General features: G+C 52.7%; 10 non-coding genes across 10 annotated transcripts; 8 read left to right on the plus strand and 2 right to left on the minus strand.

Moving 5' to 3' along the window:
• Positions 1-12026: 12026 nt before the first annotated feature.
• Positions 12027-12099, plus strand: TRNAK-CUU. The gene has a single exon. It is a non-coding gene; the product is annotated as a tRNA-Lys (tRNA).
• A 651-nt stretch (positions 12100-12750) lies between these two features.
• On the plus strand, positions 12751-12822 carry TRNAE-UUC. Its single transcript has one exon. It is a non-coding gene; the product is annotated as a tRNA-Glu (tRNA).
• Positions 12823-18184: 5362 nt separating this feature from the next.
• On the plus strand, positions 18185-18300 carry LOC123357993. Its single transcript, XR_006575633.1, has one exon. It is a non-coding gene; the product is annotated as a U5 spliceosomal RNA (small nuclear RNA).
• A 1138-nt stretch (positions 18301-19438) lies between these two features.
• Positions 19439-19634, plus strand: LOC123357992. The gene has a single exon (XR_006575632.1). It is a non-coding gene; the product is annotated as a U2 spliceosomal RNA (small nuclear RNA).
• An 8744-nt stretch (positions 19635-28378) lies between these two features.
• Positions 28379-28542, minus strand: LOC123357990. The gene has a single exon (XR_006575630.1). It is a non-coding gene; the product is annotated as a U1 spliceosomal RNA (small nuclear RNA).
• A 3692-nt stretch (positions 28543-32234) lies between these two features.
• On the plus strand, positions 32235-32350 carry LOC123357994. Its single transcript, XR_006575634.1, has one exon. It is a non-coding gene; the product is annotated as a U5 spliceosomal RNA (small nuclear RNA).
• A 1940-nt stretch (positions 32351-34290) lies between these two features.
• LOC123357991 lies at positions 34291-34454 on the minus strand. Its single transcript, XR_006575631.1, has one exon. It is a non-coding gene; the product is annotated as a U1 spliceosomal RNA (small nuclear RNA).
• Positions 34455-35745: 1291 nt separating this feature from the next.
• TRNAS-UGA lies at positions 35746-35827 on the plus strand. The gene has a single exon. It is a non-coding gene; the product is annotated as a tRNA-Ser (tRNA).
• Positions 35828-42598: 6771 nt separating this feature from the next.
• Positions 42599-42670, plus strand: TRNAA-UGC. The gene has a single exon. It is a non-coding gene; the product is annotated as a tRNA-Ala (tRNA).
• Positions 42671-53522: 10852 nt separating this feature from the next.
• On the plus strand, positions 53523-53596 carry TRNAI-AAU. The gene has a single exon. It is a non-coding gene; the product is annotated as a tRNA-Ile (tRNA).
• The last annotated feature ends 7882 nt before the right edge of the window (positions 53597-61478 follow it).

Below are 61478 nucleotides of genomic sequence, written 5' to 3' on the forward strand. Positions count from 1 at the left end.
CCCCGAACCCCTCCCCGGCCGCCCGGCTCCGGCCGCACCCGCCCCGGGTCCCCGCCCTACCCTCCCGGGGCGCGTCCCCCCCCCCCCGCGTTCCCGGCCCCGCGTTCCCGGCCACGACCCTGCCTGGCCCCCCGGCCCCCCCCGTCCCCGGGTCCCCGCCCGACCCTCCCTGGTCGCGTCCCCCCCCCCCACGTTCCCGGCCCCGCATTCCCGGCCGCGACCCTGCCCAGCCACCCGGCCCCCCCCGTCCCCGGGTCCCCGCCCGACCCTCCCTGGCCGCGTTCCCCCCCCCCGCGTTCCCGGCCCCGCGTTCCTGGCCGCGACCCCTCCCGCCCCCCCCGTCCGTCCCCGGGTCCCCGCCCGACCATCAGCGGCTGTGGCTCGGACCCGCGTCCCCCCCCCTCCCCGGCCGCGCCCCTCCCCGGCCCCGCGTCCCGGGCCGTGACCCTGCCTGGCCACCCGTCCCCCCCCGTCCCCGGGTCCCCGCCCGACCCTCCCTGGCCGCTCCGCCGCCCCCCCGCTCCCCGGCCCCGCGCGCCCGGCCGCGAGCCTGCCCGGCCCCCCCCGTCCCCGGGTCCCCGCCCGACTCTCACCGGCTGCGGCACGGCCCCGCGTCCCCCCCACCGTCCCCGGCCGCGCCCCTCCCCGGCCCCGCGTCCCCGACCCCCCCCAAACCCCTCCACGGCCGCCCGGCTCCGGCCGCACCCTCCCCGGGTCCCCGCCTGACCTTCCCTGGCCGCGTCCCCCCCCCGCGTTCCCAGCCTCGCGTTCCCGGCCGCGACCCTGCCCGGCCCCTCCCCGGCCCCGGGTCCCCACCCAACCCTCACCGGCTGCGGCACGGCCCCGCGTCCCCGACCCCCCCCCCGAACCCCTGCCCGGCCGCCCAGCTCCGGCCGCACCCTGCCCCCCCGGCCCTGCTGTGACCCCACCTACCGGGATGCCCGGCTCTGGACACAGCCCCCCACCTCCAGCCCGGCCTGGCCCCGTGGCTCCAGCCGCCCCTGCTGTTTTGCCAGGGGGCCAGGCTCCGGCAGCGCGGGTCTGGCCGTGGCGGCGGCCCCGGCTGCCCGGCTCCAGCTCTGGCCGCAGCCCTCCCTGGCTCCACCCGGCCAGCCACCTGGCTCCGGCCGCTGGGCTCCCGCCGCATCCTCCGGCTCCGGCCGCGCGACTCCTGTCCCGGCCCAGCCACGTCCAGGCAGCGCGGTAAGGGAGCAGGGAGGGGGTGTTGGAGAGAGGGTAGGGGAGTTTGGGGGTGGGGGGGTCAGAGGGCAGGGAACAGGGGGATTGAATGGGGGCAAGGGTCCCCGGGAGCAGTCAGGAAAGAGCAGGGTTGGATGAGGTGGTGGGGGCACTCAGGGATAGAGAGAAGGGGTAGTTGTATGGGGTAGGCGTTCTGGGGGGCCATTGAGAATGAGAGGAGGGGTTGGGTGGGGCGGCAAGGGGCAGTCAGGGGACAGGGAAGGGGGGGATGGGTCAGGGGTCTCGGAGTGTGTGTGTCAAGGAACATGAGGGGTTGGATGGGGCACGACCCCCCCCCCCCGAGGGGGGGGAAGGAGGGAACCCGTTGTTAAAATTTTGGAGGGAGGAGGGAACCGGTTGTTAAAAATTTGGCAGCTCATCACTGGTCATTTCCAGTTGGGATTTTCTGACATCGACTGCAAGCCAATGGGGTCTTGTTCAATCTTTGTCTGGTGAATTAAAGAACCCTTTAAATCACATATCCCCCCCTCTGGGAATTTGTAAAACGTATTTAAAACAGTGATTAAATCACCTCTTAACCTCCAGTCAATGAAATCAATTGAGCTTCTTCAATCTCTCACTGTAGACAGAAGAGAACAATGCACATTTTCCTTGTTTTTAAAGGCAAAAATCCTGATCTTTCCAAGGGGATCTTCTGCTTCAACTGTCAGTTTGGGGAAGGATTTGGCTTCCTGGGTTATAATCTCCCGCTCGGTTATAATCTGCAGTCTGATGGGTCCAATTTAGATGAGGCCGTTAGTGCTGCCCCCGTGTGGCCGGAGAGGGGAGCTCACAAGCAGAGTTGAAAGCTGGAGCTGGGAGGGACCTGGCTGGACACGCGGGGCACAAAGCCTCTCGCGTGGGATCCTCGCTGTGCAGCAGGAGGTGGAGGGAAGCTGATTGTCAGGGCTCAGGGCAGCTCCCTGCCAGGCTGAGCTGGTGTCCGTGCTAAGCTCGGCATCAGGTGATTCTGGGAAGTTCGGGGTCCCCAGGCTCCCACAGGAGGGTGAAGCAGGTCACCCCTGGAGCAGGTTAAAGCTGCAGGGTGACAGTGGGGTTGCTGCCCCTGTGAACAGCTGCTGTGGCACCGCCTGGGCAGGACAGGGAGAGCCAGTTATACCCCCCCAGCCTGTATCGGGGGATGGGAGCACTCACACCCTGGGGACCCTGAGTTGGGACGGAGGGAGGCCCCCGTGCACCAGGGATGCTGTAAGGGCGAACAGGGGCACCCACCCACCAGATATCTTCTAGGGGGGGAGAGTGGCACCCACATACCCAGGATCTTGTAGGGGGGTCAAGGGCATCCACACTCTGGGATCCTCTGCAGAGGGACGGACACCCACACATCCAGGATTCTGTATGGGGGGCAGAGGTACCCGAACACCTGGGCAGGGGAAGGGGGCACCGAAACATCCGGGATCTTACATGAGAGGACAGCGGCGCCTGCAGCTCGACATGAGACGGGGGTGGGAGAAGCAGGAGCATTTCCCAGTCCCAGGCTGTCCCCCACTGGCCAAGGCACAGAGCTCACAAGCAGAGTTTAAAGCTTCAGCTGCCAGGCTGCAAAACAAGCTGGGCCCCGTGGCTGGTGCCTGTGATCCCAGTGCCTGGGGAGGCTGAAGCCGGCAGATCGCTTGAGCTCAGGAGTTCTGGGCTGCAGGGGGCTGTGCCGAGCAGGTGTCTACACTAAGTTCAGCATCAATATGGTGATCCCAGGGAAGCTTGGGGTCCCCAGGTTGCCTAAGGAGGAGTGAACCGGCCCCGGTCAGAAATGGAGCAGGTCAAATCTCCCATGCCGATCAGTAGTGGGATCGCGCCTGTGAATAGCCCCTGCAGCATAGCCTGGGCAAGACAGTGAGACACGGTCTCTTCTTAGACACCCCCACCCCGCAGAGACTGGATGGGGGGATGGGAGCACCCCCATGCTCGGGATTCTGACTTGGGGGGGAGGGACGCACCCAAGCAACACGGATCTTGAAAAGGGGAACAGAGACACCCACAGATCCTGGATGGGGACAGGCAGGGGAAACCACACACTGGAGCTAGTTCATGGTGTGGGGGACAGAGACACACCGGAGATCCTGGATGGGAGCACCCACATGATGGGGCTCTTGAACTGGGAGGAGGGAAGCACCATGTACCAGAGGTTCTGAAGGGGGAACAGGGACACCCACACACCAGGTGTCTTGCAGCAAGAGCTGCGGTCTTGATTTACACAGGGCAGTGATGGGGAATTAACCACGTCCCTTGCAGAGCTTGTTCCACTAGATGATTAGCCTCACCAGGTCAACACTACGAGTTTATATCAAATTTAGCAGCATTAAATCACATTAACCCTGCACCCCTCCACACAACGAAGCCCTTTATATCGATATAAAGGGCTCTTAATACTGATATCTGGGCTGGTCTACACTACGGGGGGAAATCGATCTAAGATACGCAACTTCAGCTACGTGAATAACGTAGCTGAAGTCGAAGTATCTTAGATCAAATTACCTACCGTCCTCATGGCGTGGGACCAATGACGCAGCTCCCCATGTCGACTCTGCTACCGCCATTCGGGTTGGTGGAGTTCCAGAATTGACAGGAGCGCGTTCGGGGATTGATATATCGCATCTAGATGAGACGCGATATATCAATCCCCAAGAAATTGATTGCTACCCGCCGATACGGCGGGTAGTGAAGACGTAGTGTACTCCTCCCCGACGAGGGGAGTAGCGTTGAAATCAGTATTGCCATGTCGGATTAGGGTTAGTGTGGCCGCAATTCGACGGTATTGGCCTCCGGCCGCTATCCCACAGTGCACCATTGTGACCGCTCTGGACAGCAATCTGAACTCGGATGCACTGGCCAGATTGACAGGAAAAGCCCCACGAACTTTTGAATTTCATTTTCTGTTTGCCCAGCGTGGAGCACTGATCAGCACAGGTGACCATGCAGTCCCAGAATCAAAAAAGAGCTCCAGCATGGACTGTAGGGGAGATACTGAAGCTGATTTCTGTATGGGGAGATGAATCTGTTCTATCAGAACTCCGTTCCAAAAGACAAAATGCCAAAACATTTAAAAAAATCCCCTAGGCTATGATGGACAGAGGCCACAACAGGGACTCAACACAGTGCTGAAACTTAAGGAGCTGAGACAAGCGTACCAGAAAGCCAAAGAATGAAATGGATGCTCGTGGAGGGAGGGGCGACTGACGACTGTAGCTATCCCACAGTTCCCACACTCTCTGAAAACCATTTGAATTCTTGGCTGAGTTCCCAAAGCCTGAAGGGTCAAAAACATTGTGGCGGGTGGTTCAGGGTATATGTCGTCGCCCCCTCCTACCCCCGTGAAAGCGAAGGGAAAAAAATCATTTCTCGCCTTTTTTCAATGTCACCGTATGTCTACTGGATGCTGCTTGCAGATGTGGTGCTGCAGTGCTACACAGCAGCATCCCCTTCCCTTCCCGACGGCAGACGGTACAGTAGGATTGGTATCTGTCATCGTCGTCCTGTGAGTGCTCCTGGATGGCCTCGGTGAGGTCGCCCAGGGGCGCCTGGGCAAAAATGGGATTGACTCTCAGGTCATTCTCTCCTTTAAGCTTTGTCTAATGGAGATTCACTCCTGCCTGGAATATCATAGCAGCTGGATGCTGCTCTCCCCTCCCCGCTTTGAGCTCTACTTGCAGAGGTAATAAAGTCAGTGCTGTTTCATATTCATGCATTCTTTATTACTTCATCACACAAATGGGGGGATAACTGCCAGAGTAGCCCAGGAGGAGGGAAGCAATGGGTGGTGTTGTTGCAGGGGCACCCCCTAGAATAGCATGCAGCTCATCATTTCTGTGGGATGTCTGGGGTTCTGACCTGTATTGGCCATTTGCTTCTCTGGTTCTTTTGTAGGCTTGCCTGATAGTCTAGACAGGACTGACTCTCCCTTTAGACAAAACTTAAAGAAGGGAATGACCTGGGGAATCATTCCCATTTTTGTCCATATGCCCCCAGCCAACCTCACCAAGGCCAGCCAGGAGCACCCATGACAGCAGCAAATGGTTCAGTATAACCAGCAACTGTCATTGTCAACTTGCAAAGCAGCAGATGGGACGGTATGGCTGGTAGCCATCTCTACTAACTTGCAAAAAGCAAGGGGATGCTGCTGTGTAGCGCTGCAGTACCGCGTCTGTCAGCACCATCCAGTAGACATACGGTGACAGTGAAAAAAGGCTGAACGGGCTCCATGGTTGCCGTCCTATGGCATCTGCCCGGGTAATCCAGGGAAAATGGCATGAAATGATTGTCTGCCATTTCTTTCATGGAGGGAGGACTGAGTGACGACATTTACCCAGAATCACCCACGACACTGTTTTTGCCCCATCAGGCATTGGGATCTCAACCCAGAATTCCAATGGGCAGGGGAGACTGTGGGAACTACGGGATAGCTATGGGCAGCTACCCACAGTGCAACACTCTGGAAATCGACGCTAGCCTCAGTACATAGACACACACCGCCGAATTAATGTGCTTAGTGTGGCCGCGTGCACTCGACTTTATACAATCTTTCCAAAAAACAGTTTATGTAAAATTGGAATAATCCCGTAGTGTAGACACACCCTGTGATAAACAACTTTGGTGGCTAATTGAAAGGCTGATGGTTCAAACCCAAGTGAAGATGGAGGTAGGTTTTTTTTAGTGATGAGAATCCAGTACATTTTAACAGGCAGAAAAGCGCCTCAATGCTGCTCTAGCCTCATTGGGCAAGCATAAGTGGTACTTTTGCCAGATGCATTGGTGGTATAGTGGTGAGCTTAGCTGTTTTCCAAGCAGTTGACTTGGGTTCGATTTGCAGACAAGTGAGATTTTTTTTTGCTGGGAATTGGTTTAATTTCAGTCACATTGTATCAGTTTATCAATGGAATGAGAGAATCAATGTCCTGCAGGTCATTCAACACACAATGGAGGAAGAAAGGGGCAGTACTATACAATGAGCTGTTGGAGTCATCCTGGTATTACAATGTTTGGTTTTTTTTTTTTTTAATTCTTTACTTCCCTCTCCCTTTTAGATTCAGGGCCTTTAAGGTCAGAAGGGACCAGTGTGATCATCTAGACCGACCTGCTGCACCTTGCAGACCAAAAGACCCCACCCACCCACTCCTGTAATAGACCCGGGATGGGAGGCAGCTCTGTGTTCTGCCCCTACCCCAGGCAGCACATGGAGGCCCTCTGCTCCCCTCCCCCAATGGGTGTGCAGAGATGTGCCAGCAGCACTAAGGTGGTTCCCTGCCCACTCTGCCTCCATCCCTCGTTGCCACTCTCAGAAGTGGTTGGCATGTCCCAGCATCCCCTGGGGCAGGGGGAGTGTCTCCATTCACTGCCCCTGCCCCAAGTACAAACTCCGCAGCGCCCATTGGCCAGGAACTGCAGCCACTGGGAGCTCTGGGGGCGGTGCCTGCAGGCAGCGGCACACGGAGACCTCCTAGCATGGCCCACCTAGGAGCTGCTGCCAGAGGGTTGTGTGTACCAGTCACTTTGGGAGCTGCAGTGCCCGGGGTAAGCGCCACCCCGCCTGTACCCCAACCCCCTCCCCCAGCGCAGAGCCCGCACCTAAATTTCCTCCCAGAGCTTTGCTTGTCTTCCTTTCACCCAGAATCGTCTTTCTTCTCTTGGGATGCAAGTAGCCATCCCTGGGAAGCCAAGAGGCAGGCACAGGATTCTACCTCCCAGTAGCCAATCGCATCTCCCCAGGCTTTGCAGAATGAAGGGTGGTGCTCTACTAATCCCACTTAGCTGCACTGAGGCGTTTAGCTTCTGCCCTGCCTTCCTCAGCTCGACTTTCCTCTTTTGCCCCATTGCCGCCTCACTTCCTCCTTTGGCAAGTCACACAGAAGAGCCGGCTTCCATAGGCCAACCTCCAAGGGCAGAGGAGACCAAGCCAAAAGACTTCAAAAGGTGACTGGCCCAGATCCTCTAGCTTTCCCCTGCTGATGCCAAGGCTTTTTCTCAGCTCATTTCAGTACCCTCTGCCATGCAGGGGTTGGGGTTATCGCAGGTGTTACCCAAAATTGGGCCAGCTAGTAAGCGTAGGGAGGACTAATGACCCACCAGAGTTTGGCAGAAAGCAGCACATTTATTATACTGACAGCTAAGCTCAAAAGAAGAAGTGGGGAGTGTCACACTCACACTTGCATACTCACGCTCCCAGAACAGGCACAGCACTGGAGATATCAGGATTCTGCAAGGTAAGTGTCCCACAGCGCAGCTGTGGACGGTGCGATGAAGGTAAGTCTTCCTGAGGCACAATGAAATATAACGCAGAGAACCACTGGCCAGGCGGTCCAGGCAAAGGGGATTCACTGGAGGTACAAGCTTGTGAGTGCACTGCTGAGCACAGGGCCCCTTCCCCTTTTAAGGACCTGCACCTAGTGGCCTGCAACTAGAGATGACTTGGCTGCATCTGGTTGGTCACACTCCACCTTGGGCAGTGTCCATGCTCTGGGTGTGTGAGTGCTGCCTAATTAGCGTCCCAGACACCTTGTCTACCTGGGAGCTCTTCTGCTCTTCAACCATCCCATTCATCCCAGGAGCATTCCAGGAGGGAGCGGGACAGGGAAAACCACTTCACGGGCATTCAGAGAGGGAGAGGAGACAAAAGTGGGAGCGGGGGAAGTATAACAGACCTTTTGAGCATAGAAATCACTGCTGCTCCTCCAACAGCAGGGACAGGCCACTAGGAGCTGGGAAAAGTAGCCCAGCATATTTCTGCCTGGTTTCAAACCATGGGCCTTTTGCGTGTTAGGCAAACGTGATAACCACTACACTACAGAAACTCTGTTGTAGGGCTCTGCCCCTCCCTTCATAAGAACATAAGAATGGCCATACTGGGTCAGACCAAAGGTCCATCCAACCCCGCATCCTATCTGCCAAAAGTGGCCAATGCCAGGTGCCCCAGAGGGAGTGAACCTAACAGGTAAAGATCAAATGATCTCTCTCCTGCCATCCATCTCCACTCTCTGACAAACAGCGGCTAGGGACACCATTCCTTACCCAGCCTGGCTAATAGCCATTCATGGACTTAACCTCCATTCATTTATCTGCAGAAAGAAAGAGGAGTACTTGTGGCACCTTAGAGACTAACAAATTTATTTGAGCATAAGATTTTGTGGGCTAAAACCCACTTCATCAGATGCATGCAGTGGAAAATGAAGCAGGAAGATATATATATCTATATATCTATATAGATATATATACACACACAGAGAACATGAAAAAATGTGTGTTGCCATACACACAATAACAAGAGTGAGCAGTTAAGGTGAGCTATTATGAGCAGGAGAAAAAAACCTTTTGTAGTGATTATCGGGATGGCCCATTTCCAACAGTTGACAGGAAGGTGTGAGTAACAGTAGTGGGACAAATAAACATGGGGAAATAGTTTTACTTTGTGTAATGACCCATCCACTCCCAGTCTTTATTCAAGCCTAATTTAATGGTGTCCAGTTTGCAAATTAATTCCAATTCAGCAGTCTCTCGTGGGAGTCTGTTTTTGAAGGTTATTTGTTGTAATATTGCGACTTTTAGGTCTGTAAATGAGTGACCAGAGAAACTGAAGTGTTCTCCAACTGATTTTTGAATGTTATAATTCTTGACATGTGATTTATGTCCATTTATTCTTTTACGTAGAGACTGTCTGGTTTGGCCAATGTACATGGCAGAGGGGCATTGCTGGCACATAATAGCATATATCACATTGGTAGATGTGCAGGTGAATGAGCCTCTGATAGTGTGGCTGATGTGATTAGGTCCTATGATGGTGTCCCCTGAATAGATATGTGGACAGAGTTGGCAATGGGCTCTGTTGCAAGGATAGGTTCCTGGGTTAGTGTTTTTGTTGTTTGGTTGCTGGTAAGTATTTGCTTCAGGTTGGGGGGCTGTCTGTAAGCAAGGACTGGCCTGTCTCCCAAGATCTGTGAGTGAGGGATCGTCCTTCAGGATAGGTTGTAGATCCTTGAAGATGCACTGGAGAGTTTTCAGTTGGGGGCTGAAGGTGACGGCTAGTGGGGTTCTGTTACTTTCTTTGTTGGGCCTGTCCTGTAGTAGGTGACTTCTGGGTACTCTTCTGGCTCTGTCAATCTGTTTTTTCACTTCAGCAGGTGGGTATTGTAGTTGTAAGAACACTTGATACAGATCTTGTAGGTGTTTGTCTCTGTCTGAGGGATTGGAGCAAATGTGGTTGTATCTTAGAGCTTGGCTGTAGACAATGGATTGTGTGGTGTGCTCTGGTGAAAGCTGGAGGCATGTAGGTAAGTATAATGGTCAGTAGGTTTACGGTATAGGGTGGTGTTTATGTGACCATCGCTTATTAGCACTGTAGTGTCCAGGAAGTGGATTTCTTGTGTGGACTGGTCCAGGCTGAGGTTGATGGTGGGATGGAAATTGTTGAAATCATGGTGGAATTCCTCAAGGGCTTCTTTTCCATGGGTCCAGATGATGAAGATGTCATCAGTGTAGAGCAAGTAGTGTAGGGGCGTTAGGGGATGAGAGCTGAGGAAGCGTTGTTCTAAGTCAGCCATAAAAATGTTGGCATAGTGTGGGGCCATGAGGGTACCCATAGCACTGCCACTGACTTGAAGGTATACATTGTCCCCAAATCTGAAATAGTTATGGGTGAGGACAAAGTCACAAAGTTCAGGCACCAGGTTTGCCGTGACATTATCGGGGATACTGTTCCTGATGGCTTGTAATCCATCTTTGTGTGGAATGTTGGTGTAGACGGCTTTTTGGCCTGCTGCTTCTCTGTCTGGGAGGTTTTTGTCAGCCCTGGCACACAAAAAGGGCATCATTGCGAGCGCCCACGAAGGGGAGATGAATTTTTGCCTGCCTTGCTCAGCTTGACTTGCTTCCTCACCCCATTCCTGCCGTAGATCCTGGGTTGCCTGGTGGCTGAAGATGGTCCATTGTCTCAAGCGGTGCCAGAGCCTGACACAGTGCCCCTGGGCAGCCTTTGCTCTGCACATGCTGGCCGTGCACATTTGCAAATACTTTAAAGCTCCTGTCAGTAAGTTCTGGGGACAGTTGCTCACCTTCAGAGGAAGCTCCCTAAAATTGGCCTGTCTCACCCAGTGGTACATTGACCTCTGTTCAGACTGAGCCAAAGGCGGGGGGGGGGGGTCTTGCTGCTGTGGCCGCCGCTGCTGTGAAGGCGGCCACTGTTGCGGATGAAGCCATCCTGCAAGCACCTTCCACCTAGCCATCCACTGAAAATCGTGTAAGGTGTAAGGTGGGGGTAGAAGAACACTAGAGGGGGGGCTCCCCCTTCCCCTACCATCGGCCATCCCATACCCGGTGCTGCACCCAGTGGGGTAAAAAGAAAATACGGCCATATCGGAAGAGTCAGTTGCGTTCTTTGCATTTGCCCCACCATTCCCCTCAGGCCTGACCTGCCCTCCAGCTCAGCCACCCACTGAAAATTGAAACACAAAACAGTAGAGCCGTACAAGGCTTCAAAGCCCACCAGGCCCAACCCCCCTTCTAATACGGCAGAAAAGCCACACTTCTCCTGACTAGGTGGGGACATCCTATTGCCCCACAAGAAGTGGAAGGCCACCGTGTTCGGTCTCAGCAGCACTCGTGGAGCAGGGGGAAATACGTGGCTGAGGAAATTCCCCACAGATGGGTCTTGAGCATCACAACCTTATAGATAATGACGAGGTCCACTTACGCCACTGGCTGAGCCATTCCTCACAGGCCAGCAACCATTTCTCCCAGTTCACGTTCCCCACCTCGTCCCCAACCGAACACTAGAAGGCCCAGCCAACAACCTGCTCACTCTTGCAGCCCTCCTTTTCCGCCCTGACTGATAGGGGGGAGCATTGAGCCTCCCTCCCTTAGGCCCTTCAGCATCCCTGGGGAACACCAACACCAACCAAGTGACTTTGAGCCAGTAGGTCAACCAATAGGGCTGCCTCCTAGGCCAGGCTGCAGCCCAGCTTCAGGACTCAGAGAAAAGTTGGTCCATTGTCCATTCCCTCAGGGGTTAAGAGCTGGAACCCCTGTGCTCAGGGTCACAACCTTAGCCCAACCGAAGGCACTGAAACAAACTCAAATGATGCTTCAGCTTCCTCCCTCAGCATCACAAGACCAACACAAAGAAAACTCCCGAGGAACGGGGCTCTGAGCATTGCCAGGTTGTGAGTTCCGTGCCCTCAGGAAGCAGCCAAAATGCTCGAAACCCCCACCCGCTTCTCTTGGACCGCTGGCAACATGGTGTTTGCACAGGAGCCGCAAGCCCGTCTTTCCTGTCTTTGTCTATCCCGGCCCCTTCCCCCCAAATGCTTTCATCGGACGCTGCAGGGACCTAAGGACCTGCAGGTTCCCGCACCCACCTCCTAAAGCAAACAGTCCTTCCCTTCTCTGACATTCCTGGAGCCGCACATCCTTGGAGGAGTTTTACCCCAGGGGGTTCTGATTCCCTGCGAAAAGATGTGTCTGGCGGCCGGCGGGGAACTGTCTTCTCTGCCCCCTCTTTGGGCGCTGAGAAGCTTTTTCTGAGCAACAGCACCTCCTCCTGGTGGGAGAATCCTAAATTCCACCCTCCCACCCAGGTTTCTCTGAGCAGCTGCTAGATGAACCCCACTTCTCTGGTCTAGACACCAGCATCTAACTAGCCTTGGAACGGGCCCTGTTTGCTAGCTGGAGAGCGAAGGAACCAGGAAAGAAGGCAAATGTCAGGAAACGAATCTCAGCACGCAAAGAAACTTCCTTCGCTCTTCTTTTGCACTGTCTGTGCCTTTGTGAGCCCTTGATGCCTAGCCCGACTAGCTCAGTCGGTAGAGCATGAGACTCTTAATCTCAGGGTCGTGGGTTCGAGCCCCACGTTGGGCATTTGATCTTGCACTCTTCCACATCACTCTCTCCCTTTGAGTCTCAGAGCATAAAGGAATCCACTCTTTGTGCTCTCAACCAGCTGAGGCGGTCTCGGACCTTTAGTACATCATGAAGACAAGACACATTGACAATTCCATGGTCCTAAGAGAGTTGAGTCTCTTCTAGCCCAGGCAAGAGAGGGAAAAAATAACCTTTCAGAAGCTGATTGCCCCCCACCCCCTGAGCAGCCATGTAGAGCTTCTCTACTTATTTCTATATCTTCGCCAGCGCTCAGTAGTTGAGATAACTGCTTCTTTCTCAAATCCTCCACCAGCCCTCTTCATTGGGATGGAGATTGCTTAAGGCTGACGATTCCACCACATCTTATTCATCCCTCGTACATTTCTGTAAGCCCATGGAGAGTAAAACAAGATAGCAATAAAACTGTTTTTTTAAAAAAAAAAGACGTGGCCTCAATGTATAACAATACTGGAAATTGTTTTAATATGTTTTCTGTGTCTTTTTCATATCAGTGCTAAAAATAGGAAGGGAACCGTAAGGAAACGAAGAACTCAGAGCTTGTGTTAACCTCCTTTGAAGACGAACGAATGGCCTCAGTTGGACAGAAAGTAGGCCTAGAAAGTTATGCCCAACCCCCCAAATGTCATCTCCCTGGTGGTCTAGTGGTTAGGATTTGGCGCTTTCACCGCCACGGCCCGGGTTCGATTCCCGGTCAGGGAGTTACTCTCTTCAACAAAAGTCTACCTTGCCTTCCTCACTTTGGAGTTCAAGCGGAAGAATGCAACTTCCTGGCCTCCTTCAGAATGCTTGGAAACTCTTTGGAGGCCATGGGGAAAGCAAAGCTTCCACCTACTACAATATGGCTATCTGCCCCTTAAAGCCCAGCCTCTGCACCCTTTTACACAAATACACTTACTTGTGCAAACAATTTAGTTCTTCCTTCTTACCGAGCCTAACCTAAATTAGAACAACATTGCACTTTGACCCAAGATCTTTTTCTTTTCTTTTCACTTTTCTTGGTGAAACCAAACCAAACCAAACAATCATTTTGGGTCCACCAAAATATTTCACTAAATATAATATTCATCCAAAAACCTTTCACCCAGCGCTATATACAAGTCTTTGGAAGTAACACCCCGGAGAAAGATCATTAAGCTTTTCCATTCCTAAGATCTATCCGCTGAAGGCTTCTGAGCATGGGCTATGGGCCTTTCACCTCTAGGCCAGTGGTTACCCTCTTGCTCAGGTGGCTACTGATGAAAGCTTCCACCTACTATGATTCTATGGGAGTTTGCCTGGGATCCCTCTGAGCAGAGGTACGCTAAGTGCTGCAGTAGGGGGACTGTGCTGGTGAGTATCTGAGTGTCTGTTGGGGGGGCAGTTTGGCAGTTTGACTGTGTGCTTGATTGTTTGATTGCTTGTTTGACCAGTTTGATCTGGGAGTGCTTTGTTCCAGCTGGGCCTGACTGTTATAAAAAGGCAGTCAGCTGCGAACCAGCTGAGCAGCGAACAGCAGAGAGGCAAACAGAAGGAGTTTGCCTGGGAGTTTGCCTGGAGAGAGCCCTTAGAAGGAAGAGACCATGGATGCTGAGCAATCCGCCGTTGTGACCTGCACAGGATGCGCCATGTTCGTCTTCCTTCCACAGGATAGGAGCGACTTTGTCTGTACCAAGTGCAAGCTGATCTCCATCTTGGAAGAGAAGATTCAAGGTCTGGAGAAACGAATAACAACCCTGCATTCCATAAAAGAAAATGAGGATTTCCTGGATAGACGTCAGGATCAGCTGCAGCGGGCACAACGTTCTGAAGATTCAGAGCAGGCTACGCAGCTGGGGCAGAAGGCCAGCGAGGATAAGTGGCGGCATGTGACTTCCAGAAGGGGAAAGAGTACCAGAAACATCCATGTACCAGAAACACAGATACAGGTGAGCAACCGTTTTCATGTTCTCTCCACAGGTATTAGTGCAGAGAGTGGAGTGGATGATGCACCTGAGGGAACAGAGCAGAAGGAGACTCCACTGATTGGAAGGCATGAGATGCACCTTCCTAGGGATGGGGGTTCCACGACCACCACTCCCAAGAGGAGGAGGAGGGTGGTGGTGGTCGGGGACTCTCTCCTCAGGGGGACTGAGTCATCTATCTGCCGCCCTGACTGGGAGAACCGAGAGGTGTGCTGCTTGCCAGGGGCTAGGATTCACGATGTGACGGAGAGACTGCCGAGACTCATCCAGCCCTCGGATCGCTACCCCTTCCTGCTTCTCCACGTGGGCACAAATGATACTGCCAAGAATGACCTTGAGCGTATCACTGCAGACTACGTGGCTCTGGGAAGAAGGATAAAGGAGTTTGAGGCGCAAGTGGTGTTCTCATCTATCCTCCCTGTGGCAGGAAAAGGCCAGGGTAGAGACCGTCGAATCGTGGAAATCAACGAATGGCTACGCAGATGGTGTCGGAGAGAAGGGTTTGGATTCTTTGACAATGGGATGGTCTTCCAAGAAGAAGGATTGCTAGGCAGAGACGGGCTCCACCTCACGAAGAGAGGGAAGAGCATCTTTGCAAGCAGGCTGGCTAACCTAGTGAGGAGGGCTTTAAACTAGGTTCACCGGGGGAAGGAGACCAAAGCCCCGAGGTAAGTGGGGATGTGGGATACCGGGAGGAAGCACAAGCAGGAGATTACAAGAGGGGAGGACTCCTGTCTCAGACCAAGAAAGCGGGACAATCAGCGGGTTATCTTAAATGCCTATACACTAATGCAAGAAGCCTGGGGAACAAGCAGGGAGAACTAGAAGTCCTGGCACAGTCAGGGAATTATGATGTAATTGGAATAACAGAGACTTGGTGGGATAACTCACATGATTGGAGTACTGTCATGGATGGATATAAACTGTTCAGGAAGGATAGGCAGGGCAGAAAAGGTGGGGGAGTTGCGTTGTACGTAAGAGAGCAGTATGACTGCTCAGAGCTCCAGTATGAAACTGCAGAAAAACCTGAGTGTCTCTGGATTAAATTTAGAAGTATGAACAACAAGGGTAATGTCGTGGTGGGAGTCTGCTACAGACCACCGGACCAGGGGGATGAGGTGGACGAGGCTTTCTTCCAGCAACTAACAGAAGTTGCTAGATCACAGGCCCTGGTTCTCATGGGTGACTTTAATCACCCTGATATCTGCTGGGAGAGCAATACAGCAGTGCACAGGCAATCCAGGAAGTTTCTGGAAAGTGTAGGGGACAATTTCCTGGTGCAAGTGCTGGAGGAACCAACTAGGAGAAAAGCTCTTCTTGACCTGCTGCTCACAAACAGGGAAGAAATAGTAGAGGAAGCAATAGTGGATGGGAACCTGGGGGGCAGTGACCATGAGATGGTAGAGTTCAGGATCCTGACACAAGGAAAAAGGGAAAGCAGTAGAACAGAGACCCTGGACTTCAGAAAAGCAGACTTTGACTCCCTCAGGGAACTGATGGGCAAGGTCCCCTGGGAGAATAACATGACGGGGAAAGGAGTCGAGGAAAGCTGGCTGTATTTCAAAGAAACCTTATTGAGGTTGCAGGAACAAACCATCCCGATGTGTAGGAAGAGAAGTAAATATGGCAGGCGACCAGCTTGGCTTAACAGTGAAATCCTTGCTCGTCTTAAACACAAAAGAACAGCTTACAAGAAGTGGAAGATTGGACAAATAACCAGGGAGGAGTATAAAAGTATTGTTCAGGCATGCAGGAGTGAAATCAGGAAGGCCAAATCACACTTGAAGTTGCAGCTAGCCGGAGATGTTAGGAGTAACAAGAAGGGTTTCTTTAGGTATGTTAGCAACAGGAAGAAAGTCAAGGAAAGTGTGGGCCCCTTGCTGAATGAGGGAGGGAACCTAGTGACAGAGGATGTGGAGAAAGCTAGTGTACTCAATGCTTTTTTTGCCTCTGTCTTCACAGACAAGGTCAGCTCCCAGACAGCTGCACTCTGCAGCACGGTATGGGGAGGAGGTGACCAGCCCTCTGTGGAGAAAGAAGTAGTTCGGGGCTATTTAGGAAAGCTGGACGAGCACAAGTCCATGGGGCCGGATGCGCTGCATCCGAGGGTGCTAAAGGAGTTGGCCGATGAGATTGCAGAGCCATTGGCCATTATCTTTGAAAAATCATGGCGATCGGGGGAGGTCCCGAATGACTGGAAAAAAGCTAATGTAGTGCCCATCTTTAAAAAAGGGAAGAAGGAAGATCCAGGGAACTACAGGCCAGTCAGTCTCACCTCAGTCCCTGGAAAAATCATGGAACAGGTCCTCAAGGAATCAATCCTGAACCACTTAAAGGAGGGGAAAGTGATCAGGAACAGTCAGCATGGATTCACCAAGGGCAAGTCATGCCTGACTAACCTAATTGCCTTCTATGACGAGATAACCGGCTCTGTGGATGAGGGGAAAGCAGTGGATGTACTATTTCTGGATTTTAGCAAAGCTTTTGATACAGTCTCCCACAGTATTCTTGCCAGCAAGTTAAAGAAGTCTGGGCTGGATGAATGGACGGTAAGGTGGATAGAAAACTGGCTAGATGGTCGGGCTCAACGGGTAGTGATCAATGGTTCCATGTCTAGATGGCAGCCGGTATCAAGTGGAGTGCCCCAAGGGTCGGTGCTGGGGCCGGTTTTGTTCAATATCTTCATTAACGATCTGGAGGATGGTGTGGACTGCACCCTTAGCAAGTTTGCAGATGACACTAAACTGGGAGGAGTTGTTGATACGCTGGAGGGTAGGGATAGGATACAGAGGGACCTAGACAAATTAGAGGATTGGGCCAAAAGAAATATGATGAGGTTCAACAAGGACAAGTGCAGAGTCCTGCACTTAGGACGGAAGAATCCCATGCACTGCTACAGACTAGGGACCGAATGGCTGGGTAGCAGTTCTGCAGAAAGGGACCTAGGGGTTACGGTGGACGAAAAGCTGAATATGAGTCAACAGTGTGCCCTTGTTGCCAAGAAGGCTAATGGCATTTTGGGTTGTATAAGTAGGGGCATTTCCAGCAGATCAAGGGATGTGATCATCCCCCTCTACTCAGCACTGGTGAGGCCTCATTTGGAGTACTGTGTCCAGTTTTGGGCCCCACACTACAAGAAGGATGTGGATAAATTGGAGAGAGTCCAGCGGAGGGCAACAAAAATGATTAGGGGGCTGGAGCACATGACTTATGAGGAGAGGCTGAGGGAACTGGGATTGTTTAGTCTGCAGAAGAGAAGAATGAGGGGGGATTTGATAGCTGCTTTCAACTACCTGAAAGGGGGTTCCAAAGAGGATGGATCTAGACTGTTCTCAGTGGTAGAAGATGATAGAACAAGGAGTAATGGTCTCAAGTTGCAGAGGGGGAGGTTTAGGTTGGATATTAGGAAAAACTTTTTCACTAGTAGGGTGGTGAAGAACTGGAATGGGTTACCTAGGGAGGTAGTGGAATCTCCTTCCTTAGAGGTTTTTAAGGTCAGGCTTGACAAAGCCCTGGCTGGGATGATTTAGTTGGGTTTGGTCCTGCTTTGAGCAGGGGGTTGGACTAGATGACCTCCTGAGGTCCCTTCCAACCCTGAGATTCTATGATTCTATTCTATGAAAGGCAACGTGGTTTAGTGGCAGATCCATTTCAGCCTCCCTCTTCCAATGTCTACAGGAGGGTGTTTGTTTCGCATTGCATCTAAGAATCAAATCAATTCTCTTGAAACCTCAACCTGGAATCAAGGTGATTGTAGGTCAAGGAAGGAAGGTTTTGTTCATCCTGTTCTAGTAAATGCTCAAAGTTGCGATGCTTCTTGGAGCTTCCAGACACATTGGCCAGAATTTTCAGAAGGTCTCACACCCACCGCTAGGGCCAGATTTGCAGAAGAACTAGGCTCCCAGTTAGGCACTAAAATCTTTAGCCAGATTGTCAAAAAGGCTCAACCTATTTTTCCAAAAGATGAGTTATTTTGGAAAAAAGCTTGTAAAGATTGTGGGTGCTGGTTACTTGTCTATGTGGCCCACACTGCTGGAGTTGGAGGTTCACCATTGTTTTCTCAGAATGCGGTGTCCGTAGTCTGCCTCAGTTCTGGTGTCCATCTTTTATTCTCCTAATAAATACTCTGCTTTCTCTTCAGTTCGTATAAATCTTTCGCCTTTTACTAAAGATTTCCATGGAGAGGAATATTTATGAGTTTGTACCCAATTTTGTAAGGCTTTGCTTTGGCAAGGCTGTTGCCTGCTGTGAGAAAAACAGAAGAGTGCTCCCTGAACTGGTGTCACTGGCTGAAGCTTTTCTATAGTATGAAAAAAGCTCAGAGCTCTGAAAATGATTTTTGGGTTTTTTTTTTCTTTAAGGTTCTTGTGCCAGTGAGATGGCTTCCTAGCTAGCCAGGGACTGTTTTGTGATGTGTATTCCGCTGGCTCTTTAGTTTTGTATGTTTTAGCAGGAACGGTGGAGGAGAGTATCACGGTGGAAGAGCAGCAAAGAAATGTGTTGTTGTTTGTGTTAACGTTTGGTTTGTCCTAAGAGTGTCTGGTTTGGAGTCATTTGTAACTCTTCGGTTAGTTATTCGTAACAGCTTATTATTGGGCCCCTGAGTTGAAAGACTGCTCTTGCAGATTTTAGTTTGTCATTGTTGGAAGGTCAGTTCAAGAGCTGCTTTCTTAGTCTAGTCCGTGACGGTTCTTCCGCCGCCCTCCTTAATATACCTTCCAGAAGGTGATTGCATGGTTTCCCTCGTCTTCCCACAGAAGAGAAATTGTCCATCCCTTTCCTGTTGGGAAAACACCAGTGTTTTAACTTAGGAAACGGTAAACATTTTGCCCAGATGAGGGCTGGTTCATAGGAGCAGAAGAAGAGGAAGGTTGTGGCCCTTTGAGTCAGATTCCTAGCGTTTCAGGCCAGAAGGAACCAGCCGATCACCTCAGAGCGACTAAGGGGCACCAGTGCCCCAAATGGCGAGGAATTGCTTTGATGCAATTGACTGTCTGTTTGAGCTAGTTGTGTGGGAAGGAGCAGAAAAGAGCCTCGGGGCTGCGGAATAGCGCCTGCATAGGCTTTCTTTGCCCTGTTTTGCTGTAAGAGTTAACAGTGAGAGATTGGTAGTCCAGGTCAGTGGGTGGCTTTATGGAAATTAGGAGTATAGAGGGGAAACCAGGGAGAGGAAGGCGTCTGCAAGACTTGTCTGTCTTTGAACAGAATTGTGTGTTAAGGGTTCTTGCTTTGAAGTCTTCCACTGGAGTCATTTTGGGGAAGTGATTCTCAGGTAGAGTTCCCGAGTGGTGGTGTTTGTTGCAGTTCTGGGAGCTCGTCCTGGTGAGGTCGAAATGGGTGGGCGCAGGGGTGTGTGTGCATAGCAGAGTGTGAGTATTGCTTCTTGGCTCCTTGGAGCTCAGATCAAAGTGTCGTTTCTGTTCTTATCAGTTTAATCTCTGATATGTCCTTGATGTGAGGACTGTATATTAACTTGATTTTTGAAGCAGGGGGGGTTAGAACAGAAGCTTGCTTTGTCTGCCCTATGCATTGACCTGGTATTGCAGTGCTTCCAGGAACGGTGTATCTCCTTTAGAGGAGAACCTTCTGGTTAGAAAAGCAGAAAAGAGTTGAACTGTGATACTTTCTTTAAAGCAAATGTTTTTTGAAGTAGCAGAAAAATCTGGGTGTTTTTCTTTCTTTACAGTTTCTTGGAAGTGTTTTGTGAGTCTATAGATATGAGAGGTTCTTCTTTGTCTTGCTAGAGAGTTATTTAAGAAGCTGGACTCCTTCTTTCTGCTGTGAGTCTTTTCAACAGTATGAGGGACAAATGCTTTCCAGATTCTGGGTCTGTTGGGGAGATGGGATTTTTTTTTTTTTGTATTTTTCGGGTGGGGTGGGGCGGTTGGTAATATTTGAGGTCACGTGTATATCCACAACTGCATGAGTTACATAGACTTCTCCCCACCCGGCCTACGTTCTATGTATCTTGGTTCGTAAGATCAAGACAAGGCACTAGGAGTCGTGCTGCACCCGGCACACAGGGGCCCCAATCCTGATTTCCCCCCCCCAAGCCTACTGTAATCTAAATGCTACATAATAACCCTTAGCTTCTCATTGTTGCCATCCTAGCTATTGGAAAATCCCCCAAATCATGACAGTGGCTTACAAATCAGGAGGATTCTTTTTTAAAAAAATGTAATGTGGGTTCTCTTTCTTTCCCTTCTGGTTTTCTGAACCAGGCAAGCTAGAAACTTACCTTTCTAGTGTGGCCAGAGTCCCAGAGAGCAGCAGCCCCCGGTGCCTGGGGCTGGCAGGCAGCGGGGCTCCTCACTTTAATTTCACCCACCAAGTATCAAGTGTGAACTCCTCAGGCACTAGAACAGCCTTAACATGGAGTCACAGACAGACCCCTTGGGCACCCTGACTCTATCTTGCCACCCAGGGGTAGTAGAAGCTGCTGTAACACGCAAGCTCTGTATGTCCTTTAGGGCTAACCCTAGCCAAACAGCCGGGATCCCTTGCTGCTGCTTAGAAGGTGTGCCGTCTCCCTGAAATCCAAGCAGCATCGTGGGGAGGGGGGAACAACAGTTTCTTCCTGACAGGGATTTTTATTCCATTCCCCCAGAGCTCAAGCTGATGGGGGCAAGTGTTTGTGCAGGGCTCTGCCTCCTCGTAGGTGTGTGAGGAGGAGCAATCAACCAAGTCTTTTGTCCACAGATGATCCACAGTGGCTTGTCTGATGTCTCAGTCAGGGCCTTCTCTTGTTGGAAAGGAGATGATGCCTCTTCTGGTAAACTACCATTTCACATATGGTAATACTTCTCTCCTGACTGGTGGCGTGGCGGCGGCAAGGGGTTTACAGCTTTAGTGCCAATGCTTATATATCACCTTACAACATGGGCTACGGCTATTATAGGTGAGAATAATGCATGCAGCAACTCACGAGCTTGTCATAAACTCTAAACACGTTTTTATAAAGCTAATGCCTGTTTTAACAACACTAACAAACAGGTGAGCAAGACTAGTTTCCAGCCATGCGTTTGTCACTTTTCAGTAAGGCCTAGGGACCCTGGCATGAGCTGGCACCTGGTCTGCCAGTGTCAGAAGAGGATCTGCCCTCTCTTATCCCAGGTGTCTGTACTGGGAGCAGTACTGTTCAACTTATTCATAAATGATCTGGGGAAAGGGCTAAACAGTGAGGTGGCAAAATTTGCAGATGATACAAATTGCTCAAGAGAGTTAAGTCCTAGGCAGACTGCCAAGAGCCACAAAGAGATCTCACAAAACTGGGTGATGGGACAACCGAATGGCAGATGAACGTCGGTGCTCATAAGTGCAAAGTAATGCACATTGGCAAACATAATCCCAACTATCCCTATAAAACGATGGGGTCTAAATTAGCTGTTACCACTCGAGAAAGAGATCTGGAAGTCGTTGTGGATAGTTCTCTGAAAACATCCACTCAATGTGCAGCGGAGCATTGGGAATCATTAAGAAAGGGACAGGTAATAAGACAGAAACTATCATATTGCCTCAATATCAATCCATGGTACGCCCACATCTTGAATACTGCATGCTGATGCGGTCGCCCCAATCTCAAAAAAGGTATAAGGGAATGGGAAAGATTCAGAAACGGACAACAAAGATGATGAGGGGATATGGACCAGTTTCCATCTAAGAAGAGATTCATAAGATTGGGACTTTTCATCTTGGAAAAGAGACATAAGAACATAAGAACAAAAGAAAGGCCATACCGGGTAAGACCAAAGGTCCATCTAGCCCAGTATCTGTCTGCCGACAGTGGCCAATGCCAGGTGCCCCTGAGGGAGTGAACCTAACAGACAATGATCAAGTGATCTCTCTCCTGCCATCCATCTCCATCCTCTGACGAACAGAGGCTAGGGACACCATTCTTACCCATCCTGGCTAATAGCCGTTTATGGACTTAGCCACCATGAATTTATCCAGTCCCCTTTTAAACATTGTTATAGTCCTAGCCTTCACAACCTCCTCAGGTAAGGAGTTCCACAAGTTGACTATGCGCTGCGTGAAGAAGAACTTCCTTTTATTTGTTTTAAACCTGCTGCCTATTAATTTCATTTGGTGACCCCTAGTTCTTGTATTATGGGAATAAGTAAATAACTTTTCCTTATCCACTTTCTCAACATCACTCATGATTTTATATACCTCTATCATGTCCCCCCTTAGTCTCCTCTTTTCCAAACTGAAGAGTCCTAGCCTCTTTAATCTTTCCTCATATGGGACCCTCTCTAAACCCCTAATCATTTTAGTTGCTCTTTTCTGAACCTTTTCTAGTGCTAGAATATCTTTTTTGAGGTGAGGAGACCACATCTGTACACAGTATTCGAGATGTGGGCGTACCATGGATTTATATAAGGGCAATAATATATTCTCAGTCTTATTCTCTATCCCCTTTTTAATGATTCCTAACATCCTGTTTGCTTTTTTGACCGCCTCTGCACACTGCGTGGACATCTTCAGAGAACTATCCACGATAACTCCAAGATCTTTTTCCTGACTCGTTTTAGCTAAATTAGCCCCCATCATGTTGTATGTATAGTTGGGGTTATTTTTTCCAATGTGCATTACTTTACATTTATCCACATTAAATTTCATTTGCCATTTTGTTGCCCAATCACTTAGTTTTGTGAGATCTTTTTGAAGTTCTTCACAATCTGCTTTGGTCTTAACTATCTTGAGTAGCTTAGTATCATCTGCAAACTTTGCCACCTCACTGTTTACCCCTTTCTCCAGATCATTTATGAATAAATTGAATAGGATTGGTCCTAGGACTGACCCTTGGGGAACACCACTAGTTACCCCTCTCCATTCTGAGAATTTACCATTAATTCCTACCCTTTGTTCCCTGTCCTTTAACCAGTTCTCAATCCATGAAAGGACCTTCCCTTTTATCCCATGACAGCTTAATTTACATAAGAGCCTTTGGTGAGGGACCTTGTCAAAGGCTTTCTGGAAATCTAAGTACACTATGTCCACCGGATCCCCCTTGTCCACATGTTTGTTGACCCCTTCAAAGAACTCTACTAGATTAGTAAGACACGATTTCCCTTTACAGAAACCATGTTGACTATTGCTCAAGAGTTTATGTTTTTCTATGTGTCTGACAATTTTATTCTTTACTATTGTTTCAACTAATTTGCCCGGTACCGACGTTAGACTTACCGGTCTGTAATTGCCAGGATCACCCCTAGAGCCCTTTTTAAATATTGGCGTTACATTAGCTAACTTCCAGTCATTGGGTACCGAAGCCGATTTAAAGGACAGGTTACAAACCTTGGTTAATAGTTCCGCAACTTCACATTTGAGTTCTTTCAGAACTCTTGGGTGAATGCCATCTGGTCCCGGTGACATGTTAATGTTGAGTTTATCAATTAATTCCAAAACCTCCTCTAGTGACACTTCAATCTGTGACAGTTCCTCAGATTTGTCACCTACAAAAGCCAGCTCAGGTTTGGGAATCTCCCTAACATCCTCAGCCGTGAAGACTGAAGCAAAGAATCCATTTAGTTTCTCCGCAATGACTTTATCATCTTTAAGCGCTCCTTTTGTATTTTCATCGTCAAGGGGCCCCACTGGTTGTTTAGCAGGCTTCCTGCTTCTGATGTACTTACAAAACATTTTGTTATTACCTTTGGAGTTTTTGGCTAGCCATTCTTCAAACTCCTCTTTGGCTTTTCTTATTACACTCTTGCACTTAAGTTGGCAGTGTTTGTGCTCCTTTCTATTTGCTTCACTGGGATTTGACTTCCACTTTTTAAAGGAAGTCTTTTTAACTCTCACTGCTTCTTTTACATGGTTGTTAAGCCACGGTGGCTCTTTTTTAGTTCTTTTACTGTTTTTCTTAATTTGGGGTATACATTGAAGTTGGGCCTCTATTATGGTGTCTTTAAAAAGGGCGTTCACTTTAGTCCCTTTTGGTCCTAGGACTGACCCTTGGGGAACACCACTTTAGTCACTGTACCTTTTAACTTTTGTCTAACTAACCCCCTCATTTTTGTATAGTTCCCCCTTTTGAAATTAAAGGCCACAGTGTTGGGCAGTTGAGATGTTCTTCCCACCACAGGGATGTTGAATGCTATTGTATTATGGTCACTATTTCCAAGCGGTCCCGCTATAGTTACCTCTTGGACCAGCTCCTGCGCTCCACTCAGGATTAAATCTAGAGTCGCCTCTCCCCTTGTGGGTTCCCGTACCAGCTGCTCCATGAAGCAGTCATTTAAAGTATCGAGAAATTTTAACTCTGCATTTCGTCCTGAAGTGAAATGTTCCCAGTCAATATGGGGATAATTGAAATCCCCCACTATTATTGGGTTCTTAATTTTGATAGCCTGTCTAATTTCCCTTAGCATTTCATCATCACTATTACTGTCCTGGTCAGGTGGTTGATAATAGATCCCTACTGTTATATTTTTACTAGAGCATGAAATTTCTATCCATAGAGACTCTATGGAACCTGTGGATTCGCTTAAGATTTTTACTTCATTTGAATCTACACTTTCTTTAACATATAGTGCCACTCCTCCCCCTGCACGGCCTGTTCTGTCCTTCCGATATATTTTGTACCCCGGAATGATTGTGTCCCATTGATTGCTCTCAGTCCACCAGGTTTCTGTGATGCCTATTATATCTATATCCTCCTTTATCACAAGGCACTCTAGTTCACCCATCTTATTATTTAGAATTCTGGCATTTGTGTACAAGCACTTTAAAAACTTGTCCCTGTTTATTAGCCTGCCTTTTTCTGATGTGCCAGATTCTTTTTTATGTGACTGTTTATCATCTGATCCGGCCCTTACATTATACTTCTCATTCCTCTGCTCCTGACTATAACCTGGAGATTCTCTATCATCAGACTCTCCCCTAAGAGAAGTCTGTGTCCGATCCACACGCTCCTCTGCAGCAGTCGGCTTTCCCCCATCTCCTAGTTTAAAAACTGCTCTACAACCTTTTTAATGTTTAGTGCCAGCAGTCTGGTTCCACTTTGGTTTAGGTGGAGCCCATCTCTCCTGTATAGGCTCCTCCCATCCCAGAAGTTTCCCCAGTTCCTAATGAATGTGAACCCCAGCTCTCTACACCATCGTCTCATCCACGCATTGAGACTCTGAAGCTCTGCCTGCCTACCTGGCCCTGCGCGTGGAACTGGGAGCATTTCTGAAAATGCCACCATAGAGGTCCTGGATTTCAGTCTCTTCCCTAGCAGCCTAAATTTGGCTTCCAGGACATCTCTCCTACCCTTCCCTATGTCATTGGTACCTACATGTACCACGACCACCGGCTCCTCCCCAGCACTACACATAAGTCTATCTAGATGCCTCGAGAGATCCGCAACCTTCGCACCAGGCAGGCAAGTCACCATACGGTTCTCCCGGTCATCACAGACCCAGCTATCTACATTTCTAATAATCGAATCTCCCATTACTAACACCTGCCTTTTCCTAGAAACTGGAGTTCCCTCCCCCGGAGAGGCAACCTCAGTGCGAGAGGCAACCCCAGCACCATCTGGAAGGAGGGTCCCAACTACGGGAAGGTTTCCCTCTGCTCCCATTGACTGCTCTACTTCCCTGGGCCCTTCTTCCTCCTCAACAGCACAGGAGCTGTCTAAGCGGAGGTGGGACAATTCTACAGTGTCCCGGAAAGCCTCATCAACATACCTCTCTGCCTCTCTCAGCTCCTCCAGTTCCACCACCCTGGCCTCCAAAGTCCGTACATGGTCTCTGAGGGCCAGGAGCTCCTTGAACCGACTGCACACATACGCCACCCGCCCACAGGGCAGGTAATCATACATGCGACAGTCAGTGCAATAAACTGGATAGCCCCCACTCTGCTGTTGGGCTTCTGCCTGCATTGTCTCCTAGTTAGTGAAAGGGTGGTTTACGGAAAGTAGTTTTGGACTGTGGTTCGGTTTATAGGTTTTAGGGGGGGGCCACGGGGAAGGGGTTAGGGCTGGTGAGGGACTCCCACTCCCTTCCCACTCCCCTTCTAAACTCCCTTGCGAAACTCCCTGTTAGCAGCCCCTGTTCTCAAAGCTCCCTGGTCGCTTGTGCGCGGCTTTATAAAGACGACTAAAGGGGGATACGAGGGAGGTCTATAAAACTATGACCGGCGTGGAGCAAGTAAATAAGGAAGAGTTATTTACTCCTTCTCATAACACACGAACTAGGGGTCACCAAATCAAATTAATAGGCAGCAGCTTTAAAACAAACAAAAGGAAGTCTTTCTTCACGCACCACACAGTCAACCTGTGGAACTCTTTGCCAGAGGATGTCGTGAAGGCCAAGACTATAACAGGGTTCAAAAAAGCACTAGATAAATTCATGGAGGATAGGTCCATCTATGGCGCTTTGCCAGCGGTATCCCTAGCTAGGTATCCCTGTTTGCCAGAAGCGGGGCATGGGCGACAGGGGATGGAGCACTTGATGATTCCCTGTTCTGTTCATTCCCTCTGGGGCACCTGGCATTGGCCGCTGTCAGCAGACAGGATACTGGGCTAGGTCTTTAACTTGGACGGATAGCTGGGAAGACAGTCAATCAGACAGAACCCGTTCGACAAACCTCTTCATTTCCTTGTTATTGCCTGACTCCTTTAATTCATTTCCTTTTCCTTATTTCCCAGCAGACCGACTAGCCACCAGATTTGGGTGCTAGCAGAGGAACCTGACGAGTTCCTTCTTTTCGGCAGCGTTGAACATGCCAGGGCACAGTCAGATTCTGGATGCTCATCTGAATGTAACGCCTAGCGCTCACCTTTATTTCTGTTTCTTAGCTCTTTTGGGCCATCGAGCTTGGGTCTGACCCGTAGGATCCCTGCATTAGGAGAGATGGCTAATTAATGAGCCCATAAACCTTGGAAATCAAATGAAACCTGAAGTCCGTAGAAGACCTCGAAAGGCCCTTGGGGGGTGGAGTGCGAGCTGAGGAAGAGTTCCCTGCACAGCTTACCTCTCCATTCTCGTTTTCCTGTCCTGAGCGCAAAAGCCAGGAAGCAGCTCCGGGTAGGGAGGGGATACCATATGTGTGCAGTGGTTAGACAGGAAACAGCAAGGAACTGGACTCGTATGGAGTGAAACTGTAAGCATCTTCTGTATGCCTGATGACTGCAGGTTTGAGAGAGTTATGTGGGAAGTGGAGGCTTTCGGTGGGCTTTCAGAGGAAATGTAATGGAAAGGCAGCCGAAAGTGGAATCCCAGGTTTTTAAACAATCCTCCACTAACACACCAAACAGCTCAGGTCTAGTTACTCATTGAAAATTAGAATAAAGTTACAGCAAGATTTCATCATAAATGAAGTCAAACCCTAAAGATTTCAGAACACAACTGCTATAAGGAGCCACGAGGGAAGCAATATAAAGTCAACCTTGCCTCAGAGAAAGGCAGTTAAACAATTTCTCTTTTTTAAAGCAGCCTAATCTCCCCAAATGGAAGGGCACTGTTCCCGGAGAAGGGTCCTGGAGAGGGTTTTCCTCGTTGGTGCCGGCCATCCACCTCCCCGAAAGGCGGGAGCTAGGTCGACGGAAGAATTCTTCCGACCAAGGCGCGGACTGATGTAGCCGCGCCGATTTACGTTCCCCGTGCAGCCCAGGCCCGAGGGTCGGTGCGTGCTGAACAGTTAAGTCAAAACAGCTCCGTCCGTCAGAGGTGTGCAAAAGGGAAAACCCGCTCCTGGGCGACACGGCCACGCCGCCCTAACCCGCAGCGTAGCTAAAGGGCATTCGGGGAGGCGGTGGGTGGGCCTCAAGCGACGGAAAGCCCTCCTCCAGCATGGGGTTGTGACAGCCTAGTCTCCGTAGCACAGACAGGGTGGCCACCAAGAGACAGGAACAGACAGCGAAAGCCAAAGCGGCCCCAGGGCAGGGGGCGAGGCTGCCTGTTGGACGAGGAGACCAGGTGGGACAGGCGTTTTGGACAGGCCGTCCTCCCGTCAAAGGAGGAAGAGCCCGAGAAGAAGGACAGGGCAAGAAGCTACAAACAGGGAAAGAAGCAGAGCAGGCAGGCAGGCAGCTCCCCTTAGAGCCAAGAAAGGCACCAGTCTAAGCCCCCCAAAAACAGACTAGAGAGCAGATCAGCTGCAAAAGACCAGGGAAAGCCAAGAACACAGAGAGACCCAAGTAAAGTTTCGGAGCTGAGCTTTGCTTACAAGGAGGAACGTGTAACAAAGATACCTAGAAGTACAGGGCCTGTGGAAAAGAGCACTCCCAAAGGCCCAGAATAACAACTGCTTTCCTGAGAATCTGCTTTGCAGTACACTAAGCCTAAACAGCCCACTGTCGGTTGCCTGTTGTTCAAACCAATCACCAGGGGAGAGCGCGAACGCAGTCCCCCACTACCACAAATTATGCAGTCGAGTTTCCCGCATTTGGGGAAATCGCAGGGGTCAGCACACCCGCAGTGCAATGGATGAGCCTCACCCTGGGAAAACCACCTTTGTGAGCATGGTATCTCCCCTGCCAGGTAAGTATGAGTTCCTGCTGCCCGGCCGCCGCCCGCCCTCGCTCGCCCCGCACTTATAACACACGGGGCGGACCGCCGCGCCCCCACCGCCGGCCTCGCCCACACCGGCCCACACTGCCGACAGCTGCCCCGACGTGGCCCCCGGAGACCGTCCCTTCCCCACGCCGAGCTCCCGGTGCCAAAGTCGGGCCCTGCCTGGCAGCCTGCGTCCGCTCCCACGATGCTCTGCTCGCACACAGATCTGCATACCTGCTCACGCGGCTCCGCCCCTCCGCTCGGGCCCCTCCCCCTGCCCGCCCGGGGCGCCGCTCTTGCGTGCTCAGCTCTTTGAGCTCAGATGGGGTGTAGTGCTCAGATCGAGTGCGACAGACCTTAACTTTGCCATGTGAGGGTCATTCTATCCCCATTACCTGGCTTGCTTATTTATACCTATGACTGTCTTTAACTGTTGTATGCGTGATGTACCCTCACTGCTTGCTGACTGTATCTTGAACTCACCCACAGTATACCCCACATTGGGGACATTGCACACTGTATAAGTTATGTGCTGTCCAATACCAAAGTACTAGCATCCCCCTATACTCTGTATGTCACCCCTGATGACCAGTAACTGATGTTACAAACTCTCTGTATTATCTATTCTTAAACATTTTCTAATAAACATTTAAAACTAAAATCGCCCTATACTCTGTATGTCACCCCCGATGACCAATAACTGACATTTCAACTCTCTGTATCGTTCATTTTCAAATATTTTCTAATAAACTTTTAAATCTTGGCCTATCCAAGGCCGTGATCAAGTTTCTTGATGTTTTTGGTCTTTTGGCCTCGAGATGAAAACCTTGTCTGTGTCTTGGGAACCTTGAGGTAAAAAATTATCTAAGTTGTAGCGGGTCCCGTCCCGGGAAGCCAGGCCATCAGAGAGACGACGTGGCCCACCTGCTGCTGGGGAAAGAGTGCAGCTTGCTTTTCGCTTCTCTCTCGCTCTCTCTCGCTCTCTCCCCACCGGAAGTTGGTCCAATACAAGAATGACCTCCCCTGCCTTGTCTCACGTCAGTTTCTCCTCAGGCCAGAAGGTCGGGTGTTGTCAGCCACTCTCCAGAAACTGGACGGCCACTCGATCCCTTTTGTTACCTGCCAAGTGAGGCTGAGTGCACTGGCAGGCAGCGCCGTTTGAAGAAGTGGAAGATTGGACAAATGACCAGGGAGGAGTATAAAAATATTGCTCAGGCACGCAGGAGTGAAATCAGGAAGGGCAACTCACGCTTGGAGTTGCAGCTAGCAAGAGATGTTAAGAGTAACAACAAGAAGGGTTTCTTCAGGGATGTTAGCAACAAGAAGAAAGTCAAGGAAAGTGTGGGCCCCTTACAGAATGAGGGAGGCGACCTAGTGACAGAGGATGTGGAAAAAGCTAATGTACTCAATGCTTCCCCACCCTCCCCCTTCGTGATTTTGTCTTCACGAACAAAATCAGCTCCCAGACTGCTGCTCTGGGCAGCACAGCATGGAGAGGAGGTGACCAGCCCTCTGTGGAGAAAGAAGTGCTTCGGGACTATTTAGAAAAGCTGGATGAGCACAAATCCATGGGGCCGGATGCGCTGCATCCGAGGGTGCTAAAGGAGTTGGCGGGTGTGATTGCAGAGCCACTGGTCATTATCTTTGAAAATTCATGGCCATTGGGGGAGGTCCCAAATGACTGGGAAAAGGCTAATGTAGTGCCCATCTTTAAAAGAGGGAAGAAAGAAGGAGGATCCGGGGAACTACAGGCCAGTCAGCCTCACCTCAGTCCCTGGAAAAATCATGGAGCAGGTCCTCAAGGAATCAATTCTGAAGCACTTAGAGGAGAGGCAAGTGATCAGGAGCGGTCAGCATGGATTCAGCAAGGGCAAGTCACGCCTGACTAACCTAATTGCCTTCTGTGAGGAGAGAACTGAGTCTGTGGATGAGGGAAAAGCAATGGATGTGTTCTTCCTTGACTTTAGCAAAGTTTTTGATACGGTCTCCCACAGTATTCTTGTCGGCAAGTTCAAGAAGTTTGGGCTGGATGAATGGACTATAAGGTGGACTACAAGCTGGCTAGGTCCTCGGGCTCAACAGGTAGTGATCAATGGCTCCAGGTCTAATTGGCAGCCGGTCTCAAGCGGCGTGCCCCAAGGCTCGGTCCTGGGGCCGGTTGTGTACAATATCTTCGTTAAGGATCTGGAGGATGGCGTGGACTGCCCTCTCAGCAAGTTTGCAGATGACGCTAAACTGGGAGGAGCGGTCGATACGCTGGAGGGTACGGATAGGCTACAGAGGGACCTAGACAAATTGGAGGATTGGGCCGAAAGAAACCTGATGAGGTTCAACAAGGACAAGTGCCCAGTCCTGCACTTAGGACGGAAGAATCCCGTGCACTGCTCCAGACTAGGGACCGAATGGCTAGGCAGCAGTTCTGCAGAAAAGGACCTAGGGGTTACAGTGGACGAGAAGCTGGATATGAGTCGACAGCGTGCCCTTGTTGCCAAGAAGGCTAACGGCATTTTGGACTGTATACGTAGGGGCATTGCCAGCAGATCGAGGGATGTGGTCGTTCCCTTCTCTTCGACGTTGGTGAGGCCTCATCTGGAGTACCGTGTCCGGTTTTGGGCCCCACACTGCAAGAAGGATGTGGAAAAACTGAAAAGAGTCCAGCATAGGGCAACAAAAGTGATTAGGGGGCTGGAAGACATGATTTATGAGGAGAGGCTGAGGGAACTGGGATTGTTTAGTCTGCAGAAGAGAAGAATGAGGTGGGAGTTGATCGCTGCTTTCAACTACCTGAAAGGGGGTTCCAAAGAGGATGGATCTAGACTGTTCTCAGTGGCACCAGATGACAGAACGAGGAGCAATAGTCCCAAGTTGCGGTGGGGAAGGTTTAGGTTGGATCTTAGGAAAACCCTTTTTCACTAGCAGGGTGGTGAAGCACTGGAATGGGTTCCCTAGGGAGGTGGTGGAATCTCCTTCCTGAGAGGTTTTTAAGGTCAGCCTTGACAAAGCCCTGGCTGGGATGATTTAGTTGGGGATTGGGTTGGACTAGATGACCTCCTGAGGTCCCTTCCAACCCTGATATTCCATGATTTGAAGCTGTTCCCGTGTATCAAGGTGAGCTGCAGCTCAGCGAACCCCAAGGATCTGAGCGAGGCGAGCTACTTTGCAGCAGAGGCAGACCAAGCAGCAGGTACAACGCGGGGTGGCACCCCGGCCGGGGGATAGAATCTCATGTCCGAGATCCCGGCTCCCGTTACTTTGCAAAGTGTGTGAGTTTGCTCCGGGTTTTAGCTGTGGGCCAAGTGCCCTCTGGCTTCTCGTCTGGGCTCCGTCCTCCATGCGCCTGGGCATCAGCGGGACTGTCTTAGGAGAGCAGCTGCCGCATCCCAATCTCCGCCCAGCCGGGAAAGGAGCAGAGGCAGCCCAGAGAAAAGACTCCTTTGAGCGCCGGAGACGGCCGGAGCATCTTATTTGCATAGCCACAGTGCATTGCGCGCAGCGAAGCGAGTCCCTGGTCGAGGGGCTGGTTTTGCTCCCTGTGTCCCCGGTTTCGATGATCCAACTCGGGCTGCCAATCGGTTCAATTCCATTTCCTCTGAAAGCTAGCCGTGTAGCGGGCTGGGAGGGTAGTCACCCTGACTTTTGGGAGCGTAGGCGGTTGCCCCAGCAGCGCCTCTGCCGCATGTTCTACATACTCTGCTTTCTCTTCAGTTTGTATAAATCTTTTGCTTTTTACTAAAGATTTCCATGGAGAAGAATGTTGATGAGTTTGTACCCAGTTTTTTAAGACTTTGCTTTGGCAAGGCTGTTGCCTGCTGTGAGAAAAACAGAAGAGTGCTCCCTGAGCTGGTGTCACTGGCTGAAGCTTTTCTATAGTATGAAAAAAGTATAGTAGGGGGTACCTGGCATTGGTTGCTGTTGGCAGACAGGATACTGGGCTAGGTCTTTAACTTGGACGGGTAGCTGGGAAGACGGTAAATCAGACAGAACCCGTTTGACAAACCTCTTCATTTCCTTGTTATTGCCTGACTCCTTTAATTCTTTTCCTTTTCCTTATTTCCCAGCAGACCGACTAGCCACCAGATTTGGGTGCTAGCAGAGGGACCTGACGAGCTCCTTCTTTTCGGCAGCGTTGAACATGCCAGGGCACAGTCAGATTCTGGATGCTCATCTGAATGTAACGCCTAGCGCTCACCTTTATTTCTGTTTCTTAGCTCTTTTGGGCGACCGATCTTTGGTCTGACCCGTAGGATCCCTGCATTAGGAGAGATGGCTAATTAATGAGCCCACAAACCTTGGAAATCAAATGAAACCTGAAGTCCGTAGAAGACCTCGAAAGGCCCTTGGGGGGTGGAGTGCGAGCTGAGGAAGAGTTCCCTGCACAGCTTACCTCTCCATTCTCGTTTTCCTGTCCTGAGCGCAAAAGCCAGGAAGCAGCTCCGGGTAGGGAGGGGATACCATATGTGTGCAGTGGTTAGACAGGAAACAGCGAGGAACTGGACTCGTATGGAGTGAAACTGTAAGCATCTTCTGTATGCCTGATGACTGCAGGTTTGAGAGAGTTATGTGGGAAGTGGAGGCTTTCGGTGGGCTTTCAGAGGAAATGTAATGGAAAGGCAGCCGAAAGTGGAATCCCAGGTTTTTAAACAATCCTCCACTAACACGCCAAACAGCTCAGGTCTAGTTACTCATTGAAAATTAGAATAAAGTTACAGCAAGATTTCATCATAAATGAAGTCAAACCCTAAAGATTTCAGAACACAACTGCTATAAGGAGCCACGAGGGAAGCAATACAAAGTCAACCTTGCCTCAGAGAAAGGCAGTTAAACAATTTCTCTTTTTTAAAGCAGCGTAATCTCCCCAAACGGAAGGGCACTGTTCCCGGAGAAGGGTCCTGGAGAGGGTTTTCCTCGTTGGTGCCGGCCATCCACCTCCCCGAAAGGCGGGAGCTAGGTCGACGGAAGAATTCTTCCGACCAAGGCGCGGATTGACGTAGCCGCGCCGATTTACGTTCCCCGTGCAGCCCAGGCCCGAGGGTCGGTGCGTGCTGAACAGTTAAGTCAAAACAGCTCCGTCCGTCAGAGGTGTGCAAAAGGGAAAACCCGCTCCTGGGTGACACGGCCACGCCGCCCTAACCCGCAGCGTAGCTAAAGGGCATTCGGGGAGGCGGTGGGTGGGCCTCAAGCGACGGAAAGCCCTCCTCCAGCACGGGGTTGTGACAGCCTAGTCTCCGTAGCACAGACAGGGTGGCCACCAAGAATCAGGAACAGACAGCGAAAGCCAAAGCGGCCCCAGGGCAGGGGGCGAGGCTGCCTGTTGGACGAGGAGACCAGGTGGGACAGGCGTTTTGGACAGGCCGTCCTCCCGTCAAAGGAGGAAGAGCCCGAGAAGAAGGGCCGGGCAAGAAGCTACAAGCAGGGAAAGAAGCAGTGCAGGTAAGCAGCTCCCCTTAGAGCCAAGGAAGGCACCGGTCCAAGCCCCCCCAAAGCAGACTAGAGAGCAGATCAGCTGCAAAAGACCAGGGAAAGCCAAGAACACAGAGAGCCTTATAAGACCCAAGTAAAGTTTCAGAGCTGAGCTTTGCTTACAAGGAGGAACGTGGGACAAAAATACTTAGAAGTACAGGGCCTGTGGAAAAGAGCACTCCCAAAGGCCCAGAATAACAACTGCTTTCCTGAGAATCTGCTTTGCAGTGCACTAAGCCTAAACAACCCACTGTCGGTTTTCTGTTGTTCAAACCAATCACCAGGGAAGAGCGCGAACGCAGTCTCCCACTACCACAAATTATGCAGTCAAGTTTCCCACATTTGGGGAAATTGCAGGGGTCAGCACACCCACAGTGCAATGGATGAGCCTCACTCTGGGAAAACCACCTTCGTGATCATGGTATTTCTCCTGCCAGGTAAGTATGAGTTCCTGCTGCCCGGCCGCCGCCCGCCCTCGCTCGCCCCGCACTTATAACACACGGGGCGGACCGCCGCGCCCCTCCCCGCCCCCCCCACCGCCGGCCTCGCCCACATCGGCCCCCACTGCCGACAGCTGCCCCGACGCGGCCCCCGGAGACCGTCCCTTCCCCACGCCGAGCTCCCGGTGCCAAAGTCGGGCCCTGCCTGGCAGCCTGCGTCCGCTCCCACAATGCTCTGCTCGCACACAGATCTGCATACCTGCTCACGCGGCTCCGCCCCTCCGCTCGGGCCCCTCCCCCTGCCCGCCTGGGCCGCCGCTCTTGCGTGCTCAGCTCTTTGAGCTCAGATGGGGTGTAGTGCTCAGATCGAGTGCGACAGACCTTAACTTTGCCATGGGAGGGGGCGGAGAAAAAAAAAAGCCGGCGGCAGAGCCAAAAAAAAAAGCCAGAGGCTCCGCCCCCCCCGGCGGCAGTGGCACAGCCCCGTCTCCACCCAACTCTCGACTCCGACCCCCGATACACCCCCAGCTCTCCCATCCCCTCGCTCCTGGGCCTAGCCTGGGCTCCGAGCTCTGCAGCCGAGCCGCACTCCAGTTCCCTCCTGCAGCTCCCGGGCAAGGGGCAAACCAAGCAGCTGGGCCCAGGCCCTCCGGGCAGGAGCGTGTCTGCCCCACGTGTGTCTCCGCCCCCCGCCCACATGGGTCCTGCCCGCTCCGCACTGCCCCCAGCCCCACTGCACTGCCCCGCAGGCTCCAGGGCTGGAGCAGCCTCCGTGCTGCGCTCCCAGCCATGGCCATGGCCCGTGTGCAAACCTGGGAGGGAGGAGGATGCCGCCTGCTTGGGGAAGAGGCAGGGCCAGGCAGGGATTTGGGGAGGGATCCAATGGGGGAAGGAGGGGGCAGAGTCGGGGGAACGAGTGTCCCTCCGGGCTCTGCCTGTGTGCCGGGGCAGAGGGCAAAACTGTTTGTTTGTCCAGTGTCCCGACCAAACATCGGTCGGGACGCAGGACAAACAAGCAAATATCGGGACAGTCCTGATAAAATCGGGACGTCTGGTCACCCTATGTCAGGCTTCAAGTTGAGAATCATTTCCCCTTCCCGCTCTGTGGGAGGGGAGACTTTTAAACGCGCTCTCTGTGCGACTGCACATGGCTAAGCAAAGAGAACAAACCCCCAATCCCCCCTGTGCTTTCGGGTCCAGGTTTGTGGTGGGAATTCTGTAGCTCAGATGATTTCACACCTGGGCATTGTGATTCTTTACCAGTTTCTCTGGCATTGGGGCAATTTTGTGCTCACAGCTGTGATGGCTGAGTGGTTAAGGGGTTGGAGTTGAAATCCATTAGGGTTCCCCTGCGCAGGTTCAAATCCTGCTCACAGCAAGGCCTGTGTTTTAGCCAGTCTCTCACCCAGCCAATACCTCTGTACAACCCCCTGAGACACTCTCAATTCTCTCCCCACCCCAAGTAAATCCTGTTCTGCTCCTTTCATAGAGATCCCTGGGGCACCACCTCACACTGTGTCCCTGAGGGGTCAGGCAAACTCTCAGCACCTGAAGCCTCTGCCACTCACCTGGTGCCCCATATATCAGCCATAGCCCTGGATCTGCTCCTCTCTCTAGAGTGCGAAAGGAGCTGAGTCAGCGACTCCATGGGAGCTACGGGGCTGCAGAACCAACAGAGAAAAAATAGGTGCTCAGCACCCACTGGCAGCCAGATCTCCCCGCCCCCTTCAACTACAGGCCTTGCTGACAAGCTCCTCCTCTTCCCCTTCAGCACCTCCCACTTGCCAGTGATCAGCTGTTCAGTGGGGTGCAGGATGGAGGGAGAGGAGCAGAGACAGGAAGAGGTGGGAGAGGGAGAGGAATGGGTGAGATGGGACTGGGGTGGCGGCTTGGGGGATGGGGTGGCGGGGGGGCAGGGCCTGGGCAGGAAAGGGGGGATTTGTCCCAGACCCCGGATCCCTCTAGGGCCGGCCCTGAAGGGAAGCACCGACTATGATAGTGACAATACAACTGACCAGCCTTGCGGGAGAGGCTGAGGGAGATCCGCACTCACCAGGTCTCTTCTCTCCCCCACGGTGAGCCAGACACTGCTCTCTCCTGGCTCTCACTCTAGCAGCTGGACGCCAAGGAGCCATTTCCCCACAGGAAGTGCATTGAGTGCCCCTGTGGTGCTGGGGGGCTGGCGCTGCTGCTGCCTGTGGGGCTGGCAGGGGGGTTGATGTCTGCACAGACTCTCAGCTGCCAGGCCGGAGGGGGCACTTGGGACCTTACCAGACTGGCTCAGTGAAGACGGGGGGTTGACAGAGCAATACAGACGCTCTCCAGAGCACGGAGCAGCAGCCGCCCATGCAGCCAGGCAATGAGCATTTCCCACAGCCTGGAGCCGAGGGGGAGGCGGTAGCTGCTGTTCCAGCTCCTGGGGGACAGGCCCTGTCAGCCAACAGCCACTTCTTACACCCCACAGCTAAGTGCGTCGGGTTCCTCCGGTGGGGGTGTGGAGCAGCCGTTCGTTTTCCTGTCCTTTTTGTGTGCAACTGCTGACAAAAACATCCCAGACAGAGAAGCAGCAGGCCAAGCTACTATCGTACAGCTGCCAAAGTAGTTCAGTTGGGAGAGTGTTAGCATGAAGATTTAAAAGTCCCTGGTTCAATCCTGGGCTTTGGCAGGTCTTTTCATCCTCTTTGTGCAGGAGGTGGCTTGTTCTCTGGGAGCACAGGCATGGAGCCAGGTCTGGTCTCACTTTGAGGCTGTCTTTACTTAAAATACTGCTGTAGCACTGTGGAGTAGACAGTGAGGGGAGGGGTTTTCCATAGCTGCATTGGCAGAACAATCTTTCCTTTTATTTAGCACTGTCTAACCATGGCTTAGGTCAGCTTAATTATACTGGTTCTGGGGGTTTTCACACCCTGTAAGACGTTCTTCTTAGAGGGTTTATTCCATCACCCTCCCATTCCCTGGTCCTTCTCATGTGACCAGAGAGCAGCAATGCACGAAGCTCAAAGGTGCAAACAATTAGATGTTTATTGTAAACTTCCAGCAAGCAATGATTCCAATTTCCTTCCTCAGCATCCCCCTTCCCAGCTCTGACACCACGGAGGCTTGCCTGTGTCCCTGTTCCCATTCCCTGTTCCTATTAACCTCCTTAGCAAAACATAATTCCAATTGCCCTACCCCCATTCCCATTCCCATTCCCATTCCCATTCCCCCCCTTACTTCCTGATTGACTGCAGACTATATAGTAAAACTGGAGTTCTGCTTAGCTATACCTTAACCAAGCATTTTACTGAAATTTAACTAACCAACCCTAACATAGTGTAGCATGTTTATCTAACCAATTATACCCCACCACCTTAATTAGTTTACACCCAACAAATTAATTGTACAGCAGACAGAAACAGTCACAGAACCAGACAGAGATTATACAGACAAGCAATAGGAAAGTGTGGACTACAGTGATAGAACCACACAGAAATGAGGATTTCACACCCCAGCTATTGACCTGTGATTTGTTCCCAGACAGGATGCTATCATGGTAAAGGTTGTGGGTGCTGGTTGCTTAATTGTCTGGCCCACAGAGCAGGATTTTGAGGTTCACCATTACTCTCTGAGAATGCCAGCAACCATCTTTTGTTCACTTAAAATGTGAGCAGGGACATTACAACACCACAGAACTCATGGAGCTCCAGGAAACGTGTAACTTTAGGTCCGGATGAGTGTCTAAAAATCAGCTGTGCTGTAGAAGGTCTCTAGGAGTTGAAAGAGATGTGCTGTCTCGACCACCCTAAAGAGTTTATCAACTATTAATGAAATCTAGGGTTCATAAGTCATATTCTTTGTAGTATCAGGATGGTGGACTGGTCTAAAGTGCTAGTTATAAGACTCTTTTTTTTCCAATCCCTTGTGTGTTCTGGTCTCTGCATAGAGACGTGGTTTCACATCCCACTCCTGACATGACCATTAATTCTATCCGGAGAAAATGGCCTCACTTCAATCTCCTGTGCAACAATAGAACCCCATTTGCTTAGCTTTTCTATTCCAGTAGTTGTGAGAGAAGCTCCAGACAGGGGGAAACAGGGCTTGTTCTCTCAACCGATCAATTTTTTGTCTTCCTTCATTCCAAGCCATTTTCTCAGATACGTCCGTATTTCCCACACTTTTATGAAACTTTAGGGTCATCATTTAATTGCCACACAACTGTACTTATGAAGTGAAGTGAAACACAATATATTTTGGATATTCTTGCAGAAGAATTTTGCTTTCTGACCTGGAACTGAACAGGGGCTGCCTGAGGGGGACAATGCTACTCCCTTTTCTTGGCTCATCCAAAAAACATACATTCGTGGTGCCCTTTGTTTCCCTGTTCTTCAAACACCTGTCGGGGTGGCCTAGGGATACTTGGCCCTGACTCTCGGGGTCCTTCCCTGCCCTACCTTTCTATAGGATTCTATTGTGTGGGTTTGTGCTGTGTTGTTGTTCCACGCTGAGCTGTTTTGCACAGTGTCACTTTGCACTCTGACGCATTGTTTCGTGCTGTATTGTTTTTGCTCTGCCTTGTGTTGAGTCGGTTTGAGCTGAGCTCTTTTGCAGTGCGTCATTTTGCTCCATGGGGCGTTCATTTGCATGGTGCTGAATTGTCGGGCTTTGCACTCCTACGTATTGTCACTTTGTGCTGTGGAATGTCAGTTCACGCTGAATTGTTAGATGTTAGATTGGGGTGTTTCCACTTTTGTTGTTGTTTATATTATATTGCGATGGCATCGAATTACAGAGCTGTATGGCTGCAAGGACCCTGGAGAGGTCATGAAATCCAGCCCTCTCTGCTGAGGCAGGGCCAAGCAGAGACGATGCGTCAGGGCCATGTGGGGTCAATTGCTCACAGCAGCCGGCCCAGGCAGAGAGCAGAAGGAGGGAACCAGAGCCAGAGCAGGTTGTCTATGGGACCAAGTATATGCAGAGTATCCTTGACAGAGGTTTGTTCAACCTGTTCTTAAAAACCTCTGAGGACAGAGACTCCACAGACACCCTTGGGAGCCTATACCAGAGCTTAACTACACTCAGAGTTAGAAAGCTGTTACCAACATCTAACGTGAATCTCCCTGGCTGCAGATTATGCCCATTACTTCTTGTCCTACCGTCAGTGGACGTGGAGAACAATGGATCATCGTCCTATTTATAAAGACCAAACTTTTCTCTCTGCAATCATCTGTTAAATGGTTATTATCCGCTCTTCTTGCCTGGGGTAGAATGGAAGAGGAGAAATTCCTCTCTTAACGGAGGGTGCAAATGTCAGTTTGGTCTCTCTTCATGTTTTACTGAAGCTCAGAGAGAGGAGGAAACATGACCTGCCGAAGAGCATGGAGAGTTTGTTTCATTTTGTTCTGTCACTATTAGCAGAAGAGTGACACCTAAGGGCTGTTGCTACCCCCACCATGGGGCTTGGATTTATGATGGTGGGATTAAGAGCATCATGCTCTACCAACTGAGCTAGCTAGATTTAAAGTCAGTCAACTGCCCAGTCGCAGTGTAGAAGGAGCCTGAGGGTGTTTATTTGTGAGCTGAGGTTCCCTGTCTGACATTTGCCTTCTTTCCTGGTTCATTATGTCTCCAGCGAGCAAACCGGAGCTGTCACAAGGCTGGTTAGATGCTGCTTTCTAGACCAGAGAGCTGGGGTTGATTTAGCATGCTGCCGCCATCAGCTGGTCAGAGTAACCAGGGTGGGAGGGTGGAATTTAGGAATCTCCCACCAAGGGGAGGTGCTGTTGGACTCATCTAGTCGGGGAGAGTCTGAGTTCCCCACATGCCACACACACATTTTCACAGGGAGTCAGGCCCCCTAGGGAAAAACTCAAAAGAAGCCCAGGCCCAGGAGTGTCAGAGAAGGGAATCACTGTTTTCCTTAAGAGGTGGGTTCGGGAAACCTGCAGGTCCTTAGATCCCTCCAGGGCCTGACAGAACCATTTATGGGGAAGGTCTGTGGAAGCCGAGGAGGACAAGGAGACAGGAAAAGGGCTTGCAGCTGTTGTACAATCCCCATGTTCCCAGCAGAAGGGTCCGGGGGGCTCAGCACTCAGAACGCAGAAGATGGCAAAGCTCAGAGCCCTGTTACACAGAGTCAGAATGTAATCAGCTCACACCCAGGGGGAGCAACACCCTTCCCTTGGTCTCTGTGCCAGAGCTCCTATCAGCTCAGTGTCCTTCCTGCAAGAGTCGGCTGCTGAGAGGGTTCCGATGGGGTAAATGAAGGCAGAGGAGGATTGTTCCTCATGGGGTTTTTTTGTATTGCTCTGTGATCCTGCTGGAGGAAGCATCATTTGAGTTTGTTTCAGTGACTTGGGTTGGTCTCAGGTTATGACCCTGAGCACAGGGGTTCTCTGCTCTTAGCCCCTCAGGGAGTGGACAGTGGAACAGTTTCAGAAAGTGGCTAGAAAATAGCCTAAGAAAGTGTAGTATAAGTGAGAAGAAAAACCATATCATCATCTCCCTGGTGGTGTAGGGGTTAGGTTTTTGGCACTCTCACTGCCAAGGCCTGGGTTCAATTCCCAGTCAGGGAAAAGTGACTTTAAACCAGAAAAGCTTCAATTATTCTTCACTTGCAATGTAAACAAATCCATGGTATTTTCCTGATTCCCCCATCTTCCCAGCGTCTTCATGGCAGGGCTGGCTCCAGGCACCAGCGCAGCAAGCAGGTCCCTGGGCTGGTCAATGGAAAGGGGGAGGCTTCAGCGACAATTCGGCCCTCTCAGTCCCTCTCAAAAGTGGCAGTGGTGGAGCTGCCATTGATTGCAGCTTTTTTATTTTTTTTTTCCGCTTGCGGTGCCAAAAACACTGGAACTGGCCCTGCTCCATGAAAGACAATTTGTTAAATCCCAGATGAGTGGAGTTCTATCAGTTCTCAGCCTGAGTCCTTAGGTCTTAATCCTGAGGATATTGTCCCATCATGGGGCCATTTCTGGCCTCTCTTTCATACAGAAGCACAATTTTCCTTGCACAGACACAGGAACAGCAAGATCTTTCTCTGTCCCTTGTGCAAAGCAGGGGGCCAAATTCCATGGAAACAATGGACAAGCAGGGGGCCCTGGGGACATCCAGCCCTGGCGTGAGATGTTCCCTCCCCTCTTTCTTTATGCCCCTGTTGTTATTTCATGGATTGTCTGGGATGGGGGAAAAGCTGAGTTCACTCCAGGTGGAGGGGGAAAGAACCGTGAAAGTCTCAGGACCCAACTCCTGCTACCAGGATCACCGAGGTGCTGGGAATCTGCATGGGAAAGGGACTGTGTGAATTGTCAAGGTGGGGAATGAATAACAATCTACAACTAGATCCACCTCATTAATCACTGACACAGGTTAATCCTGCGGCCAATAGAAGGGAAACTGGGAGAAATTCTTTGCTGCTCAGCCATGGAAACAGTGACCCAATTGCACCGCAGTGAATGTGCTGGGGAAAGCTGGACTTCACAGGCAGGTGGAAAAAGCAGATCCTAGAAACACCTGGAGCTCCCCACAGCACTTCTGCCACCAAGGTCAGGTGTTGAGTGACTCACAGTGCCCCTCCCCTCCCATTACCTTCCAGCAGGGGGTGGCAGCACCCCCCACCCAATGCAGGGGAGAGGCCTGATTGTATCTCTGCACCCTGAGTCCAGGGCACCCACTCTCTCTGCCCCACACATAGAATCTGGCCCTGCTGCAAAGTGACCCTAAGAACCAGCAATCTCCAGGACAGCAGGTTTGGCCCTCAGAGCAGGGAATGTGTCCCCCATGCTGCTCTTAGGCCACTGGGTGCTCTGGAAACAAGAGGGCTCTGAGTGTAACCCGGGGGTCAGCAACCTTTCAGAAGTGCTGTGCCGAGTCTTCATTTATTCACTCTAATTCAAGGTTCCGCATGCCAGTAATACATTTTAATGTTTTTAGAAGGTCTCTTTCTATAAGTCTATAATATATAACCCCTATTGTTGTATGTAAAGTAAATAAGGTTTTTTAAAATGTTTAAGAAGCTTCATTTAAAATTAAATTAAAATGCAGAGCCCCCAAGACTGGTGGCCAGGACCTGGGCATTGTGAGTGCCACTGAAAATCAGCTCGTGTGCCACCTTCGGCACACGTGCCATAGGTTGCCTACCCCTGGTGTAACCCATAGCAAGCAAAGACTATCTGGGGATGTAGCTCAGTGGTAGAGCACATGCTTTGCATGTATGAGGCCCTGGGTTCAATCCCCAGCATCTCTAGGTTCTTTTCACCCTGCTGCTTTGCTCATGCCCAGAGGGGATGTGGCCCAGCAATCTCCCTGCAGGAGTTTCAATCCTGCTCAGTGAGGGGCAAGTGCCAATTGCATGGAAGGTCTGGGGGGGTTTCTGCTCCTAAGTCACCTCAGTACATGTAAGATTCCCACCTGCTGTGCTGCTTGGGACAAGGGTAGATGGGAAGGGAGAATCCTCTAGCATGGGAGGGAAAGGTCCCATCTGCACAGACTGAGAGGCCAGGAAACAGAGGGGCAGTCAGTGCTCAGAGAGGAGAGAGGTCAGTGATTTACACCCACCAGGGGACACTGTCTTTTTGAGGCGAGTGCAGCTTGCTTGGGATGGTGCTGACGATGGACAGAAAAAAGGCTGGAGTCAATGACTGATGAGACCACAGAAGGGGAAGGGGAATGGCAGCCCCACAGAAGGTCCTGGGTGCTCAGATGCCCCAGTTATTGCACCCTGGCCTGTCACAGAGAGAGAAAAGACCCAGCGGGACCCAGCCCCCTACAGTGATCCCATGGCCAAGAACCTGGCTGGGAGTGGGGTGAAAGCTCCCTCTGGGCAAATGGGAGCTGAAATCCCTCAGTGTCCTGGAATTTAAGCAATGGAAGCTTCAAACCCTGCACGGGTGTGGGCTGAGGTGCATCAGCAGAAGGTTGGGCTGGATGGGGGCGGCAGGTTTGTATAATTTTTGGTGGTGCCCAGAATGGGACCAAGTCCTGCCCCACCCCACCCCCACCCCCACACAGGACCAGCTTTAGGCCAATTCTCCTGATTCCCCTGAATTGGTCCCCACGCCTGAGAGGGCCCCGTGCCCAAGCCCCGGTACCGTTTACCAGTAAGAGCCGGTTCGCCGCACTGGGGTGGCCCGGCTTCCTCAGGGGGCAATTTAAAGGGCCTGGGGCTCCCAGCAGGGGCTGGGGTAGGGCTGGGGTAGGGCTGCGGGGCGCTGGGGGCTATTTAAAAACTCCAGGGTTCCCATTGCTTCTACCGCCCCGGCCCTTTAAATAGCCCCCAGAGCCCCCCCGCTTCCCCAGGGCTCCCTCAGCTATTTACAGGGCCAGGGCGGTGGAAGCAGGTGAGCCCCGGGCCATTTAAATAGCCCCCAAGCCCCAGGCTGCTGCTGCTACCCCGGTGCTGTGGGAGGGAGGAGGGGGCACTTACTGTACAGGGTGGGCTGTACCCTCTGTACCTGCACCCCCTGCCCTGCCTGCACCAGCCCCTGCCTCCAGCCAGCCCCACAGCCCCTGCCCACAGCCAGCCCATCTCCAGCCAGCCCCGCACCCCCTGCCCTGCCTCCAGCCAGCCCCTGTCTCCAGCCAGCCCTGCACCTCCTGCAGCCAGCCCTGCACCCCGTGCCCTGTCTCCAGCCAACCCCTGTCGTACCCCCTGCGGCCCTGCCTGAAGCTAGCCAGCTCCCCACACCCCCTGCCCGCACCAGCCTTACACCACCGGCCCTGCAACTCCTGCCCTGCCTGCAGCCAGCCCCACACCTCCTGCAGCCAGCCCCGCACCTCCTGCCCTGTCTCCAGCCAACCCCTGCTGCACCCCCCTGCCTGAAGCCAGCCAGTCCCGCACTCCTCTGTCTCCAGCCCTGCCAACCCCTGCTGCATGCCCTGCGGTCCTGCCTGAAGCCTGCCAGCCCCACACACCCCATCTCCAGCCAGCCCCGCACCCCTTGCCCTGCCTGCAGCCAGACCCTACCTCCAGTCAGCCCCTGCCCTGCCTCCAGCCAGCCCCATGTCAACTGGTGCCTGCAGTTCCCAGGGCAGTAACCCTGCACACCTGCTTCAATGAGGGGGGCAGGGAGCAGCTGGAACCCACACATGTGCACACCGTAGGGTGACCAGACAGCAAGTGTGAAAAATCGGGACGGGGGTGGGGGTTATTAGGATCCTATATAAGAAAAAGTCCCAAAAATTGGGACTGTCCCTATAAAATCAGGACATCTGGTCACACTAGCACAGCCCCAGGGAGTGGCAGGGACCCACACATGTAAAACGGAATTCGTTTCTAGTTCAGGCCCATCTTTTTAAAAAAGAACTTTAGGTAGGGTTAACATACACCTGTATTTTCCTGGACATGTCAGGCTTTTTGGTTCTTAAATCACTGTCTGGGAGGAATTTTTAAAATTTAAAAATTTAAAAATTCCTCCTGGGAAAATACGGATGCATGGTAACGCTATTGGTACAAAAAATACATACTGTGGCACATCCCTTAAATCAGAACTTTTTATAGGGAACCGGTTCCTAAGGAATGAAAGCCTTTTTATATATATACATATATATATCTATATAAATTTTTAGTTATCCCTGCCGGGGCCCAGCTGAAAATGACTCCCCAGAGTTCGAGAACTGTCCCTGTTCTCATTGGACAGATGGGGAGACGCCTGAAGTACAAAGAAGGGAAGTGACCTTCCCAAGGGCCTACACAGCAAGGTGGTGGCAGAGCCAGAAAGAGAAGCCAACAGTCCTGACTCCTGTTCTAATGGACAAAAAAAACCCAGAGAAAGGGCTAGAGCCCAGGAATCGAGTTGGTGGGGAAATTTCATTGAAACCATTTCTGTCAGAAAATCCCCTTCAGACTAAACCAGTTTGTTTCTCGAAATCAAAACAAGTGGGATGAAAGTTCTTTGCACAAATATTTTGTTGCAAAACAAAAGCATCTCCTGTTTGTCACAGTGTGTTAAATTGTCTCCTCTCACACAAAGAGGAGACACTTAGATCTCAAACATTAGATAAGATGCTTCAGTCTGAGCTAAGTAATTGCTGCTCTTAACAATTTCAAAATAAAAAAATACAAATGAAATAGACTATTTCAGCTATTCTATTATGTCATAATCTGCTCGGAGTAAATGTGATAGGACACCTCATATTATGCACTACTCCTAGTGACACTCTCCAATGGATCCCCACCCACCGTGAGGTAGGTAGGAGCGGATCATTATTATCCCTACTTGAAAGAGGAAGAAGCTAAGGCTGAGAAAGGAGAATTAACTTGTCTTAGGTCACACAGCCAGCCAGTGGCAGAGTTGGGAATAGGACCCAAGAGCCCTGATTTTCAAACTGACCATCGGATCTTGAATTTCAGACACTGAATGACCTGAATAAAGTGTTCTCAGATGAGCTCCAGACCAACAACAGTGCACAATAAATATTCAGCAAGTATTTGAGGAGAACTGCAATGTTAGATAGAATCATGAACTGCTCAGAGACAATTAATGCAGAGAAGCAGCAAAATCCATCAAACATATGACTGGTTATGACTTATTTCCTTGGGCTTAAAAGAGAACAACAAGGACCTGAGTCTCCTCCCTGTCAATAACCCCCTGCTCAGCCAATCAGGGTAGAGACTGAGGACGGGAGGCTGAGGGTTCTCGCCCAAAGGATGGCCCAGGTCACCGGTGGGGATCACTGCCTGAGCACTATTTCAGCCCCACACTTTCAGGTGGACCTCCCACAGTGGGAGCTGCAGAGCATTCCCCTGAGACAGATACGCACACCCCTCCTGGTGTTGGGAGGGGAACAGGAGAAAGGACAAAAGAAGCAAGAGACAAAGAGAAAGGAGGGAAGGATGGATGGAGGAAAAGGTGAAACCAAAAGGACAAACCCTAATGACCCCAGTGATTCTAAGGGACAAAATCCCAGGTGCGCAATAAAATTCTGCCTCCTTAAGCTCGTGTTTTCCATGCCTAGAATTCAACGGTCACCAGATGGATCAGACTGAACAGGTTTCAAACCTCGAGGAGGCTCTTACCTTCTAAACAGGGATGGCTGTTTTCTAGTAAAATCAGGAAAAGGGAAGGAGAAAACTCGAAAGAGGCTCCTCCTGGCACTCACGTACGTGAACCGAATACTCTCTCAGTCCTCAAAGAGAGACCTGGAGAAGGAGACTTGCTGAAGCAAAGCCACAGGGGTCTCTGAGGTTTCCCTGGCCCCTCACCCCATCCTGCCTGGCTGATGTCAGCAACTCTCTGTGAGGTCACCACCTCCCCACCACCTTTCACCAATAGTCTGAGGTCCTGCAAAAAGCCTTTGTGATGTCACTGCCACACCCCTCCCTAGCTGTGCCAATGTCCTGCCCCTGGCCAGGCACTTTGGAGGTTTGAGCTACTCCCTGTGGATCACCCCACTCAAGGAGCGTTCGTTCTAGGAAGCAAGCCGGCTTGATAGGAAAACATCAGATGCTGCTCCCAATGCTATACTCAGTTTTTCAGAAATTAGTCGACTTTATGGCCAGAAGAGACCACTAGAGCATCTAATCTGACCCCCTGCATATCACAGGCCTCCTGTATGACACCAGAGCTACTTTTGGGGCAAACACATTCCAGAAAAGCATCTAGTCTCCATTAGATGACATCAGGAGATGGTGAATCCATCACTTTCCTTGGTAGCTTGTTCCTGTGGTGAATCATCCTCGCTGTTGAATATTTGTGTCTTATTTCTAATATGAATTTGTCTCTTTTCACCTTCCAGCCACTGGGTCTTGTTATGCCTTTCTCTCCTCGATTAAAAAGCCCTTTAATGCCCAATCTTTTGTCTCCATTAAGGCCCTTCAACACTTCAATGAAGTCACATTTCATCTTCTTTTGATAAGCTAAACAGGTTGAGCTCGTTCAATAGCTCCCTAGAAGGCATTTTTCTCCAGCCCTCAGAACACTTCATGGCTCTTTGGTCATCAGACTCCTGAACTGCAACTGGATGTGGTTCTTGTTCTTCTGCACAACATAGCTCCTGGAGAAGAGGGATCTGCAAATGTACATTCGTGTGATACCTTTGTTTAACTGATGAAAACATAAACTAGACACTTAGAGGATTGGAACTGATTTCAGCTGATGGACAGCTTTGCTAGGTTTTTATGCATTTGGACAGCAAAATGTTGAGTGTTTACATTGATATCAAGGACTCCTGTATAGAGGAGCCCCTGAACATAATGGAGAATGGAAATGAAAATGTTTTCCTTTTTTTAAATAAAAGAAAGAAGGTTATAAGAGAACACTGGGGTTTGAACTGAGGACTACTTGAACTGCAGTCAAGCATTCTAACACTGAACAATATCCCCATGACACTAAGAGTATGGAATTGTGATGTCTAGGACTTTGAAGGACAAACCCTGATTCATTGAGGTCCTTTGCCTTTCCCAGACCACAGGTGGTTTTAAAAATGGGGTTTGATTAAACTTCTTAAATGTGGTAACCACCACAGCTTGCGCACCCACCGATATAGCTTCTCCCACTGACATAGCTGCCACCTCTTGGGAAGTGGATTAACTACACCCACAGGAAAACTCTCTCCCCTCAGCATAGAGCAGTGGTTCTCAAGCTGTGAGTCAGGACCCTAAAGTGGGATGTGACCCTGTTTTAATGGGGTCGCCAGGGCTGGCATTAGACTTGTTGGTTCCTGGGGCTGAAACCAAAAGTCTGAGCCCCACCACCCAGGGCTGAATCCCTCAAGCTCTGGTTTTGCCCTCCCCTAACTGGGGCAGGGCTCAGGCTTTGTCTCCTCTGCCTGTGATCAGTGTGGAGGTGCTTCTTTCTAGGGTCATGTAGTAAGTTTGTTGGTTTTTTTTTTTTTTTTGGCAAAAGGGGGTTGCCATGAATGGAAGTTTGAGAAACCCTGGCATAGAGCCTCTGAGTATGTCTAGACTTGGCTCCCTGTGGCAGATCAGACATTGAAAGTACAGCCATGGAGACGCCACACACCAGCCTTGCCTAGCAGGAAAGAGTCAAACCTCCACAGAAAGACGCCTGTTGTTTTCTAACCCATCTCCCTAAGCCCTCAGCCACCACCACTTAACAAAGGGGCTTTTCTACACGATGGTTCTGGTCTCACTGAAGGGTCATTTCCAATTGTTTGCTCAGACCAGCATTAGGGAAAATGGTGCCCTGGGCAAAGCTTGTACTTTGGCACTTCCCCATTGCCCCTGGATGATCCCCACTCCCCCTTTACCGCTAGCTCCTGCACTCCCAACCCTTGCACCTCCTTCACCCCTAACTCCTGCCCCTCCTGTGCCCCCTTTGCCCTTAACTCCCTGGGCCACCAGCCATTGCCCCTCTCCTGCAGCCCCTTCACATGGCTCCAGTGCTGGGGGCCCTGCACTTGTTCTCCCTTTCCCTGGGCTTTGGCATCACTAGCCCCTGATTAGCGAGTAGGGTTCAGTGGTCCCCAAAAAGTGGAGCATGACTCTTAGGGGGACACAGAGGAACAATCATGGAGTCAGTGAAATCAATTGAGCTTCTTCAGTCTCTCGCTGTAGACATATCCCTTGTTTTTAAAGGCAAAAATCCTGATCTTACCAATGGGAGCTTCTGCTTCAATGTTCAGTTTGGGAAAGGATTTGGCTGCGCTCAGAGATCTGCTCGCGGGTTACAATCTGCGATCCGAAGGGCCAAACGCAAACAGCGTTTAGATGGGACCGTTAGTGCCGCCCCCGTGTGGCCAAAGGTTAGAACTGACGAGCAGAGTTTACAGCTGGAGCCTGGGACGCTCCTGAGCAAACTGGGCACGAAGCCTCTCGCGCGGGACCCTCGCTGTGCAGCAGGAGGCGGAGGGAAGCTGATTGTCAGGGCTCAGGGCAGCTCCCTGCCAGGCTGAGCCGGTGTCTGTGCTAAGCTCGGCATCAATCAGGTGATTCTGGGCAGTTTGGGGTCCCCAGGCTCCCAAAGGAGGGTGAAGCAGGTCACCCCTGGAGCAGGTTAAAGCTGAAGGGTGACAGTGGGGTTGCTGCCCCTGTGAACAGCTGCTGTAGCACCGCCTGGGCAGGACAGGGAGAGCCAGTTATACCCCCCCACAGCCTGTATCGGGGGATGGGAGCACTCACACCCTGGGGACCCACCCACCAGAGATCTACTGGGGGGGAGAGTGGCACCCACACACCCAGGATTTTGTAGGGGGGGACAAGGGCATCCACACTCTGGGATCCTCTGCAGAGGGACGGACACCCACACATCCAGGATTCTGTATGGGGGGCAGAGGTACCCGGACACCTGGGCAGGGGAAGGGGGCACCGAAACATCCGGGATCTTACCTGGGAGGACAGCGGTGCCTGCAGCTCGACATGAGATGGGGGTGGGGGGAGAAGGAGCATTTCCCAGTTCCAGGCTGTCCCCGTCTGGCCAAGGCACAGAGCTCACAAGCAGATTTTAAAGCTCCAGCTGCCAGGTTGTGAAACAAGCCAGGCTCCGTGGCTGGTGCCTGTGATCCCAGCTCCTGGGGAGGCTGAGACTGGCGGATCGCTTGAGCTCAGGAGTTCTGGGCTGCAGGGGGCTGTGCCGATCGGGTGTCCACACTAAGTTCAGCATCAATATGGTGATCCTGTTGAAGCTTGGGGTCCCCAGGTTGCCTAAGAAGGGGTGAACTGGCCCAGGTTGGAAACAGAGCAGGTCAAAACTCCTGTGCCGGTCAGTAGTTGGATCACGCCTGTGAATAGCCCTTGTGGCATAGCCTGGGCAAGACAGTGAGACACGGTCTCTTTTTATACAGACACCCCCCCCGCAGAGCCTGGAGGGGGAGATGGGAGCACCCACATGCTGGGGATTCTGAATTGGGGGGAGGGACACACCCAAGCAACACAGATCTTGAAAAGAGGAACAGCAACACCCACAGAGACTGGATGGGGGCAGCGGAACATGGGAGCTAGTTCATGGGGTGGGGGACACACCCATATGCTCCATTGCACCATTCTTAATGAGAAGAACGGGGGCATCCGCACAACACGGATCCTTAATGGGCGGGGGGACACCCACACACTCCACTGTTAACCCGGAGGGACAGGGGCACCAGACACCCCCAGTAGCATGGAGAACACCCACATCCACTGGATCCCTCATGGGAGGTAAGACAGAGGGGATTGTAATGGGGCCCAGCGCACCCACGCACCAGGGATTGTTAAGGGTTGAAGGACCAGGGACACCCACACACACTGAGATCATGTCCTTGGAGGAACGCAAACCCTCCACAGAAGGACCTGGTCTGTTCCATGATGGCAGCCCAGCCTGGGTGAGTCAAAGTCTCTTTTTATACAGCCACGCCCCAGAGATCCTGACTAGGGGGAGAGAGACACCCACCCACTTGAGATCCTTAATGGTCTAGGGTGCACCCACACACCAGGGATTCTTATGGGTGGGAGGAATGGAGACAGCCAGACACACTGAGATCACTTCCTCCAAGGAGCCTGGGCCAGACAGGGAGACACAGTCCCCTTTACAGATCTGCCAGACAACCTTCCTCCCACTCCCTCCACACAATGTTCTTATCTGGAGGTGAAGCCAGGGAAACCACACGGAGGATTCTTATCTGGGGAACTGGGGGGACCCACTTACCACCAGAGATTCTTAAGGGCAGGAGGAACAGGGACTCCCACCTCTGCAGCATGGGGGTGGGTCACCTGCTGGGATCATCTGGGCATATTTCACCTCGTCAGTTCCCTGCCATTGCCTTGGGGGCCCCTTGTTCTCTGCCTCTGGCACCCAGTTTAGCCTCCTTCCTGAGGGCTGAAACGCTTTGATCTATCTAAGGTCTGTGGGATCAATACGTGTCATTGTGTAATTCTGTGTTATTCGGGGGTCAGACTAGCTGAGCTAATGGCCCCTTCTGCCCTTAAACACCATGAAAACATTTCCCTGGTTTCTCCTTGCGCCTGACAGACACCACGGTGAGGGGCCCGATAGAAGATCCCGCACACAGCGCTCTGGCTCTTACTTTACTTGGGGACGTCAGCACTTTCCTAGCAAAGCTGCTGCTAAAGCGCTGGATTTGGGGAACGGTTCAGTTCCGATTCAGAGATCTGCCTGCGGGGTGTGAACCTGCCACGAGGAGCGGGAAACGCAACCAGCACCGGGAGGTGTTGGCTGAGCTCCAGGCTGCCCCCGTGTGGCCAAAGCTTAGAACTGAGCAGCGGAGTTTAAAGCTGGCGCTGGGAGGGACCTCAACACGCGGGGCACGAAGGCTCCTGTGTGTAACGCTTGTTGGGTGGGCAGCTGAGCGTAGCTGATTGCCAGAGTTCAGGGCTGCACCCCGGGGTGCTGAGCAGGTGTCTGTGCTCAGGTTGGCATCACTATGATGGTATCTGGGAAGTTTGGGGCCACCAGTTCCCCCTAGGGAGAGGGGAGCCAGCCCAGGAAAGGATGCTTTCAAAACTCTGGTACCAATTGGCAGTGGGATTGCCCCTGTGAAGAGCCGCTGCAGCCCCGCCAGGGAGAGCCGGTCTCTCTTGATGCAGCACCCCGCCATTCCTCACGACGAGGGTTGTGCTCAAAGTTCTGTGCCCCATGTTTTTACCTCCATGTGAAGCGCACAGTGCAAATAACCCTCAGCGCATCAGCTCAGTTCCAGGCTCCACTTCCACCCGCTCAGGCAAGATGGTGCAGAGGAGCCCCTGGGTGGCTGTGGGCCTGGGGACGATGGCTTTTGATTTTTCGGCCGTTCTGCTACGGGCAGCAAGGCCAAACGTCAGATGGCCGACTCTCCCGTCCACCACGCTCATCAGGAGCCCTTAGTCGACAGGCTCGGAGAATGCGGGCATCGCCCCCCACTACCTCTCGCATGCAAAGCGAGCGCTCTGCCGCTTGAGCTAATTCCCCGCAGCTGGCCTGACTCTCAGGCACCGGGCAAAAAAAGGCAAGAGCTCTGTGGCCTTAAGCAGAACACAGCCTGAAATGGGGGGGAGGGGGGCGTGCTACCCAGAGCTGGGGAAGGGGGTCCGAGTCCCAGCCACGCTCCTTGGTACAAACACCAACGCTCCCTCCCTGGAGTGTGTCTGGGCTGAGAGTTAGCCCCTGAAACAAGCACCAAACTTCAGAAGACAACGCAGGGATAGATCACTTGACGATTGCCTGCTCTGGCCATTGCCTCTGAAGCGCCTGGCATCGGTTACTTTCAGAAGACGGGATAGTGGCCTAGCTGGACCATCGGTCTCACCCAGGAGGGCCGTTCCTATCTTCACCACTTTCCTCTAACCCAAGCAAAGCCAGGAGCAGGCCCAGCTCAGCAAATCTAGCAGACTCCCTGGCCCCCGGCCCAGCATACAGCAAAACGACCCTGCCTCCACCAGGATAGACAGCCACCGACTCCCTCTTCCAGACCAACGCAGCCCTTCCCTGCTTTGGCTGTCTCCAAGCTGTCTGCATGCTCTGCTCTGCTCCACGGCTGCCATGCTGCCTGAGATCAGAAGGCTGCGAGGTCTCACGGTCTCAGCTGAGCTGGTATGGCGTGCCACCCCGCCCATCTCCTCATTCCCTTCATGGACCCCTGGGATGTGAGTAATTCTGTATTTGAGTGACTCTCCCTCCCGGCCAATGAGCTTGGCGTAGAGTAGCAGGGAGGGAGGAGGAAAGGGATTGTGCTCCAGTGAGAGCTCAGAAAGAAAGGTGCAGGTCCCCCACTAGAGCCCAGCCCAGCAGAGCAAAGCAGAGCAGAGCAGGCTGGAGAATGTGTGTCTGGGTCTGACTACTTCTCCCATACTCTTCCATTTGAGCTAACTTCCCCCAGCTGTCTCCAGCCTCCCAGTCAGCACAAGGGGGAGAAAGGCCGGGGAGGAAGAGCTTTGTGCTCCGCAAGGGCTGGCTTTTTGGGAGGCCAAGCGGGGAGAGGGATGGAGGCCACTGGAGGAGCTGAGCCGGCTTCTAAAAGAAGGTCCTGGGGCTGCCTTGTTGCTGGAGAATGCGGGTATTGATTCCGCTGCCTCTCGCATGCAAAGCGAGTGCTCTACCACTTGAGCTAATTCCCCTACCTTGGTAGGTGGGGTCTCGATCCATCAATTCGATAACGGAGGCCACATCGTTCCCCGCGCCAGCCAGTGACTCCTTCCAAAAGGGTCAGGCAAGGCACGGCTTGCCATTGGCTGGCTAGCTCAGTTGGTTAGAGCATGGTGTTAATAACGCCAAGGTCATGGGTTCAAGCCCCATGCTGGCCACTCCAGGAGGGAGAGGGTGGCTTCTGCTCTTTTGGCTGACTGCTAGGGGTGGCAGAGGCCAAAACCAGGTGGGCCGGGAGCGGGCAAGAGCCCTGCTGGGCGCAGGCGCTGGGCAGGACTAAGCTCCTGACACCTCCTTGGGCTCCCCTCCCTGGGCTCCTCGCTCCACCTGCTGCCTGAAAGGAACTTGGAGACGGGTGAGCCTGGCCGGCTGCCTTCCAGGCTCATAGGAGGCCAGGCTTGAGCTGCCCGCCCGCGAAGCCAAAATCGTAGGCCTGCCGGCTCGCCCCCAGTGTCCACAGAGGTTTGACCTGATGGCCCGAATTCTTGCCGGCCGCCAGCTCCACCCAAATGTACCCGACGCCGGATCACGCTCCCCAGCCCAAGCCACAGAGGAAGGCTTAATACTCGGCACCCCAACCTAGGGGAGAGGCTTCACACTCCGCCGGCGCAGGGTGACCTTTGGGACTTCCCTGGACACCATCCTCCCACCGCCCACAGCCAAACCCCCCAAGCCCACCCCTCCGACAGGAAGGAGCAGGAGGACCACTCCGCCCAGGGGCACCACCACTCGAAGTCAGCTTCACTTGCTTTCTCTTCTACCCCTTTCCTCCCAAGTTATGCGCGCCTCACGGGAGCCGGCCCTGGGAAGACACAGGCACGGCACTCTGACTGGCGCAAGCCAAACGCCCACACCGAGAGTTTAGCACGGGCTCTTGAGGCACTGGAGGAACCCCATGCAGACGCACTGACAGAGCTAAGCTTTACGGCCAAGGGCCCTACCTGTGCAGAAAGCCAACTTGCTTGTGAAAAAGACTCCTCTTTCGGCTCCCCTTCCAAACTTCCAAATGCCTCCAAATGGGAAAACACACACACTGAAACACCCAAACGGTCCTAACGCTGGGGCCAGGCGAAAAAGAAAAGCAAGGAAAAGATTTCTAAATGGCCACCCTGCCAGAGTCGTACAGCTCCGCACGTGAAACCCATGGGAGGGACATTACACAGAAAAGGGGAATGGAAAGCTGCCCAAATTGAGATGCTGTGGAAAGCTACAGCCCCATCGCTACTCCTACTCTGCACACTTCTTGCAACAGCTGATGAACGGCCAGGTGCTTTTCGCATCCAAGCCCACACCAGGGGAAGACCTTGAGAAGTTTCCCGTGGCTTGCCTGGTTCAGCTGGTCAGAGTGCGGCACTCGTGGAGGCAAGATGGTGCAGAGGAGCCCCTGGGTGGCTGTGGGCCTGGGGAGGATGGCTTTTGATTTTTCGGCCTGACCGCTACGGGCAGCAAGGCCAAAAGTCAGATGGCCGAATTTCCCGTCCACCACGCTCATCAGGAGCCCTTAGTCGACAGGCTGGGAGAATGCGGGCATCGCCCCGTCATATGTTTATTTCCCACTTCGAACTTTAGCATCCACAAGATGGGGACCTGCATGGGCCCCTCTCAACTTAAATACTAGTTTAGATCTGGTAACGCTGCCACCCTCTGGAAGTTCCAGTGTCTAGCACACGCCCTGTTCCCCCAAACCTTCCCTGGGGAACACAGATCCAAACTCCTTGACTCTTAACCCTAAGGGAAATAAACCATTCCCCCACCTTCTTCCCCCTCTCCTAGTTGTTGGGAAAGATACCTTGATTCAAACTCCTTGAATCAAACAAAGAGGGATTCACTTTTCCCCCTCCACTTCCCCTGAAAATCCAAACAAGGGAAGAAATCAATCAGGTTCTAAAAAGAAAAGGAATTTATTAAAGGAAAGAAAGAAAGTACACTATCTCTGTAACACCAGGATGGAAAAACCACGAGGCGTGCTGCAGGATAGCCCCTCCCCACCAAAAAGCAATGCCGTGACCCGGATTCGAACCGAGGTTGCTGCGGCCACGGCGCAGAGTACTAACCACTATACAATCACGGCCAGGCGCTGGGGATACAGGAAGCAGCCCACTGGAAAATGCTCAGGTCTGCGCTCTCGGGGCGGCCACCTACCTTGTCGGCGGCCACAGGTCTTTCTCAAGTCTCCCCATTACAGTCACAGGTCAAATGCTGAGCAAAGGAAAAAAGACAGGAAGCCAATCCCATGCCTGTCCCTTTTTCTGTCTTCCTCCACCCCTGGACCAAGTCCCTCCCCGTTTGTCTGGGCCATTGTCCTCATGCCCCTGGCCAGCCTATTTCCCTTTGCCGCTCTGAAACGTGCCACACGTGCAGGCCCCGAAGCTGGGCCCGGGGGCGGAAGGCCAGGGAGAGGCTTTGGCTAGGGCCAGCATGTCCTTGCGAGGTAATTGTCTCTCTGGAGGTGAAAGTCATCAGTTCGGGGTGCGAAGGGAAGTGGCCGTAGAAGGAGAATGGAAGGCATGGGGTGGGCAGGCCAGGGATTTCTTTGTTCCCCCCTTGAAAAGGGGTCACCCTCCCCGCCAGCGAATCAAACCCCGGTCTCCCGCGTGACAGGCGGGGATACTCACCACTATACTAACGAGGAAAGGGGCACGGTGAGTGGCCCCAGCTCCCACAGACCAGCTATGGTCAGCGTACACCTACACCGTCGCATGGGCCCCAGCAGGCAACAGCACCCCTGGCCCTCTTCTGCTTCCCAAAGGCTTTGGCCGCAGCAACAGCCCTGGGAAAAGCCCTGGCCCTCCTCACCTGCCCTTGCCCAGCAGGACGCCTTTTCGGGCCTACACAGCTCCTCACACAACACCCGCCTGGGACCTTGCCCTCACCTACCAGCTCAGCAGCACCTTTTTTCCTCTCAAAACCTCCTCTTGCCACCCTCCCCCTTCCACACTTCACACTCACCTCATCACAAACTCACCCACGGCCCCTTTGGCTTCTCAAGCGCCTCTGGCGGGACGCAGCTTCCCAGGCACGCAGATCCTTCCCTTCAACGCGCACTGGAGGGACATTCCAAACACAGCCCTTTCCAGGAGGGAATGCGCCGATTTTGGACCCTGGCGCCCAGCAAGAAGTCCTGGGACTCTTTTTCTGACGGATGGACCCCACTGACTTGCCTTTACCAAGCAGAAACTAAGGACCGGCTGATGGCTCTCTTTGCAAACGGACGCCGTCAGACTGAGCCACGAGGCGTGCTGCAGGATAGCCCCTCCCCACCAAAAATTAATGCTGTGACCCGGATTCGAACCGAGGTTGCTGCGGCCACGGCGCAGAGTACTAACCACTATACGATCACGGCCAGGAGCTGGGGGTGCAGGCAGCAGCCCAGTGGAAAATGCTCAGCTCTGCGCTCTCGGGGCGGCCACCTACCTCGCCGGCGGCCACAGGTATTTCTCAAGTCTCCCCATTACAGTCACAGGTCAAATGCTGAGCAAAGGAAAAAAGACAGGAAGCCAATCCCATGCCTGTCCCTTTTTCTGTCTTCCTCCACCCCTGGACCAAGTCCCTCCACGTTTGTCTGGGCCATTGTCCTCATGGCCCTGGTCAGCCTATTTCCCTTTGCCGCTCTGAAACGTGCCCCCACGTGCAGGCCCCGGGGGAGGCTTTGGCTAGGGTGAGCGTGTCCTTGCGAGGTAATTGTCTCTCTGGAGGTGAAAGTCATCAGTTTGGGGTGCGAAGGGAAGTGGCCGTAGAAGGAGAATGCAAGGCATGGGGTGGGCAGGCCAGGGATTTCTTTGTCCGCCCTTCAAAAGGGGTCACCCTCCCCGCCAGCGAATCGAACCCCGGTCTCCCACGTGACAGGTGGGGATACTCACCACTATACTAACGAGGAAAGGGGCATGGGGAGGGGCCCCAGCTCCCACAGACCAGCTATGGTCAGCGTACACCTACACCGTCGCATGGGCCCCAGCAGGCAACAACACCCCTGGCCCTCTTCTGCTTCCCAAAGGCTTTGGCCGCAGCAACAGCCCTGGGAAAAGCCCTGGCCCTCCTCACCTGCCCTTGCCCAGCAGGACGCCTTTTCGGGCCTACACAGCTCCTCACACAACACCCGCCTGGGACCTTGCCCTCACCTACCAGCTCAGCAGCACCTTTTTTCCTCTCAAAACCTCCTCTTGCCACCCTCCCCCTTCCACACTTCACACTCACCTCATCACAAACTCACCCACGGCCCCTTTGGCTTCCCAAGCGCCTCTGGAGGGACGCAGCTTCCCAGGCATGCAGATCCGGCTGATGGCTCCCAAGTGTGCAAGTCCGTCCCCGCAGAGCAGCCTCATAGTGTGACCTTGAAGAAACTGTGGAAAACGGGACAGGGGTGGGGGGGTAATAGGCTCCTATATAAGAAAAAGTCCTCCCGGACCTGCCTGTCCCTTTAAACATGGGGCATCTGGTCACCCTGGAGCAGCCCCACACTCCTGCTCCCCGGTTGGTGCGTTTGTAACCCGGGGGCTGAAGCCCACGCGAGAAAGGGAATTGAGCGAGCTCGGAGCTCTCTGGCGCCACCTGCTGGGAGCAGAGGGAAATGACTGAGTGGCGTCCTTTCTAATTTAAAAATCACCTGGTTCTTTGCTGGGTGGCTCCACGGCAGAGCTCGGGTGTGGCCTGAGTGTGGCAGCACCTTATTTGCATATTAAAAGCGGCAGTTTGGGGCCATTGGGGTAAAATATGAGTAAGTTTTGGGGTTGGGACCCACATGTTTAGTGCAGGCTGTGGGGAGCCGGGCTGAGCAGAGTCTGCCCCGAGGGGGAGTGTGGTCACCCTGAGCTGGGAGCGTGTGGCCAGACATGGGGAAGGGGCTGCGGGAGAAGCTTGGTTGTAGAAAGCAGAAAGTGTCTCCTTTCTTTTTTGGTGTTTGGGTGAGGTTCTTGTTACCTAATGAAGAGCAGTGGTGGTGGAGGGGAATTGAGAATCTGCTTTGGGAGTTGCTGTGGGGTGTGACATGAGCCACCTGGTGCTGGTTGCTGCTGTGGGGCATAGGACAGGTGGGGGGTGGGGGGGCTGTTTGGGGGCTTGAGATGAGGGGCGGTTCCTGGTTGGCTGGTGCCAGCCTGCCTAGTGTTTTTTGACAGCTAATCACCCATTGGCCCTTGCGTGGGGCGGGTCTCTGAAAGCTGGTCTCCCATTGGGCCCTCCCCAACTGACGTTTCTGACAGGCTCAGCTCCCATTGGTGACGTTGTCTGACAGCGATGCGGGGCGGAGCCGCCAGGGCCTTGTGCGCTCAGAGCTCAGCGCCGCCCGCGAGAAGCGGCGCGAGGCCGCGCGGGGCGGGTCCCGCTGCCGGGCGGAGGAACCGAGACCGCAGCAGCGGCGCCGCCTCCCGCCTGGCGAGAAGCCGCAGCACCGGGGGGGTCACAGGGCGCGAGGCGCTTCCGGGCGCGGCTGTTTTCTGCCGGTCGCGGGGTGACGGGTCCTGCCCGTGGGGGCCGCGGGGTCCCGATGGCAGCTGGGGGCTCTGGCGTCCGCCCGCCCGCGGCGGCTGGGAGCTGCGGGGCCACCTGCACTGGCCGGGGGCTGCGGCTTCTCCTCACCCCCCCCCCGGTGACTGGGAGCTCCGGGCTCTGCCTGCGGTGTCTGAGCGCTGGGGGCTCCTCTCCTGCCTGGGGCGGCCGGGAGCTCCAGGGGCTTCGGCGCTGCAGGGTCTGTGAGCAATGACGTGGGGCTGCGGGGTCCTCCCACCATCAAGGCCTGTTGGGAAATCCTGGGTCCATCCGCAGCGGCTGGGAGCTCTGGGGTCCACTTGTAGGAGCTGCAGGGTCCATAGGCAGTGGGGTGGGGCTGTGGGGGCTCCCCGGCCACCCATGGCTGCTGGGAGCTCCAGGGTCTGCCTGTGGGAGCTGTGGGGAGATGAGGGGTTTGGGGTGGAGGAGGGGGCTCCAGGCTGCAGGGTGGGGCCGAGGGATTCAGAGTGCAGGAGGGGGCTGTGGGTTGAGGCAGGGGGTTGGGGTCCAGGACGGGGTGATGGCTCTGGGGTGAGGACAGGGATGAGGGGTTCCAGGTGTGGGAGGAAGCTCTGGGCTGGGGCAGGAGGTTGAAGTGCAGAGGGGTGAGGGCTCTGGGGTGCAAGAGGGGGCTCTGGGTTTGGGGGGGTTCAGGGCTGGGGCAAGGGGTTGGGGTGCAGACTTACCTCAGGTGGCTTTTGGTCAGCGGCGCAGCAGGGGGGACCTACTGGCCACTTCCAGGGCACAGTGCGGTGCCCTAGGACACGTAGGGACCAGCCTGCCTGAGCCCCGCAGCACCGCTGACCGGACTTTATAACCCAGTCACCCCACTGGGAGCTCCAGGGTCCCCCTGTCCCATGTGGTGGCTGGGAGCTCTGGGATCCACTCACAGCAGCTGGGAGCTGTGGGGTCCATCCGTGGTGGCATGGGCCTGTGGGAGCCCCTTCCGACACTGGTGGCTGATAGCTGTGAGGCCCCCACCGGCCGACAGCTCCAGTCTTGCTGCCCCAGGGCTGAGGTGGAAAATGTCACTGAGGGTATGGCTACACTGGCGATTTGCAGCACTGGAAAGCCTCCACCAGCGCTGCAATTAGTAAGTGGCCACACCTGCAAGGCACTTCCAGCGCTGCAACTCCCTGGCTGCAGCGCTGGCCGAACACCCCTCTCGGCATGGGGAATAAGGATTCCAGCGCTGGTGCTGCAGTGTTGGTCATCAAGTGTGGCCACACACCAGCGCTGTGATTGGCCTCCAGGGTATAAGGATGTATCCCAGAATGCCTGTTCAGCCACTCTGCTCATCAGGTCAGACTCTACTTCCCTGGCCTCAGGTGACCCGCCCTTTAAATGCCCCGGGAATTTTAAAAATCCCCTTCCTGTTTGCTCAGCCAGGTATGGAATGCAATCAGTGAATCTTTACAGGTGACCATGCCTCCACGTGGCAAACGAGCCCCAGCATGGAGCAATGGCGAGCTGATGGACCTCATCAGTGTTTGGGGGGAGGAATCTGTGCAGGCACAGCTGCGCTCTAGCCGTAAGAATTATGATACCTTTGCCCAGGTATCGAGAGCCATGATGGAAAGGGGCCATGAGCGTGACGCGCTGCAGTGCAGGGTAAAAGTAAAGGAGCTGCGGAGTGCCTATTGCAAAGCACGCGAGGGAAACCGCAGATCCGGCAGTGCCCCCACGACCTGCCGGTTTTACAAGGAGCTGGATGCGATTTATGGGGGTGACCCCTCTGTAAATCCAAGGACCACGATGGACAGTTCAGAGCCGGTAGAGGAGGGGGAGGGGGAGGCAGACAGTGAGGCTACTGTGGTGGGGGAAGCCAGCCCGGAGGAGGCATGCAGTCAGGAGCTCTTCTCAAGCCAGGAGGAAGCTAGCCAGTCGCAGCCCCTGGAACTTGGTGCAGAAGAATCACAGGAGCAGGTCCCAGGTAAGCAGCTTTTATTGCAATGCAAAGGTTTTGGGAGAGTAGGGGGGATGGTATGGCTGCATGCCTGCATGCCTAGACATGGAATATCCCATTGATGTGGTCTATCACGTCGCAGTAATCTGCCTCTGTAATCTCTTCAAAAGTTTCTGCAAGAGCATAGGCAATTCGCGTGACCAAGTTTAAAGGGAGAGCCATTGTGGTCCCTGTCCCATTCAGGCTAACGCGTCCGCGCCACTGTTCCAGGAGGGGTGGGGGAACCATGCTTGCACAGAGGCACACTGCATAAGCACCCGGGCGGAATCCGCATTGTTGTAGGAGACCCTCCCTTGCTTCTTTGGTAACCCGCAGAAGGGAGATATCTTCCAGTATTAACTCCTATGGGAAATGGATGGAGTGTTTCAGTGCTGGTTTCCCCAACTGCATAGCGTGGCAGGCAGGAACCCCAGGAACCCCAGGGTTAACAAAGCCCCGAAACAGGCAGCCTAGCCATGAAGCAAGAAGCACCCTGCTCGAGCACACCGCAGAAGGAAACCCCAGGGTTAATTCCTGAGGGAGATGGAGGTGCTGCGTTTAACAAAGCACCAGCACCCTGCTCGAGCACACCGCGGAAGGAAACCCCAGGG

This window comes from Mauremys mutica, unplaced genomic scaffold (assembly GCF_020497125.1).
Source record: "Mauremys mutica isolate MM-2020 ecotype Southern unplaced genomic scaffold, ASM2049712v1 001302F_np12_obj, whole genome shotgun sequence".
Taxonomy (NCBI): Eukaryota; Metazoa; Chordata; order Testudines; family Geoemydidae; genus Mauremys; species Mauremys mutica.